Below are 72,089 nucleotides of genomic sequence, written 5' to 3' on the forward strand. Positions count from 1 at the left end.
CACTCATCTGACCACTTAACAAGGCACCCGTTGTCAGATGGATGGATCCCGTACGCTTTTGAGATTGATCCAGAAAAGGTTAAAAACCACTGGAGTAAAATACCTTCACTGCTTATATAATCTGCTGTTCTGTCCCTAGAAGACATAGTACTGTAGTTACTGTACCAAGCCTCGCTGCAGCCACATTTAAGTCATGCACCGCACGTGCATTTCCCTCCACATTACAGAAATGCAGACCCACTAATCAGAGCGGATTTCTAACTGTCAACAGGTGGGCCCACCTCGCAGATTCCTCCAATGCTCGTCATGTCTGCTCGTCTCGCTCTGTGGGGACATTCCACAGGAGTCCAGTTCCACCTCTGCTATCACGGCTTGGAAACGTGAGCCACTTGCAGAGAAACGAGAGCGACCGGACGTCTGCCTCAATTTCCAACACCAGATGTGGGACCTGGACACCCGATCTGAGTAGTTAGTACTTTAGGTCATTTCTTATTGACACGGCACAGAGCATGTTTCAAAACACCGAAATACTCAGATCAGCAAAAGAGGCTGCCTGACTCAGATACAGAAAGGATCAAGCACACATGCTGCTCTCAGCAATGTCTGTCAGTGCAATGAAATCCATTCACTCAATATTTGCTGAGTTTGGCTCTTAGTGCTACTGCTAACTATTAATCTAAATAAAAATCTGAAGAAAAGAAGGAGCAATGAGAATACTATGCTTTTCACAAGACAGCAGCGTTCTTCAAATGACAGCCTACTGTTAGGCTTTAGCTTGGGACCGCTTCACATTTCGGGCTTTGATCCGGACGGGAGCAAAAACCACTCTACGTCATGTTAGTCCTTAAAGGACACTTTTGGGCTTTTTATGCCTTTATTAGATAGGACAGTAGACTGACAAGAAATGGGGGGAAAAGGTCATCCGGATCGGGAATTGAACCGGCGATGCCGTCAGGCATCAATGCCTATGTGGCAATGTCTGAGTGGTATGCCCCTGGACCAGTAGGCCAGCGGGCGCCCCACCGGAAACAGTTAACCCAAAATAATTCCCCTGCGCTCAAGGACATACTTTTAGGGTCTACCTAATAAACCCCTTGATGTGGCGTAGTTTTGCTTTTGTAAAATTTGTTTGGTATATGCATCTTTTAGTCCAACTTGTAGCGACTGGCAAGACTAGGCTACTCGAGCATTTTAATAGGGATTGGGGAAACAAACAGGGACAACCAAAACAAAGTGACGCCACTTCTTCTGCTTGTGGTTTCCGCCTAGACCGGATGAAACGGCCCGTTGTAAACAAATACCAGGCTTTCCTCTTAGGAAAGACTGGTGACGCAAGGTTAGTTAGGCTATATAGCCTACTATCAGGTATCCCCTCTCACACCACTACTAGAAAGACATGAACTGACAAGGACACTTTCATGGATAGTTGGATTCATAATGACTTTGCAATGTGGATGCCAAATTCAACATGGGGGGGGGGTCTCACAATGTTACATCTAAGTGTGGAAGCTATCACATTACTGACCTAACATTAACCATGTCTACCATGCATACTATGTTTTAATTATTTACCCAGCATTAATTTAATAATGATGCCAGTAGGTGGTCTAAAAATACAAGGCTTGTCATTATTAATCATTTCAGGTACAGTGCAATCAAATGTACAGAGGCATATTGACTTATAATGGGGTGTAGCATATTTGCCTATCAGAGCATTATGTTGAAAAAGTAATTTGGCAGACCAAATAGCCTATACTAAAATAAATGCCAAATTACTTGTTGGTAGCCTATGTCAGAAGTGAAACTCTATAATAAATAGACTGAAAATAGTGTGTAATGTGTGTACAGTAGCCTAGTAGCCTAGTCCTAGAAGAGCCAATATGTTAGTAGCCTATTTAAGACTAATGTCTTCTGTTTCATGGGAGGGAGGCTGCACGGTTCTTTTCCTCCCAAGAAACCAAAGAGAAGGGAACAGACTTATGATAACTATAGCTCTTTCACTGACAAAAGGCACGAGGGCGTAAAACTGTATAAGTTTAACTCCTATAGCGTAGCTAATGAGCAATTTTCAACGACGCACTCTTCAACGCACGCCTACAGTAGTGCGTGATGATGTCCGTCCGTCCGTCCAAGTTCACTAACGAAATTGCCCGATATGTTACAAGTAGACTACGAAATGAACACAGGCTACTGAGTGAGAAGCTAATCTTTACATTACATCAAATGCCATCGATGAGACTTATTAATATTTTCCACATGCGTGGCAGGTGCGCCCACCCTCCTCCATCCATTTCAATTAACATGTATTTGACTTTATCTTTCTTTAACCTAATGCAATGCCTACAGGGCACACATTCGAAAGAACAACATAATTGTATTATTACTCTGAGCTAGCTACAATAGCTGCTGTTAAACAACTGGCCTGCTGCCTACTGTAATACATCACATGCACGGGTCTCAACTTACCAAACCACGCTGTCTCACTTTGGCTTGAGATTTTTCAAAGCGCGTTTGACGCACGCACCGATCCGCTGGGCATGTGTTGTTGGCTTCTTCACACACTCTGGACAGCTACGTAGACTATCTATCTATCAATCTATCTATCTATCGGCTAATACCAAATTGTCGATACATAGTAAAATAGCGTCTAAACTGAGGTATAAAGATATAAACGCCAACAGGCCTACAATGAACGATATGTCCACTCCACTCCACTCGGTGTACGCTCACAGAGACGGCATGCAGGAAATGTGCGATGCTGAGGCTGAGGCTGAGGCGGTGTGTGTGTGTGTGTGTGTGTGTGTGTGTGTGTGTGTGTGTGTGTGTGTGTGTGTGTGTGTGTGTACCACAAGCGCCTCCCCGCTACTCAACGCAACAGCTAGAGATGCTGCTACTACTGCCTCACTCACTCACTGCCTCTGTCTGTACAGTGTACACTCACACGGTTAACGTTGTCCCGAGACTCCCCAAAGTGGATTTTGTTGTCCATTCTTATTGCATTAAAAGGCTATACCTAGCTTCTCTTGATCATGGTGGACATTGAGCATTACTTAAATTAAATACGTTTAAAATTAAATTATTATCTTTTTGAATTTCTGTAATTTTATGTTCTGAAAATGAATCCCATGTTTTCCTGACTTTAACCATATTGTAAGTTTAGGCTAGCCCAGGGGTCTTCAACGTTTTCAGGCCAAGGACCCCTTTAGTTGAGAGAGAGATGAAGCAGGGACCACCACAACCTTTTCATAGATTCCATATAGTTTCATTGTTTGATAGCACAATCATCAGTATATTTTGGATTCATGTCAATTTGTGTTTTCAGATATTTAACCATTTGAGCCGTTATTACCGAATAAACTTAACCTTTTACTCTGTACTTAGTCTGCTCTTCTATAACCTCTTTGCCGAAAATAGCCGATCTACAAGGCGTTGTGAGCTTGTAGATCTGCTATTTTTGGCTACAGTTCTCAGAATATGGACACTAGGGTTAAAGGTGTTAATATAAAAAGGATTGGAAGATTTGGAGGACCCATGTAGTAACTCTGAGGACCCCCTAGGGATCCCGGACCCCCTGTTTAGAATGTGTTGTTGAAGACCCCTGGGCTAGCCTACAGTATATTAATTCCTTGCCTATTAGCTTAGGTTTCTACTTCAAATAAAATGTCATTGCAGCAACTTCAAAACAGTGTCATATGGCGACTGTCATAATGTGTCTTAATGTTCTGTATGATCACTAAACATTTGGAGTAATAGGAATAGTCTTCACAAATCAATGCCAGCATACAGAAACATTAAAACAAAGCAATAAGCTATCTGATAGCATCTGCAGGTCTTCTGATAAAAAGCAAATATACAAAGTACATATGACCTGAACAGTAGATTGTCTGTACAGTATTTCCATTGACTCAGACCTCCTTATGCCAAAATAGGCCGTGAATAGCATAATTGTCTGATTGCTTTGTTGTGCTCAAGTGGTGCTCAGGCAGCTGTTCGGTGCTGGTGCTGCAGCCTGCTGCTGTTGTTCCACAATGGTCAAAACCTCCAACAAATCTACCCTGCAGGCAGGGCTTCCATAAAACCATGCATGGTGACATGCTGTGTACAAAGATATACAGTAAGTAGCCTATATACAGAGCCAATTCCTGACTGAGTGTTAAATCCTCAACAGAGTGCACAAAAATTGACCTGTCTAATTTCACACCCTCATGCACACTCCGGATACTGTGTGTATAACAGCTTTATTTTAAAAGCATTCCGAAGCCAGTCGTATTTCATGGAGATCATGAGGGAGGTATTGTATTTCTCATTAAGCCCATGGTACCTCAGAGTCATTCTAACTATGGTCCAAACTCAATCAACTGGAAACAAATAGTAATGTCCCTTTAGCCAACATTGATGCAATGCTTGCTGTCTCACTGGGTTGCAAATGAAAGCGGGGGCGGAACATCCAGAGAGCCTGTCGGAGTGACTCTGACCTTTTTCCCCCCATACTTGCGATTCTGCACATCATTTTGCATGGGTGGGAGCGCAGGAGACAAATAATAGCTCATGCTGTGTGTCAATGTCGATTAGAAATCACCTGATGAATACAGGAAACAGCTGACGTGACAGCTTGTGTTAATAATAGCCAATATGTCTGTGAATAGAAGCAAAATGATAAAGGGATAAAGTGTGCCAGTGGGGTATGTGAAAAGGGATATTGAAAGACAGACAGGGAAAGCGAGAGAGAGAGTGACAGAGAGAGAGAGAGAGAGAGAGAGAGAGGGTGAAGGACTGAGAGGGGGGCAGAAGACAGAGAGGGCAAGAGAGAGAGAGATAGAGAGAGAGAGCTGGAGGCTGCAGAGGCAGGGGGCTGGAGTGAGACTGAAATGTCAGATGAGTCAGAAGCATTCTGGTAAGATGCTGTACTTTAATATGGTTCCATGCTCTGCTACGGAGGCTGGAAATTTACAGTGACACCATCACCAAACAAGCACCTGCAGCCTCATTTTCATCATAGTGACACTGATTAATCCTGACGGGCCTATCCCAGAGGACCTCAGGATGAGGTTGAGAATGTACAGAGGCCACAGTAAATGTATTTCATTTAGACACTTCAGCTTAGAGTTGAACATAAGACGTTTATTGAAGTAACGTAACGTTTATGCAATGATATTGCATTGAGTTTGGCAGATGGGCTCTGCTCTGATGATATACAGATTTATCTGTGTAAACGTACATGTCACAGAATCTGCTATCTCAGACCCCCCAGAGCAGAGCATAAGTTACATAAGTACATGAACTTCCAATACATCATAAATTACATCACATAGAATAACCATCATACAATCGACATATCAAAACACAACATAGAATAACCATAGTACAACAACATTTCATCATATCACAATCATGGAATAACCATAGTACAAGCCACATGTTATCCTATCGCAGCGCATCCATAACAACTGAAGCTAAATGCCACAGGGAGGAGGCCGGGGAGGTGGAGGATTTTTCTAACACACATCACACAACCTGCTTCGACAGCTGAACATTGTAGAATGAGCAGTGAGCAGAGGCTGCTTATAAGCCTACACTGGGCAAAGAGGGCGTGTGTGAAGGAGCTTGTAGCGAATGAGAATGAACGTGGGCGTATGAATTAATTAGCTGTTAGAGAACGAAGAGGGGGGGGTTTCGGGTTATATCTAGACTCTAACTTCCGTGTCCCAATGAACTACGCTGCGCTAGATTTCATTTAGACACTTCAGCTTAGAGTTGAACATAAGACGTTTATTGAAGTAACGTAACGTTTATGCAATGATATTGCATTGAGTTTGGCAGATGGGCTCTGCTCTGATGATATACAGATTTATCTGTGTAAACGTACATGTCACAGAATCTGCTATCTCAGACCCCCAACACTCACTCACCGCTGTGAGAATAATCCATGCAGAGCCACACCTTTAAGAATGAGAGAAGATAGATAAGTGAATGAAATGTGGTTAAATGCTATATAAGGTTATTTCCGATGAAATAACGCCATGAGTGCAGTGTCCCATTTCCATTAACGAGGAGCCGTATGCCCTCCTCATCTAAACCGTTATCCCACACCGATGCCAACGTAGATGAGGATTAATGGAAATCTAACGAATAAAACTAGTAATAGACAGCATGTCTAATTTTCTTCATATGCAAGGTCCGATGACCCAGCCCTACTACTCATGTGATAACTCAGAAGCGATCCGAGACATCACATGAATAGATCGGCAAACCATGTTCTCCGGCGAAAACAGATTTGATATGAACAAAATATTCTATCTAGTGATCTAGCTATGTGTAATTTTCTTCATATGCAAGGTACGATGACCCAGCCCTACTACTCATGTGATAACTCAGAAGCGATCCGAGACATCGCATGAATAGATCGGCAAACCATGTTCTCCGGCGAAAACAGATTTGATATGAACAAAATATTCTATCTAGTGATCTAGCTATGTGAAATTTCCTTCATCACGTCATCCGAGCACTCAAGATGACGCCCCATTCATGTGGACCCTGTTTCAGCTCTGATTCTGATACAGCCAGATGAATTATTAGGGCAGATCATGCTCCAGCGAGTCATATCTGGCATGAAGAAAATATGCTATCTAAGGAACTACTGTAATAAATGCGTAATAGCAACCTTGGTCTCCGGCGAGACATATGGGCAACCCTTGTTCTCCGGCGAGAACATATCTGTCATGAATAAATTGTAAATACGTAATAGCCTTCGCATAATCACCAAACCCGAACCCCCAACCCGCACTACGGCAGGAGTATAAGATGACCAATCATCAAAGAATATCATACCATCTGAATGATAGATTACCATTAGTTAATGCTCGTGCTTTCTGAGATGCAAGATCTCATGCCTTAAGCCGATATATCGTTTGAAAGCGTCAGACAGCCAACGTCTGACCAATGCTTCAGTGCTGATGACAAGTACACCCCCTGGGCATGCCCCAATATGACGCAGGAATTTACCCCTGATCCAACCCTTGATGCTGAATGCCTAGCAGGGAGGGACTGGGATAAATAATGAACCTCCTGAATTATTTGCTACTTGATTACGAGTCAACACTCCTTTTTAGCTGAAGAATCTCAGACGCATTTAAATGAAGAATCGTGGCAGCAGATGCCAATGTCCCGTGGATTTAATGGATGATGAACCAGAATGCTGCCGAGTACAGCTTGGGGCAAATCCACATCTCCGGCGCACCGAACACAGCCTGGCAGCGAACCCAGCCCTTGACATGGCCTTCCCAGTATCCGTGAAGATGAGATCAACCTCCAGGATTTAGTCATCATTGCAGGTAGCGGGACATAGAGGAATGACAGAAAACAGCGGTATCAGATCTTATGACAAATAATCATATCTGCTAGCATGATTGCTCCAGCTTAATTGAAACAATTCCAACAGTTTTATTTTAAATTGCGACACTTGCTTTGGCAATGTAAACGTATGTTTCTCATGCCAATAAAGCTCTTTTGAAATGAATGGAGTGAATGGTTACGAGGTTGCATATCGGGCAACACCAGCCACCATAGCATACAACAGACTTGAACGGGATTAATTTGAGAAAGATATAGTTTGATCAACGAATGACCTGCCTTTCATGGCTTTGGGAGAAGATCCAAATACCAAGGTGAGCTTGATTACTGCTGGGCAATGACCATGGCTGCAAAAGATGAAAACCCCGCAGCACCCACGCACTCCTGGACCTTCCAGCCTCCTTGATGAACCCAAGATCGTCCCGACAGCATTACATCTCCATGATGGCGATCGCTCATAAGACAGAAAACAGCACAGTATGAGATCAAGCAATGAATACATTTGCAGTGCAGAATTAGAGAAAGGCCATGATAGGCCAGCGCAGCAAAGAATACGTTTGCAGTGCCGAAATAGAGAAGGGCCACGATAGGCCAAAGCAGAATTAATACATTACATTGCAGAAATAGGCCACGATAGGCCAAACCAGAATTAATAGATCTGCTTTGCAGAAATAGCCACGATAGGCCAAACCAGAATTAATAGATCTGCTTTGCAGAAATAGGCCACGATAGGCCAAACCAGAATTAATAGATCTGCTTTGCAGAAATAGCCACGATAAGCCAGAGCAGAATTCATATATTTGCAGTGCAGAAATATCGGCCAATTATTTGTTTACAACATGAGACTAAATGCACAGCTGACTGTATTATGTAATCAATTCCCAACAGATCCCCAAACCTGTTGTTTTGGGGAGCACTGGTTATTCAACCTCCTCTTGAGTGCTAGTGAGGTGCTCCCATGGGTGCGCCCTTATCGAGACATCACATATATACTTCATTGCACAACGGCGTTCCACGTCAAGAGTAGCTGATATACAAACTCACATCGCGTCACCAATGCACCCTTCTGAGCTTGGAGGTCTGCGGCTCTGCGCGCAACACCGTCGCTTCATGGACTGCAGCTGGGCGAGCAGTATACGCTCGGTGGTCCAGTGGATCGGGTGGGTGATCATGAGGAGCGCTCCCTCTGTTAGTAAAAGTCCTAAGCATCCTTCCTCCACACTGGGAGAAAAACGGCATCTGAAGTTGATGGAATGCATTTTTAAACACGAGTGCCATCCATTGCATACTATGAACTGTGGGGTTCATTTGGTGCCGACCGGCGTGCGCATACTGTTTTATATCAATGTGACGTGGACCATTAAGCATCTATAAAGCCATGATAGGCCAGTACAGAAATGAATACATTTGCAATCCAGAATATAAACCATGATAGGCCAGCCCAGAATAATTATTTGCCATGCCAAGCAAAAGCAGAATGTAGCAAATGCAATGCTCGAAATAGCAAAATGCTCAAAGCTCAAAATAGCAAAATGCTTAGCACTCGGAAGTACTCGAAAATACTCAGTACTCGAAAATACTCAGTACTCGAAAATACTCAGTAGGCCTACTAGAAAATACTTGATACTCAGCAAAATGGCAAAATACTCAATGGACAAGGCTCATGACCGACCTCATGGTATCCCCAGTAGCAGCTGAAGCTGTAGTATCAATGCGATCTGCTGTGCTAGCAGACTCATGACTGACCTCATAGTAACCACAGAGGAAGCATCAAGCTTTAAGGTTTGGCTGCCATACTAGCAACAGCCTGGGTAAAGTAGTATTAACTGAAATGACTAGCATGCATGTTAGCTGCTTAGCAACAGACATGGCAGCTGAAGCATGAAGCTGAACTGATAGACGCCAATAGTATACAATGCTAGAATGCTTAGAGCTGCATACAGTTATGCTAACCAAGCAATGAAGCCACCATCACATGACAAGCAACGGAATAGATGAAAGCTAGCTTTAGCTTAGCATGAACAAACAATCTGGATGCTAGCATTGGCTCACCACCAACAATTAGAATGAGGAAATCATCATACCACATGCTACAATGCACAATACTCAGACTATCCAAATGGCTATATCCTCCTCATACAGCCTGACATGAAATGTCAACGTATGTTCAAAGTCACTTACCAAGTAGCTACTAGCTGTATACATCATGCCTCAAGACCAAACACTCAAACTAGGCTTTAGCCAGACAGGCCTCGAACCTGGAAGCCCTTAAGGCAGCTCTTGACCACATTTCCCATCGCACATTTTAACTAAATATAATTTCTCAATCTCGACTCAATTCCTATACTAATCGACTCCAAAGCAAGCTAGCAAGAGAGTGCTGAGGTGAGACCAACACTGCACCACCAAGATGAAATCTCCGGTTGCCAGAGTCTGTGAGTGAAGCAAGGGACCAGGTCTATGAAAACAAGCCCAAGGTTTCACCACTTCACCGCTCTAATTAAGTTTGCCAATAAAGGAACGATGAAGGCAAGGCCATATAGACAACTACACTTCAGAACAAGCCCAAACAGAAGCAACCCACTACTAGAACTTAACAGAAAACAAAATCAAGTTGCTTATAATGAGCAGACGTGGCAACACTGCCAGCCTGAGAACAGGTGTGGATGTGTGAATGATAGAAGCAGTACAGACTGGTTATGAGAGGCTCTTGGTTACAAAGGAGCCTCCATTATCAAGCTTTCCACCACATTGGAGAATTTACTGGTGCCTACATTTATAAGCCACAAAATGAGACCTTCATAACCATACTTATCGTATACGCCGAAGAGACTGAACTCCTGCAGGGCAGAAATGAAAGCTTCCCCACTACAGAAGATGGTGCAGGCTAATTCCTGCGACTGTCAGAATCCATTGAATGACTATGTTGCAACTTCACAGAACAGCAAATATCAAGATATCAGGTTAACTTAACAACTCGAGCAAGACAACCATTTACCTCCATACCCATGGTTTAGGCTCTTTGCCCCGCCTGATCTCCGACCAAATGCTACATGCAGCTGATAAACCAGACTATTTTTCTAACACACATCACACAACCTGCTTCGACAGCTGAACATTGTAGAATGAGCAGTGAGCAGAGGCTGCTTATAAGCCTACACTGGGCAAAGAGGGCGTGTGTGAAGGAGCTTGTAGCGAATGAGAATGAACGTGGGCGTATGAATTAATTAGCTGTTAGAGAACGAAGAGGGGGGGGTTTCGGGTTATATCTAGACTCTAACTTCCGTGTCCCAATGAACTACGCTGCGCTAGATTTACTAATACTTGAAGGATGCAGGGCCACCCCCACCCAAAAAGGCCATTGACAGGCCACATGAACATATGTTTATTCCATGCTTACGTCCCCATCGAGAGGAAAAAGGGGATGCAACATAAATTGGGGATGGGGAGTGAAACCCACTTTTATTTAATAACTTAAGATTGAAATAATATTTACAGGAATTGAAATTGAAAAACTACAAAATCATAAGACACACGGAGAAATAAACATAATCAACCTAAATCTATCCTTAACCTTGAGACACTAACCTAGCAAACACAAAAGGAAAAGATACAATAATCCCCTAAGCCTAAGTCTTTCCTGCTCTACCTAATCTAACAAAACAGGACGAATATACAAAAAGCAGGCTTCCGTGGCCATAAACAGGTTAACTTAAAAGTGTAGTATCATAAGACTTTGCAAATACTTTACAACAAAATAACTAATAATACCAGTAAGACGCCTACGGGCGAAAAGCAGGGCGAGGTCGCGCAGGACGGAATTCGCACAGAACTGAATTAATTTGCAAGTGTGATTCGAGTTGCGGTTGGTTGTTTGAGTTGGACAAAATGTGGACAAAATATTTCCCTGACTGACATCATAGATGTCTGATGTTATAGACCACATGAGACTCACACAATATGTCCATTTATGGGCATTCCATGCTATGGGTTTAATATTGATGACATCAGGGATCTCCATATCGGCATACAAGGGACAAGGATGGAATGTGAAGTCACAATGTGATTTCACAACAATGTGATGTCATCAGTGGTGTGATATGGATTTTAGAAGTAGGTCCTCTAAATTCATGACGTCATGCGCGCACGCTGTTTTTATTTTTGAGCGGTGCAAACCGCTCCTATATTTCACTTTCGGTTTATCTAGTTAAAACATATTAGCACGGGGCGATTCTTTCATTCTTCATCGATTGGCTAGTTGAGTAATTAAACATTAGAATCGACCAATCAGAAACCGTTCTACTCGTGACGACATGTGTTAGCCAAACAGAACAGACCAATCAAATGCTGTGTTGTTCATGCTAATTTAGATCTGTCTTGGCCATTAAACTTGCACTTGAGACCGGTTTAAAGTTCATGAAAGGTCCAGGCGTAATGGCCAGGTTGTTTCATATCCTGGACTTTTCCTAAACCCTCTGTCTGTTTTGTTTGAGCTTCTGGTCTGGACTGCATATTATTTTTCTCTTCTATTCACTCTTTGACTGCCACCAGGCTGTTAATGGCCAGGCTGTTTGTCTGACATCCTGTCTGTTCTCCCTCTGTCTCCCCCTTGCTTTATAACCCACAAGAAGCTCTATTTGGCTCTATCTGGTTTCAGACAGCGACAATTAGGAGTTTCTCCTGCATCTCGGCTACTCAAAATCGAGTTTCTGGTGACACATAAATGTGCACATGAATGTGCACGATAAATTGTTATTAGCCTTTGGTCTGGTCAAGGATACTAACAAACCTGGCTGGTATGTTGCGCATAATATACTCCCGACATAATCTGTGAGGCAACCCAGCACTTCTTGGCGTTGGCCGTCAGTCAAAGTTAGAGGGAAAAAGTCTGACCAACCGCATATCCTGGACCTTTCTGGCGCAAATCGACCCCCACCCAGGATTCAAGACAGCGACCACGCTACATTAAACCCTGTAGTCTATGGTTGCTGTTTCGAATCCTGGGAGATGTTCGTTTTGAGCCGGTGTAAAGGTCAGGACACACGAAAACCTTATATAGTCTGAGCAGACCTCTAGACTGACATCATACACAACACAAAGAATATTGCCATGCATGCCTATCAACACTGATTCGCGCAGGCGCCCTTACAGGAATTAGCTTGCACCGCTCACTTCGCACAGGTGCGATTTTTAAGTGTGTGTGTGTGCATATGAGGCACGCGTGCGTGCAGCAAAATAAGTGTGGGCTCGCCGAGCCCACGCGAGCCCATGGCATCTCACCCCTGGATGTCATAGGTCAGCTATAGACATAAATGGAGATCAGGGATATCCATATATGGGCATACAAGGCACAAGAACGGAATGTGATGTCACAGGTCAGTAAAGACATTGAGGCGTTACAGACAAGATACGGAATACGGACAAGATGTGACGGTTTTCATAGGCATGTTTGAAGGCCTTAAGTAGTCTTCTCCAATCACTGGAAGCAACAGTGATCAGGAAATGGTCATCACCTGTCAGTGAACATTCACTCTCACACACACACACAACATGCATGCACTGATAACACCCCCCCCCCACACACACACACACACACACACACACACACACACACACACACACTGACACACAACTCCACTGCATACTCACACTCGTAACACCGTGTAACATAATCACTCTAATTTTCACCATTTCCAAAACCACATTCACTGTTGGTCTATCCAGAAGAAGGGTTCTATTTTTGAAAATATTGCATATAATGACATGCTCAAAACAAGGATGCCAGTTTGAAAGCAGTTAAATCAAGAAGGCGTTGACTTCATTCAGGCTAGCGTAGGTTGCATGCAACACATGACCATTCAGGCGAGAATGCTGAGCATGACAGCTAACACATTTCAGTCATGGTGTGTGAAAGCTGGAGCAGGAAAAGACGCATGGTATTTAGAAAATATTGGCTGGGGCTGAGAAAGACCTGGCCATTTGCAGGCATTCAGACAATCCTGTCTCCCTCTTACAGACCACACAGTCATCATCCTTTCTCCTCTCAGTGCCAGGAGCAAAGCCTCCGGCATGCCTGGGGTTAGAGGTTTCTGTGGTGAGTTATGAGACTGGATTGTGGTCTGAATCAGGCCGTGCCGTCAAAGCTTCAGCAGTCAGCGCAACTATGTCTCCTGCTAATCAGTCGACGAATAGTTATACCTGTGAAAATGAACCAACGCTGAGCAGCATCGTATATCTCCCAACTGATCCTTCCTTTTGTGTAACTATCCTCACTGAGCGAGCCATGTATTTTAAGCTGTGTTGATGCATCAAACCACTTGACAGGGTCGTATAAATTAGGACAGCTGAAAGTGTTTTGTGGTCCTTACTGGAGATGCTGGGCTTGGCTTAAGCCTATAGTTTATTGTGACTGTAGGTCGCAAGTTTACTATGAAAACCGGCACATCTTGTCCACGTATCCGTGTATCTCTGAAGGTCACGCCTGACACTGTAGTTCCCCTGGCACACTTGTGACATCACAGGTGATATCACCTATGTAAAAGTCCATATATGGGTATTCCCCAGAATCCCTTTTATGCCCATATATGAAGATCCCTGATGTCATCGATATACATCACTGGCCAGATGGCCAAGACATGGCCCATTATCTGCTAGGCTGGTTCAGATAGGGATAAGGGATTGTATGTTGTGATGTCATGGGAACCACTCTAACAGAATCCCTTTTATGCCCAAATATGGAGATCCCTGATATCATCAATATTAAGCCCATATCAAGACTTCATATGGGAATGCCCATATATGGAGGAAGACAGCCCATATCTGTGTGGCTGGTTCAAACAGGGATCTCCATGTATGGGCATAAAAGGGAAAATGAAAGTGATGAATGCATGGATCTCCATATATGAGTACCAGGGGTCTCCATGGGTAACTGGTCCGATATACATCACTGGCCAGATGGCCAGGAATTGGCGCAACCTAGGGCGAGGTCGCATGTCGCCCTGAGGCGTCTTACTAGTACTTTACTCCACTGCAATGACATGACACCGACCCTATCTTATGATGGAGTATAAATCAAGCTTCAAGGGTAAGCAGGAGGGATTGTGTGCGTGCGTGCGTGGCGCGTGCATGCGTATGGAGTTGGTATTGTCTAAATAAGGCAGCTTCTCATCCCACAGGCATCTGCATCGCACCAGCTGTGTGCCTGTGACAACGGTAAAATAAACCAAAGTGTTTGCTGTGGCAACATGTTAGCGTGGTAGAGCGGCTCAGCTCAGCATGCGGTCTCCCTGTCACTCTGATCTGCACTCCTCTTACATCAAACAAACACAATTTTCTGCCACACAAAAGGAAAGAAGCCAGAGATGCCACAAACCACTCCGGAGGAGGTGGCACCCCTCTGAGCCCTGCTTTGTGTTGAGGGGTCCTTTTGGATTGAGAAAAGCAATAAGAGACAAATTAATTATAAAAGCAAATTCTGTATTACATGTTTGTCACGTGTTGAATGATGACATGCATCTGTTCGTCCATTTTTCTTCCATGAGAGCAGATGGGGGGGGGGGGCAGTTGGTTAGTCACGACTCCTCTGCCAGCAGACGAGCAACAGGGTGGGAGTGTGTGCATGGGTGTGCATGGGTGTGTGCATGTGTGTGCATGTGCAGCTCTCACAGCATAGCTTCTCTCCTCTCCCCACAGCCAATTCTCCTTTCAGACTTCAGAATGCCACAGACCTGGTTGCCAAGGTAACCCAGCGTGTTGACAATGGAAGACGGGTTCACCTCTGTGTTAATCACTGCCTAGCAATAATGGCTGAAGGGAGGGGGGGGGGGGGGGGGGGTGAATGCCAATGGCTGGAGTTTGTCCCTCTAAGCACAGGTGCACACAGCATTGCAGAGCTGGGGTGTGGGATGAATGCTAGGGCTCTATTGCTTAATGTGTGGAAGGAAACAGCTTTCTTCCATTTTCATCGAGCAGTGGTGAAGTTAAAAATCAATAACGCTGAGGAAAAAAGAGGATGCTCTAACACCAATAGTACTTTTTTTTTCTTCTTTCAGAGGGAATGTGGGCTTAACCACTTTAGCCTGATGTATACCTTGTTGTACGGCGGTGTCGTGTGCTCACACGCCTTAACAAAATGCCCAGTATAGGGTTAATGTGGTCAAGCCTGTGCATATAAATTAAGCTTAAGTCAGGCTTCACTTTCTGCCCTGTATCGATTGTATTCTTGTTGTTACTTGAAGATTGTTTTGTATATAGGCCTAACTATTCAACCTTATATGGGCTGGAAAGGGGTGTTAATTATTTTCATATGTTACACACATAAATAAATTGAATAATGTTTATAAATAAAAAATATATAAGTCAGATGGGCAGCAATCTAGTTTCCTCTAGTACAAACGCCAATAACTAGCCTTGTATTAATTCAGACCTTTCACTCTATCTATAGAACAGAACAATATTGCGCTGTCCAAATGTTCGTGCGGATATCTGAATATGTGAATGATGGCAATAGACTGCACATTATCTTAGTTCTTAAATCGTCTTAAGTACTGTACTTGTGAAGTACTTAGTATGATGTTGTGGAGTCATCAAAATCATGTAGCCTAGAATGAAATAAAGACAGCGCAGGGCTTGAAGTGATTATTATCATGTTATTTGCGTGATCTTGGTATAAGTTAAAAATGGGAATTCTATACCAGAATAGCCTGTGGGTCCGGAGCTCTCTGACCAAGAGTACAACTCTGCAAACTAAGAAATCTGCCCAAAATGTCTTTCCCTCAGTCCATGAAGGAAGTCAGTCAAAATCGATTTCCTTTATCGCGAGTCAAAGCAGCAAGGGAAGCAAATAGTGACTGTGTCTTAAGAGACACTGTGTGGGCGAGGTGAAACATGGTGCATCTCTGCCCACACATGCACACGCACACGCACACACACACACACACACACACACACACACACACACACACACACACACACACACACAAACATCTGCTCTGTCTGCTGCCTCTGCAGTCAGTGCCACTATAATGGAGGCTTACGTTGACAAAGACAGGGCCATGGCCCTTACATGGGTTGAAAGTACCCTACAGGGGTCAAAGTCAAGGTGCACCAGAATGTGCACTCATAAATGTATTATTGCGACTGTAGGTTGCATTTAGTATGAAAACCTGCAGATCATGTCTGTCTGTCATAACAGCACAAATCACTGGTACAATGTCAACTAAAAGGAGATCCTAGTAAGCTTTACGGCTTATTTACACAGGAACCACTTACAAAAGCAGAAAAGGGGGGAGGGGGGGTGGAGACATATGGGCTTTGAATAGGCATGACTCCTGTTAGGGCATCACTAACCTAACCCTATGAGTAGAACGTTGAACGTTGACTATGATCATTTACAATTTCTCCAACCTCCAAATACAAGCCCTTTGAGTGCAGAAGCTCATCCATTTGCCCTTATCATCAAAGGCAAAATGTTCTGTTAAAATGTGTCTGTTTGCTAGAGGTTGAAGCCACCGTCCGCACCGCTCTGATAAACCTGTCAAAGACTGGTGGCTGCCTTCCTTAAGCACCTTCCATGTCACACTTCAATGACTGTGAGAAATTAGGCGTACTGAGTCTACTGTAGTTGAAATGCGCAAATGTGCAGACAAGCCAGCCAGCCAAACATGGTAAGGGGTACAATATACTGAGAGGGGATTGGGCTCCTCTAGAAATGTGCATTATTTAGTTTAATAGAGATAATATACAGATATTTATTTTGATAGCAGTCATTTTGTTTTTGTTACAACCATCAAGGTTGCTGAAAAATGTAAAACATGAATTCATTGAGTCAGTGTCTTAAGCGTTAACACATATTATGCATTGCAATTTGCTTATAACACAGTTTAATTACAGTTATAACTCATAATAATGCTTTATATCAATATTATAATAACCATGATGTTAATTAATAACATTATTAAGCGTTTTATAATTTGTTAGGTCAAGTTATCAAATTTCATAGTTGCTGGACACGCAGACATTTGTTTTTGCAAGTATTGTTAGTTATTATAATTGCCACAGTTGTAATACATTGTTATAACGTATTATAATCACTGTTATAATGCATTATAGTGTGATTAGAAGTCAATATTGGTCATTGGGTGCTTTCTGCTTTAAAGTTGTACCATGTAACTTTTTTTATAAAACAAATCTTAAAATTGTCCTAACTGTTAAATCGCTAAAGTTTTAGAACACCCACTCCGTTATTTTCAGCTTCTGAAGCCTTCTCTTTATATGTTTTCTATGATCCTGGCCGTGGACCGGATTTCGCGCCATAAAGACGTAATCTGCATCATCTGTATACGTTGTGTATACGTTGCCCAATCACATCGCCGATCATGCACACATGGTACACTACCGGCCAATCACAGCGCATCTTGAAGTGGGGTCGCCATATTTGTAGTCACCCGTGTGTCTCTTTACTCAAAAGGTAATCTCGCCTACCAGGCAGGGTGAAGTAGTCCGTTTCTCCGGAATGCCTGAACGCACAGGAACCAGGGACCCCTCTAAAGATAGCTCTCGGCGTTGTGGAGGCAGACGCGGGGGTGTGAAGGTACGAAAAACGGGCGAAAGACGCGAACGCGACCGCGGTTTGCTATATGGCTACTGACCACTAGTTGAGAATCTTACACAGTATAGCTTTAAGTAAAACGTTGTGTTGTTCTTGCATAAATGTAATGCTATTTTTTTTATTTACTTTACTTAAATCACTCAATGACCACTTAGTGACTTATAAGCACACTATAATGCATAAGTGATTATAACTTTAAATGCTATTAAATGTATAACACCAGAATTATAATAAAACCATGATCATGGCCGAAAGAAAGTCTGTCAGTGAACAGTAATGATTAAGTATGACTGACTGTATAATTTAGTTAGGACATTAGTTAGTACTTATAGCTGTACGTATGCTATAAGCTGATAACAATGCTATTACACTTAAACGTATACATTATAAAATGCCTTGTGATTATGATTGTTATAAATAATTATGATAAATGATATAGGCTTGTACTTTCTCGTCAGTTCATTGAGTATTTATGAGATGTTTTAACTAATTTTACAGTGTTATAAGTAGGCTAGATAATACTGCATAAGTATGTTTATAAAGCATTATAAGCATGGGATACATAGTGTTATCAATAAGTACAACCAAATGTAAGCATCTGACAGTGGGAGGGGCAGTGGTTCAGACCTGGTCTTAAAACCCAATGGATTCATTTATTTTACAACATGATGAGATGTACATGCTATTATATTTTTATCACAAAAATGCTAACATAAAACACACAACACAGACATCTGATTTATGCTGCTGGAAATATACTGTACAAATAGATTTGTCTGTTTTCATACTATACAAACAACACCTGATTCAAAAACACAGACCTAAAAGTTGATTACAAAGATTAAAATCTTTCAAATGAAGGAGCATCTGTGAAAACATCTCAAAGGACATTGAGAGCGCCATTTTACAGACACAATGCGTATACAAAAACACAGAGGATAAAGGACAATCCAATCATCGCAAAAGCCACACAGTGTCATCCAGCAGCGCTAGGCTTTATTGATGTAGCCCTCCTTAATTAAGAAGTCATAGATTTTGCGTGTCTTGTTGACGTCGATTTTGATCAACGCCCGGGCCTGTGCCAGCCGTAAACCTCCCTGCCGCCTGCACTCGTTCAGCAGCGCCTGCTTGTACTCCAGGTAGGCTCCCGGCACCAACCGCACCACCTGACAAAGCTACAAGTACAACACAAGGGTGAGGGTTACACAAACACACCGGCATACAGTATACTAGCTCTGTTTTACCCATTAAGACCTGAGAACGATTCCACAAAATGTCTTCTAAATCAGTAGTTCTCACACAATCTTAAGATGTAAAATCAGACGTACAAGCTCGCGGCATGGTGCGAACTGCGAAGTGACGCGCTGTGCTCTTGTAGGTCTGCTATTTTTGAATAGCCAACGCTAAAAATAAAACAGTGTTACAGATGCTTTCCCGGTTTTAATGGGTTAAGCAAATTACACTTTATCATAATCGCATTGCTCGCCAAAATTCTGGTTGAAAATCAGTTGTTTTTGGCAAAGTGTAAATTAGGCACAATAGCAGATCTACAAGCTAAAACTGTCACATTGGTGACACGTTATGACCTTGTAGATCTGCATTTCCCCCCCGCCCATAAGGATATGCCCAGTATAGGAATGACAGGTTGAAAGTGATGAATGTGTTCAGACAACAGACAGCTGTACAGGACGTACCTCTTTTTCCTGTTCATTGAGCTTTTCTGTTCCAGGCAGTCCAGTCAGGTTGAGAGGAGGGGCACTTCTCCGACCTGTCGCTGTACAACAGGAAGACAGACAGGTTACACACCCATTGTATAAATGTCTATGGACGCCTCGAGATAACGTATTGGCAGCTCCATGACATACAGTTAATCCCTTTGTTGGAAGAGGGCACTGGCAAATTGTGTATTGTGGAAAAGTTAATTATTTTCTGTAATTTAATTTAAAGATGCAGTGCCATGACATTTTCCCCCCTAAAACATGATTATCAGGTATTATGATTATACTAGGAGGAAGATTTTTTTTCTCCAAAAAAAGTGTACAGAAAGAGTTAAAATTGGGTTTTTATGTGGCTACACCCACCAGTTCATTAAGTATGCCTGGATGGTCAGGTGGGTGGTGACCCAGCTGAAGTTAGCCACACCCACAGTGTTGGGTGTATGGTAAAGGGGGAGGGGTTGATTATATGATGTCATTTTATCAGTGTTTTTGGATCTGCACTTTTGACCCACAAGGTGTCAGCCTCCAGGAAGAAACCCAAAATACAAAGGGAGTACATAATTGCTCATAAAAACCACACCAGGGGGTCTAATGAAATACTGTCAACCTCATACACATGAAACCAGAAAAAGTACAAAACTATGGCACCACCTCTTTTAAAAAAATTACTTTCATATATTCTACATACATTGCGCATGCAGTGAAATATTCATGTTTTATTGAAATATTTTTTTTATTGTCAAGCACAGGACAAGGCATACATTGCATGCAGTTACATATTCAAAATACTTTGTTGTGGCATACAGCTCATGAATATTAAAAATCCATATCTCACAATATTACACAAGACCACTCAAAACAAGTATTTATAATACAGAAACATCAACCTTCTGATGTCAGAGTTTAAGTCCAGTGTGAAATTTCCACAGTCAGTGATGATTTGGGGTGCTATTAGTCAGGGAATTTTAATAAAACCCTGGGAATAAATTCCTTACCAAACAATTTCTTCACCAATGTGTTCATAAAGGTGTCTAGTAACATATCTAACAAAGATTGAAATTCAACATCCCTAGCAAAATGTTTGACAGCTAGGGTAATTCTGAGTCTCATTCACTTCTATACTCTGTACTATAAGGGAAAAAATCACTCCCAAAAATCTGCTTTAAACTAGCCCTTACCCGTTCAAAGATATGAGCTCCGAAATGATGTGCAGTGTGTGGATTATGGGATGTGCACTGTGCACACAGTATATGAGGGATGGAAAGTAACTTTAACTGGTGCTTGCATGCTAATATGTAGGAGCATCAATGTAAGAAATACCCGTTCCATTTAACGGCTACAGAGATACTGTGTACCGATCTGCATGATTTTGGACAACATCTGTAACAGGGCCAGAACCACCCTTCCCCCCCCCCCCCCCCGCCCGCCCGCCCGCCTGCACACACACACACTCCCCCCCCCCCCCCCGTGTGTGTGTGTGTGTGTGTGGGTTTGTGTGTGATTGTGCATGGCCTGAACAACAGAGGGGTCTAACTAGGTGTTTTTATTTATTCTGAATCCATTGCAAGCATTTGTTTTGCACGAAAAACATTCTTTGGGCCAAATACACCTTGTGAAAAGTGATGACTCATCACTAAACCAGTTTTTTTGGTTCTGTTTTTAGCCCAAAGAATGTTTTTCGTGCAAAACAAATGCTTGCAATGAATTCAGAATAATTAAAAACACCTAGTTAGACCCCTCACACCCCACGTAAAGCATATTTTTGGGAGTGATTTTTTTCCCTTATAGTACAGTGTATAGTAAGTGAATGAGACCCAGAATTACCCTAGCTGTCAAACATTTTGCTAGGGATGTTGAATTTCAATCTTTGTTTGATATGTCACTAGACACCTTTACGAACACATTGGTGAAGAAATTGTTTGGTAAGGAATTTATTCCCACATTTGACAGTTATTCTGCTAATTTTCCCTAACTATATGGTATCTGCTGCTTTTCTTTTTTTTTTTTTTACACATATTCTGCATAATGAGTACATTATACTTTTGCTACTTTAAGTACATTTTGATAAGAATATTTTGTACTTTTACTTACTTTTAAATCTTTAATTCCGGAACCGACGGATTTCCAAGCAGATTTTTTTTGTGTGAACGGCGTGCACACACGTGGTGCATGATCTATGCATGGGCGATTGGGCGTGCACTATGAATTACATGGAAGTCTATGGAGACTTGTGGCAGCCTGGCACTTTGGCAGCCATTTTTAAATGGCAAGGTATTTGTTAAGTAAAAAATTAGTACTTTTTCCACCACTGTTTCCACAACTATTAGTTGCCTAGTGGTAAGCGTGTGTGTGTGTGTGTGTGTGTGTGTGTGTGTGTGTGTGTGTGTGTGTGTGTGTGCACTGGTTTTTGTATGTTTGTGGGGACCAAAATCTGTATACACAGTCACGTCATGGGGACCAGGTACGGTATGGGGACCAAAAATCAGGTCCCCATGAGGGAAACTGTTAAAAACCAACACAGGAGCTGCTCTGATGTGCCTGTGAAGTTTTTAGCATTGGCCCATAAGTCACGTTTTTTGGTCATGGTGTGTGTGTGTGTGTGTGCGTGTGTGTGCTCAGTAGCTTTATATGTTTTGTGGGGACCAAAATCTGTATACACAGTCACGTCATGGGGAATAACTTCATCAATTCTGATATTTGAAGTCGTGTATAAGCTAACACAGCCATAGTTGTTATACCTGATTTTTTTTCATAGCTGTATAACATTTAGAAAGGGTGGTCCCCACATGAGATGATTAAAATCATCACATGTGGGGACCACCCTTTTCATCATTGTGGTCCCCACAAATCATAAAAACCAGTATGTGTGTGTGTGTGTGTGTGTGTGTGTGTGTGTGTCTGTGTGTGTACATCATACCTGACATTGTGATGGTCGTGACAACAGGAGTGATGCCAGCGTCGCTGTGTACAGAGGGGAAAGAATTCATCACTATATGTCACATACACACATGCCTGCATGTCTGTTCATCATCCACTCTCCCCCGGGTTCCTCATCCAATGAGGGAATGAATCATCACCCAAAATACACTTTTTTAAGCAATAATTGACAACTTGGAGAACATCCAACAATAAGGCAGGCGCTGGGTTGAAAAACCCAGCGCCCTCCCCCCGTGCTGCTACCTTGCCGTGGTGGGGAGGCTTGCGTACCTCCGTGACTCTGAAAGCTATACCGGAGGGGGTTCATACCCTCAGTAGGTGCAACCATGCCGGGCAGGTTTTAGAGTAGAGGTCGGACGAAAAGCAGCACCTGGTCCTCCAGGTTGGGGGTTGGGCGTGGGGCCAACTACCCCACCCCGTAAAACAATGGCAGTTACAGAAACGCCGACAAGAAGACTAAATGATGACACGGCCCTGGGAGAGAAAAGCTCTTCAGCTCGAAGATGCATGACGTTGTGTGGTGAAACCCAGGAGCCCCTGGAAGCTGCAGGACCGACCACTCTTCTCTCAACCAGAGAGAACATAACCATTGGAACATGGAATGTAAGAACAATGTACCAAGCAGGGAAAACCTTTCAAATAGCACAAGAGATGAAAAACTACAATTTAGCACTACTAGGAATCAGCGAGGCAAGATGGACGCAATCAGGACAGAAAAGATTGATGAGTGGAGAGCTGCTGCTGTACTCCGGCCATGAAGATGAGGGTGCCCCACACACAGAAGGGGTAGCTCTCATGCTATCAAGATCTGCGCAGAGAGCATTGTTAGAATGGGAGGCCCATGGGCCAAGGATCATTACAGCATCGTTCAGAACAACAAATGAGAGGATTAAGATGAAGGTCATCCAATGCTACGCACCAACAAACAACAGTGAAGAAGAAGAAAAGGAGGAGTTCTACGACCGACTTCAAAACATCCTGGACAAACAATCAGAAAAAGATACCACCATACTAATGGGAGACTTTAATGCAAAGGTAGGAAATGTAAATGTTGGATACGAAGAGGTGATGGGAACACATGGACTTGGGGAAACAAGCGAAAATGGAGAGAAGTTCATGGACATCTGTGCACTGAACAAGCTTGTTATAGGAGGTAGTATCTTCCCCCATAAGAGGATCCATAAGGCAACATGGGTATCACCAGACCATACTACAGAGAACCAAATAGACCACATTTGCATAAGCAAGAAGTTCAGAAGATCACTACAGGATGTGAGAGTTAAAAGGGGAGCAGATGTAGCATCAGACCACCACTTGCTAACTGCTAGACTGAAACTCAAACTAAAGAAAAACAAAACGGAGACAACAGCTAACAGACAGAAATACAACGTGAGCCTATTGAGGGAGTCAGAGAAACAAGAAGAATTCAAACTTAAACTCTCAAACAAATTCGAAGTTCTACAGGACCTACTTGAAGAGGAGAGCAGTATTGATAGCCAGTGGCAACACATTAAAGACACATATACATCCACATGCAAAGAAGTGGTCGGCTACAGGAAGTTTCAACAAAAGGAGTGGATATCTACAGAAACCCAACAAAAGATCCAAGTAAGAAAAGAGAAGAAAGCAGCAGTGACAAATAGCCGCACAAGAGCAGCAAAAGCAAAGGCACAACAAGAATATACAGATGTCAACAGAACGGTAAAGAGGAGCATTAAGGCAGACAAGAGGAAATACATTGACAACCTAGCAGAAGAAGCAGAGGAAGCAGCAAGAAACGGAAACATGAGACAGTTGTACGACACCACCAGAAAGATGTCGGGCAAATATAGTAGGCCACAAAGACCGGTCAGGGATAAAGAAGGAAACAGCATTAAAACAAAGGACGGCCAACTACATAGATGGGCAGAACACTTTGAGGAACTGCTTAATAGACCCCCACCAGAAAACCCCCCAGATATCCAACCAGCACAGACAGACCTCCCCATCAGCTGTGACATACCCAGCAGAGAGGAGATCAGGAAAGCTGTCCAACAGCTGAAAAATGGGAAAGCAGCAGGGCCAGATAACATCCCGGCAGAAGCCCTAAAGGCCGATGTGGATACCACCGTGAGCCTGCTGCATCCACTTTTCAAAAGGATTTGGGGAGAAGAAGAGATACCATCAGAATGGAAAGAGGGTCTTATTAACAAGCTCCCAAAGAAGGGAGACCTGGGAAACTGCAATAATTATAGAGGGATCACACTACTCTCTGTGCCAGGGAAAGTGCTAAATAAAGTTCTACTGGAAAGAATGAAGGATGCAGTTGACAAGCAACTAAGAGACCAGCAAGCAGGATTCAGAAAGAATCGGTCTTGTGTCGACCAGATTGCCACTCTTCGAATAATCATAGAGCAGTCAATAGAGTGGAACTCCTCGCTCTATGTTAACTTTGTCGACTACGAGAAAGCATTCGACAGTGTACATAGAGAGACCACCTGGAAGCTATTGAGACACCATGGAGTGCCCACTAAGCTAGTGAACATAATTAAAAACAGTTATACTGGAATGACCTGTAGAGTCATACATGAGGGACAACACACAGACCAGTTCGAGATCAGGACCGGGGTCAGACAGGGTTGTCTGTTATCCCCATTCCTGTTCTTACTAGCCATTGACTGGGTTATGAGAACAACAACATCACAAAGGAAGAATGGAATCCAGTGGACATTATGGACACAGCTTGATGACTTAGATTTCGCAGACGACCTGGCACTACTGTCACATAATTATCATCAGATGCAAGAAAAGACCAAAACACTGGCAGAGACTTCCTCACAATTAGGGCTAAATATTCATTTGGGAAAAACAAAAACCATGAGGATAAATACAAACAGTGCAGAACAAATCTCTCTAGGTGACACCATGATAGGAGAGGTAGAGTCCTTCACCTACTTGGGGAGTATCATCAGCAACCAGGGTGGTACGGATGCAGATGTGAAAGCGAGGATAGGTAAGGCAAGAACAGCATTTCTACTGCTCAAGAACATCTGGCGCTCTAGAGAGATACAGCAAACAACTAAAATCAGAATATTCAACTCCAACGTAAAATCCGTCCTGCTTTATGGGTCAGAGACTTGGAGAATCACTAAGACCACAATAAATAAAGTTCAAACCTTCATCAACAAATGTCTCAGAAGAATCCTGAAAATATACTGGCCGGACAAGATCAGCAATACCGATCTGTGGATAAAAACCAAACAACTCCCAGCAACAGACGAAATTGGACGAAGAAGATGGAGCTGGATCGGGCACACACTGCGCAAGCCAGAGTCAAACACCACCAGACAGGCTCTGACGTGGAACCCGCAAGGGAAGAGAAACAGAGGCCGGCCAAAAAACACCTGGCGGCGGGATCTCCAGGCAGACACCAAGAGACTGGGATGCACCTGGTCGCAGATAGAAAGGAACGCCAGTGACCGTGAACTCTGGAGGTCCCTTGTCGACGGCCTATACCCCAGTAGGGGTGTAAGGCGTAAGTAAGTAAGTGGGTTGAAAAACATAATTACAACAGCAGGGCTATAATGAAAAAGCCAGAAATAATTATTTGCGCTGGTACGCGAGACATGCAGTACTGAGCACGTGTGCTCCATTTGTCTCAGCATGTTCCGGGGGTTTATGTGCAGGGGCGTCACAAGGGGGGGAAAAGTGGGACTGAGTTACTAGGGCCCAAGTTGGAGGGGCCTTAATTATTTTATACTTTAGCTATCGGTGCCGCGCTGTGAGCTTGTTTATCTGCTTTTTTTGAAAAGTCGTGAAAATATGTGCAAATCTTTGAATATATGTATTTTTTAAGCGAACATTTGTAACTCAAATTTTGCTTCTGGGGGGGTCCCTGGAACTAGATATTTTGAGATGGGGGTCCGTGGCCAAATACATATCATTTTGGGGGTCCTTCACATGAAATGGTTTGAGCACCACTGACATAGAAACATCGTTTTTTCAAAAAACCTTAGGAGGATTTTGAAATATTCAAAGACATTTTCACGATTTCTCAAAAATTGCAGATCTACAAGCTCACAGCACGGCACTCTGTGCCACGCTGGTGAGCTTGTACATCTGCTATTTTTCAATAGTTAAAGCACGAAATAATGCGTTCCCAGTCTAAATGGGTTAAACCCCCTCCCCCTAACATTCATGGGGGGCCCGAAGTGAATCCCAGGGCCCAGAATTTGGTGCGACGCCCCTGGACGACGGAGGTCACGGTCTGTGGAGAGGAGGATTACAGCTGCCCTCCTGACAGACAGGAAGTGAAAGGGACAGTGGTCTCACATTGCAGCCTGTTTACTGAGCCACTGCTGGCACGCCCGGCCATCCTGGATGTACTGTAGCACATCACACAGCATGGTCCTCTTCCTCCTCTCATCCTCCCGGACCCTCTTCACCTGCTCGTACACCTTGGCACCTGCCAGGGGATAGACAGACAGTGGGGCAGGAATTAGCTCGATAAAAACATACTACAATCCCAGATTCACTTATGAATGCTGCTATTTTCTTGTGTTGTTTTAATTTTGATCATCATCGTCATTTTTAATCCTGTTTAATATTGTGTTGTTTTTTCTTTTGTTAATCTTTTTATGTAATGTTTTGAGCTGCACTTGATGTCATGAAAGGCGCTTTACAAATTATTATTATTATTATTATTATTATTAAATCCATTCAGGAAAGTGATGCCTGGATTGATCAACTATGTGGGCTTAACTAAATTATGTCGATTCAGAAAAGATCCTTTGGTATAGTGAGTACTGGGTGTGTTAGGTTAAGACATTCTACAACAAGAAAAGTACTATGAAGAGTTAAGTCAAGTTCAATACCTTTTATTTCAGACTCTTCAAATCAATGTCACCGTCTAATTATTTAATGTTTGTTAACAATGGTGAAAATCATAGAAGTTCAAGACATTACTGACATTTTTGTTTGGAAACATCCATCCATGTTCTTTGTATTTTAAAAGGGGATAGAATTTAGAAAATTCCACTGGAAAAAAAAAAGCAGTACAGGTGCTGCAACAGTTTCCTTCCTGTATTTTTGTACAACATGATGTGCTGCCAAAAGTATTAAGGGAGCTACAACTCAAGTCTGGACACAAACAAATTGCCCATTCATCTCTGCTCTTTAGTGGAGTAATTAGTGACTAATCTGAAACGGAGCTTTGTTGAATTTCAAGCCAGCCAAATCTGAAACAGAGCTTTGTTGAATCTCAATTCACTGCAATCTGAAATTCAAGAGGTGAAAATTGACTCACCACAGAAGGACTTGACCCCTGCTCTCCTGTACTCCTGTAGTCTGTGGATCTCTCTCCGCAGATCAAATTCCACTGGAAAGGAAAGGACATGTTGTTGCTGGGTGTTAACCACAAGTTCTAACCACAGAACATGTCTAGTCCAGTGGTTTGAGATATTAGCTCCAGAATCAGACACAAACATTGACAGGTTTGAAAAATGTATCATGCTCACAACGCCTCGCACTGCGAGGCGTTGATCGGCTATTTTCAAAATGTCTGAAAAAACAAGATTTGACATTTTTTTACACAGGTTTCTACGTTTCTTGGGCTGGATATGGCAGCCTGGAATGGTTTTTCAAGTGCAGCTTAACTTGGCATGTTAGTAAATGAATTGCACCTGTGCAGCTGACCTGCGAAACCTGGGAATATACCATTTTGTCAAGATGGGGAGAATACAAGTGTGTAGAATATAATCATAATACGTTGTTAAAGTGACCATTTTGATACATTTTGCATTTGTAGTTATTTTACTGTAATTTAATAACATAATAACCAGCACAGATAGAAAAAGGGACATTCATGGATTTATATTTAAAAGTAACTTTTATTTTCCCCCCTGGACCCAGTATAAACAAGCAAGAGTTTTGTACACCTAGTACAATGTGACAGGTGTGTGAGAGAAAGAAAAGACCAAAGATGTGAAGAGCAGCCTAAGCCTTCATATTGGGTGGGTGTATCAGTGATTAATACAACAGCTGTTTTAGATTTTGACTCTGTCTTCTGTTTTTGTATATAACCCGCCTATTTCCTGTATTGTATCAGACCTGACACCTGATGAAGACCTGCGTGGGTCGAAACGCTGTCAATCTTATTTAATATATTTTCTACTGGGAGCTAAGAAACTGTGTGCGGACATCCCTTCCTTCCCCAGCTTATGTATTGTTGTTCAGCACCTGCTCATTTTTGTTGGGATGAGCGTGCTTCCCTTTGGACTATTTTTGATTGTAATACCAATGTATTGTTTGATGAGATGTTATATACTGTATCGTTTGATGTTCTGCCGATTGCCATTATGAGATTGTTCCTTACATGTTCAGATCAATGATGTAATATTGTGTCGTTATCTGATTGGTCCACAATTTTCAGCAAACTAAAAATTTGCAGAAATCTTTAAAGAACTGAAGAATGTTTACATCACAACTCTTCCCTTGTATTATGCAGAATATATTCTGTATCATTTACATGCCCTGAAGGTGGCTCTGTGCTGTGCTGATCTGCTGAACCAATTTTCTATTGTGATGGGACCAAATAAAAAAGTGAAATGCGAGTATTTTGTCCTTAACACACAGGGTGCTTTTCCCGACGTAAGCCGGAATATAACTTTTCCTATTGTAAACCGTGGCGTGTCATCTGTGGCACCCGGCTAGCACTGATGCAAAAATTCAAATTCCCATAATCCTTTGAGAGATGTAGTCATCCGAAAATGAAAACCTCTGTTTACTGCAATGGATTACTGTGAAGGAAAATGGATTTATCTCGTAATCTATCTCCAGATCGCATTCTTGTTTAAAACAAGCCCTTCACTACGAACCAAAACAAAAGCACGGATGACCGCGGTGGTAATTTTTCTCTCCTAGGTGAAAGAAAATACGAGCGTATCTCTGGACCGGAAGTAATCTGATTACTGTTGGACCGGTGGTGCATACGAGAAGGTAAATAAAAACCCTGGCACTGGCTACTGAATTCATTCATTATATACCTGACAACAAATGTGCCTGAGTAGACGATGACATTTTTGAGGTAATGATTTGGGGATTTTTCCATATTGTTTGCAGTTATTTCTTAAACAGGTTTCAATGCCTTACATTCAAACATAGATATCAGGATTATTTTATTTTTAATCATACCGATTTTAGCATTTTTATGCTAAAATCATAAATATATTGTCTGATACCAATAACATAATCTGACATTTTATTTGTGCAACGGCAACCCTTTTCATATTTTGAGAATATGCTCACTGGACTTTGGGATTAGCACTCTACAGGGAATCTTCATTGTTGAAGAAAGAAAATCTTTGGATCTGAATTCATGTAGACATCTAGTCTTGAGCACAAAATCTTTCATGATTAAAAAATTAAGCTGTGGCCCACTGGCCCCATATAACAACAAGCTCACTTCCAGGGGACTATGAATCAGATATGCATAGCTATTTAGATATGTGTTTTCATTGATATGCATGTTAATACATAGAAAGAAAGTCAGTATAGCAAAGAAAATGAATACCACACATGAATACCACAATGTCTGCCTGACATTCACAATATCAAATAGTCAGCGTGAGGAAGGCCTCAGGTGATCTTTTCTAAGTTACTATTTCTGCCAGAACTGCGCACCCAATACACGTGAACTGTGAACTATTGTATTCTTCTGAGTGCTCGCCTCTCTCTTTTTCAAGTTACCCTATCTTCCGCAGCCAGCACTAAATGTAGACACAAAACAGTTTTCTTTTTGGGTCTACGTTTGTGTGGTTCTTAATTCTGTGTGTTAAACATACATTTATACAGGATATGGCTTGGAATGTAACGTGTCTGACTTTCTGAAGGCACTGTGCTTTCTCTATTGTAGAAAAGTGTTGAAACTTCTAATCTCCGCCACTAAGCAATGCGCCTACCAAGGGCGCAAGCCGCTTGGTGATGGCAGCCGACACTCTGATCGGTTTTATTAATGTAACCTCCAATACACACCCAAGACTAATTCAGGGCCGTTTAGCGCATTGTGCTTGCCACAACGGACATTCTAGCTTCCTGAAAATAAACATTTTATTCAAGCTTTTTGTGCACCCTGAGTGTCCAATGCATATAAAGCTCAATACTCACATGCATGACTTTCGATGAACTTGTCATGCTCAGTGGGCCCAACAACCCTGGCAAATCGTCTCATAGCATCATACAGTTCCTGAACCTCCTTTGGGTAGCCACGTTCCAGCACTGAAATAGAAATGCAGATAGTGTGAGCACCCCGAACACACAAGGATAAAAACATTGTACATGGTATAACATTGATTCATCTAAGCCAGGGGTCCTCAACGTTTTCAGGCCAAGGACCCCTTAGTTGAGAAGAGAGATGAAGCAGGGACCCCCACAACCTTATCATAGATTCCATATAGTTGCATCGTTTGACAGCACAATCATCAGTGTATTTTGGATTCATGTCAATTTGTGTTTTCAGATATTTAACCACTTGAGCCGTCATTACCTAATAAACTTGACCTTTTACTCTGTACTTAGTCTGCTCTTTTCCCCCTCTACACCAAACCTCTTTGGCGAAAGAGGTTTTGCCGATCTACAAGCTCACAATGCCTCGCAGCCCTAAGGGTCCCGGACCCCCTGTTGAAGACCCCTGCTGTATAGCATTGATAGATAGAGAGAAAATCTCATATCAAACCCGCTCACAGTACCAGTCTCCCATTGAGACTGATAACCCCCCTTTCCCCATATGGAATTCATAACATTGCAGTGGACAGTCATTCACACATTGCTCTCCTTTATGGGGAGGTTCCATAATATGTCTCTGTTCCCACATGCATTGGATGAATGTAAGGCCCCCTACATGCTTCAAAATACTCCATCCTACATAAGAACTTTCTTCTGACGTCCGGTCAGAAAATATGTTGTTGACCATTGCCTTCATAGTGCCAAACAAAAAGGTCCCCCTGTTGAAGACCCCTGGTGTACTATATAAACACGGTTATTTTAATACCTGGACACCCTCGGGTATGGGATCAATGGGAACTACACACGCAGCTCATAGCGCAGCTGTTTGTGTCTCCTCGTGTAGCGCCAGAGAGAGAGAGAGAGAGGCAGTTCCCCTGAGGTACATTTACTCCATTGCTTATTGCTCACCTCAAATGTTTTCAGAGACATATTTTAATCTACTGTTTAAAACGAGTAATGCACCGGCGTCCGGCCGTCATAACATGTAGCAGCCCAAAAGTGTCTCCCTAATGAAAATCAGGTGTGTTTGGAGGAACATGACATATGGGAATGGGAATCACACAGGTGAATGGAATCATTATTCATACTTATTCATAAAGGCTGGTGTAATCAAGTAGTACGTTTGTGTTTGACAGGAAGGACCCTTGGGTTATCTCTATAAAATGGGTGCCCAAAAAGGTTTTGGCTAAATTCAAAATGACCGCCTAAAGCAGTTGACACAAAAGAAAACATAAAGGAACAATGGGACATCATAAAAGTATATAATTTGGTATGTACATTAAATACTCCTTAATATCCTAGAAGGGGTTATTTATGGTTAGTTTGTTTTTTGTTTAGGTTTTTTAGAAACTTTGATTATATTGTGTTTTTCTCTAGATAGATATCCATTGACATTGTTATATTGCTATTAATGTACTGACATATTATCTTGTTTATTGTGATGTTTTTTATCTGCTTATTGTAAGTCACTTTGGATTAAAAGCGTCTGCTAAATGCCTAAACTGTAAACTGTTTGATGGTTACTCCTTTTAAAGTGCTTAGCCAGGAATCAAACAGTTTTGCAGTGCTTGAAATATACACGTGTTCTGTATGATTTTATTTCAAAATTGGATTGGAGGATAAACCCCTTTAGTTGAGATGCATCATCTCGTCTTCCAGAGGGTCCTTGATGATAAGACAACTGACAATGAAAATGTCAATGATCTAAGGAAGGACCTGTTTGCTCAAAAATGTTTCTCAATGGAAAACATTCCTCCCATACAGGGTGCACTGCTACTACATTCAAATCGAGCAGTTAAATAAGATGCAGAGTAAAATAAATAAGAATATGGAAAATATGCAAAAAGTTAGATAAATAAAGAGTTTCGAAGAATAAAGTAAAAATGTTTGCAGAAAGTAAAATAAATAAGATGATGTCGTAGAGTGTAATGTAAACAGAAGTTAGACTGCAAAATAGGCCAGGTTATGCAGACTGCAATTGTCAACAGCCATTTAGAATTTCTAAAAAACATGGTCCCTTCCTAAAAGGTTTTAGACCTAAGTCCGATTTGAAAATTGCCCACTGTTTTTCTGGAAAACGTATTACTCAGCCTCTGTAGCAGTTAGAAACAAAATTCCAAAACTATTTGATAGCTTACACCTTTGGCCTTCATAGCAAAAAAAAACATAAAATACCTTTCCAAAAACTACTGTACTACTTACTGTACATACTGTAATACACAAAAATGTGTTCCCGGCCTGATGTGTAGCCAGTCCAGAATGGGTTGATAAACAAGTAAACAAACAAATAAATAACCCCTATAATACCCATATAATAAGAACCTCTCAGTGTACCTCTCAAATTATACATGTTTATGACATCCCTTACTCCCTTTATATTTTCTTTCTTCTAACTGCTTTAGGCGGACAGTTTTAATTTAGCCAAAAAACGAATTTCCTGTTTAAAACCTTTTTGGGCACCCCTTGTATGATGCACTAAGATCATCAACCAAGGGACATTAACACCACATTTCATGCTTTTATGAGATACTTTAGGTATCTTTGGCATCATCTGTCAACGCTGTAGGCAGTAGGCACCCATTTTCAATTTTGTCAATAACTCTGTTTTAGGATGACCCGAGGGACATATAAAATTGTATAAAATGTCATGCTTCACTGTGTAACACATTTTCACTTAATTCCCCCTACTATGTGTGTGTTAACAGATTCAATGTGACTGGCCCAGACTATGAGCCCGTGATAAACTACAGCCTTGCACAAAAGTCTGTTGGTCAAACTGCTTCCAGCAATAACCAAGGCTATACTGTACACTAAGAGCCTTCAAGTCTTGGATGCAGCTTCCATTATTACGGGTGACACACACACACACACACACACGGACGCACGCACGCACGCACGCACACACAGTCTCCATGACAACCGGGCTGCAGCTCCACAGCTACTCTGGGTAGCCTTTTGTCTTGGAAGACTACAAAGATAAGGGAGAGGAGGGCTGACTGGAGGCAGGAGGATGAATAAATAAAACATGAGAAGAGCACTCTTCAACTCCCCAAACCACAACACATCTCACAGGGCAACACCTGGAGACAACAATGAGCTGAACAATCAGAAGGAAGGTTTTGAGTGGACAAATGTATTCATGGGGTCCCTTGCCATCTGACCTCCGATGCATGAACCCACGTCATGGAAGGCATTACATTACCAGGCTTCTTGGCAAGATCCAAATTGCGTGGGATGGATCAATAAAACCTCATGAAGACCCAATCTATTGTGTCATTAGAACGGCAGTGTTCATTTCATAGGCGTCTATTCATAGACAGGCTCATTATGCCGTGGCACACGGTCCGATTGGACTATTTTCAGCCGCAATCGTAAATATGAGCTCCCACACCTCAGCTGTCCAAGGCGGCCACGGAGGTTAACAGTGATGGTTATTGCACTGGCGTTGTTTACACGGTGCAGCCATAGAAACTCAGACACAGAGCCAACCTGGCTGCTAGATAACACATGCCTTTATGGGAAGCTAGACATACAGTAGCCAAGCCAATATTAGCGTACAGTACTCACTCTGGAACTTCCTCAAGTTAATCAGTCCATGGTCTCGAATAATCCTGCAAGAAATTGGATCAAGTTCAGGTTACTTTATTTGTAGGTAGATTTGGTTTGCTGTAGTCTTGGCACACATTTAACAAACTACACACACAAGTTACTACCGGCAAATGTCAAGTGCACCATTGCTCAAATAATCACTACTTGAGAGAAGAACTAAATATTATAACCACTAAAATAGTGTTTTTCTATTTTAAATATTCAGATAAAGGCAGATTAGCGGTCTTCTAGTAATAGCTTGATCATTTTAAGAAGTAAATCATACCCAGTGCTGATACAATTACCTTGGCAACTGTACATTCCAATAAGCGTTTAGTATTAATTAATTTAATTTAGTCTAAAGATACTTACACCCTAGGGGTGTTTATTGTGTGTGCAATTAATTCACCTGAAAACATTTTTTTTTTCTCAAACTGTTGTTTCATGATAAGTACATTACTACATTCAGACAAAACCCGAATATTATGCGGTGATAATTTTTATTCAGAACACGGTCTATTTTTCTGAGCTTGCACACTGCGAAAAAAGCCATCAACCTGTATGTAAGAAGTATCAAATGTATGCATAGTTGTTATGTGAAATGTTCACCGACAAGTAATTTTCATTTTCCTATTGTTTACTCATCATGCCCTGATGTGTAAAGATGTTAAGATTCTAATATCTCTACTAGCAACCTTTAGAGTGCATACAACTCCTTGCACCCTACACCAAAATCTTGGTTCTGAGGATGGTGCTAGAGAAAGGATATGAAAGGATATGGAATCACTCAAATAGTTAGGGGTCATTGTCCAGGGAGCATGAATGCAATCATCAAGTTTCATGCTAATCCACTAGCTCGATTGACCCTTTGTCAGCCTTCTGGTTGTTCCCTGATTGACCAACCAGTAGGCTCTTTCTGACCTAGTTCCGCCTTATGGTCGTTTATGTTGAATTTGCTAAAACATAACTTGGACAAAAAAAACATGATATGCCCAGTCACTATACTACATCCTTTTTACTCCACCACGTTTAAATTAAGAATTGAATACACAGAACATCAATACGAAGCAACTGAAAAACACGTTATTTCAATGGTAGTGGATGGAGAGAAAGGATTTTTGTCCAACAAGAAACAGCAACCAATCGGTGCAAAGAGGGGCACAAACACGGGCGGGACTTGACAAAGGGTCCATTATGAGATATGTTTTGCAAGTGAAAACTTTGGCTTAATGGCGAAGGTGGAAAGGGGTGTCACCCATTGACCAGCACAGACAGAGTTCTGCCACTATTGGGGGGAGAAAAAAACACAAAACAATACGGTATAGGTCCATAGGACTAATTGTTGCTTGTGGTAGCTGTGGTGACAGTCTATGAGACTCAAGCCAAACAATAACTTGTCAAATTGGTGATGAAATAATAGAATGAGGCAAAACGTTAAAATTATGAGGACACACCATGACTGAACTCTATGGCTGAAGGGGTCACTCACTGCCTAGGGTCTATAATTCTGTGTCACCAGTTTGGAGGCACTCTGACAAGCTATGAGGGGAGGAGACAAGGCACTTGGAGGAGCTCGAAACCCCAGATGCCTCGGCTTCACAGCCAGACATGCCATTCCACAGTGTTCGGGGGGAGAAAGAACTCGTTAACGCTGATTTACTGATGGATTTATTCCCGCAGGGGTTGGCTGTGCGTGCACTAGAATGACAGCGTAGCAGACTGAGGGCTTCTGGGGAATGACATAGCTGGAAAGCTGAGCAGTAAAAGATGGCCTGTTCCAGGAACACCATTTGCCACCATACTTTATGTTGGACGTGTTCACGTGTTATGGTTGTAAAAGTGTTATGTATATGGCCGCTACAGATTTAAATCACAATATTCTTTAACAGAATATGCTATTTGGGTTGTTGAAGCCAGGAAGGGACTTTTCTGACTAATCAAATGTGTTTCATGTTTGTAAAAAACTGGTGAAGATGCAGTTTTAAGCCAAAACCACACCAATAAATAAAACTACTCCAAAAAAAAAAGACGTTTTAAGGCCACTCCAACCCAATGCAACTCCTTGCAACTGCCATCGGGGATACTGGTTGCGAGTAGTTTCATGCAGTTGCACGGCGAATCATTGGTGTGGAGTGGGCTTTACAATGGGGCTTAATCTTGATCAAATTAAACAATATGAAAAGAACTGAATAGAAAAACAGATTGTTCTTTGTCCTTTAGCTTCTATATTACACTTAAATAAGTTTCTGTATATATTTCTAGGAAACAATACAGTCTTGAGGCTAAAAGCCATTAATATGCAATAAATACATATTCTCTGTGAATAAGGAGGTATGGTAGTTACAAAAGCAAATATTGTATTTTGGTGGTCAGAGAGCTCAGAAATCAAATTAGTAGTTTTTTACAGGACAACATAATGTGAAGACTTATAATGCCCTCTACTGGTAAATTGAGGTAATTACATTATAAATGAGAGGAAGGAAGGTGAACTTACTTCTTTCTGCGTTGTCTCTCTTTCAGTCTTGAATGATATATATCAACAACTGCAACCTTGAGCGCTAAAGAAGACGGTTATGGACAGGGTATTATTGTGTTGTAAATGCTTAAGCAAGTGTCATTAATATTTATTTAAAGGAATAATAAAGAAAATGATCTAAAGAATAGACCTACCATGTAGTATGTCTGAGTCATCATCCACAAAATCAATGTCTTTCAAATCCCATTCAGCATAGTTGTCAAATTCCTACATTGGATACATAGGACAACACAGGCTGCTTTTAATAAACCATCTTATATAATTGGCCTGAGATCTGTTTGATGAATAAGTACATTTTATATAATCTAAATGAGTGCTCTTTATCATACGAGTAAAATCTACAAATTCGCCAACTAATTTGCTAAGGGTCAGCAACAGACAAAGGACAAAAATCTCAATAACACTAATAGAGCCATCTAGTGGTTATCTCGTCTTACCTTTTGTTTGTGGCGCACGCACACACACACAGAGACAGAGAGAGAGAGAGAGAGAGAGAGAGAGAGAGAGAGAGAGAGAGAGAGAGAGACATGCAATGTACAATTCAGTAGAAATTAAAACTAGTTATGGCAGAAATGTTCCTATCCATAAACCAGAAACTCTTCTGACCTCCATGAAGTCTGCTCTGGCAGGCATGTATCCAGCCATGTCTCGAGAAAGCACAGAGTCAAATGTAGGCCTGGGAGGGTCTTCTGTGGCTGTGGTAAGATGGAATATGTGCACACAAAAATGTAAGCATGTATAGTTGTATACACCACTCAACAACAAAACAAGAAACTGCTGTAGAGGCCCCTGTTGAGCACAACTTTGGTTCATTTTGAGGGACCAGTCTACAGACCGATTTCTCAGAGCAGCAACCATAACTGCGGTGTCAAGTGGCATCGCTTCGCACAGCAACACCACCGCTACACAGCAGCGCTCTGGAAAAAGGTCTATACATTCTGATTTTGGAGGTTGGTTGACTGCTCCTAAACTTGTATGGGAGGTACATTTAGTGCAGGTGTAACAGAGGTGATCCGAACCTCCCCCCCCGGTTTCGAACCCGGGTCTCCCGCGTGAAAGTCCAATATCTTAACCATCACTCCAAAGGGACATCCCTATGGAATCAGAGCAGATACTAGACTTTTGAGGCTTCAGGCTGGGGCTGCGACTCACCACACTGTGCGACGGTCTACGACCCACCACACAGGGGTTCCCAAACTTTTTGTCTCAGGGCTCCTCATGAATATTTGTTTTAATCCGAGGCACCCCTACATTATAATTTTCACTCCCAGCACCTTATATTTATAGCATATCATCGTTGTCGGGTGGAAACCTTGTATGTCCAAAACCGTTCGTTTTGTATTTATCATCTATAAAATTAACTAAACTAGTGAAAACAGCAGATCTACAAGCACACAACGCCTCACATCGCGAGGCGTTGTGTGGTTGTAGATCTGCTGTTTTCACTAGTTTTGTGTGACAGTCTTGTATGATGAAGCAGGGCTTTGCTTTACCAAAAGACCTACACATTTGAAACTTGGAGATACGAGGTTTCTGCCCGACAGTGACGATATTTTAGTAATTATGTTGCGAGGAAAACGTTGAGATAATAGCCATTTTGGTTAGAACTGACTGGAAATAACTTTGTACTTCAAGTTTAAAATGATACTAAATATTTTTTCAAGTGTCCAAATAAATTCCAAATATTATAAAATTATCTCGCGGCATCCCTGGACTGCCGTCGCGGCACCCCAGGGTGCCCGGTCACCCACTTTGAAAACCCCTGATTTAGTGAATACTTTAAGTATGTCTGCCAGAGTGAAACATTTTAATTTAAGAGTATTATTACTTTGCATTCTTTGCAACACTTCAGCAGAGAATGAGCAGAGATTAGGCAAAGTGCAGCTATAACAGGTGGATAATGAAAGTGGTCACACTAACGTTTGAAGGGAATGGCACTGTCTGCAGAACGAGCCTCCTCCATCTGTCGGAGGCTGAGCAAGGTGGAGGAGAACAGTGGGTTATTGATGAAGTTCTTCATGTAGTGGCTTTCACACTCCTCCTTGCTTTTGGTACGCATCTGATACGCCACATCCTGCCTGAGGAGTTTAAAAGATATTATTATTACACTTCAAGTACATACCATTTAGGACAGGACAGATAACCAAAGATTTGTTTTAATGCAAATGTAAAATATTTTTGTTATATTTAGAACTAAGGAATAAAATTAAAGTTCTTCGCCATCCCCAAAATCTATTCAAACAGAGGCGAGCGATTATTTAACCTATATGAGCTTATATCAGTGTTCCAAAGACTTACTAACCAGTTCCCAAAGCCACAGTCCATAACCGCTTCCAGTAAGGCCACCTCTTCCTGTGCTGTCCATCCCGGCTCCAGTACAGGAAAATCTGATGTCTATACGGATGACGCAGAGTTGTGAGACATGTTACAAATGTATGTGTGTGTGTGTGTGTGTGTGTGTGTGTGTGTGTGTGTGTGTGTGTGTGTGTGTGTGTGTGTGTGTGTGTGTGTGTGTGTGAGTGAGTGATGTCAAGGATGAAATAATACATGGTAGCTTTCATTCCACTTACCATAATTTCATATCTGTGATCACTCTGATGTTTCTTGTATTCAAATCCTCTGGTGAAACACTGAAACCAAACAACAGTTTTATTACTGTCTCATTACTTTTGCTAAACTGTCTGTGTTATTAAGCAATAAGCATGCATTCCACAAGGTCAGTGAAAGAACCTGAAGGCACAGCAGGAAAGGTGAGGGGCCACACTCTGCACACTTGATGTATGGCTCTGCCAGGTAAGAGGAGCATCCTCTGCATGGTGGCTTATCAAAAGGATCGTCTGGAGAGGAAATGATGGTCAGCTCATGACCTCTGCTCTGACTATAAAGGTAAACAGAGCTCACAACACAGTGTTTCTCAAACGTTCACATTTCAAGGTCTCCCCTTAACTTTGACAGTGTACAAATGGAACCCAGGGTTCATTGGGTTCCATGTGTACACTGTCAAAGTCACAGACTTGCATGGGTCAATTTAGACAGAGTCCCTGGAATCCACTTTGAGAACCATTGTCATAACACAACATGAATAAATATTTAAAGACTTGAGAATACAATATTGTTAATTCCTGTTCCATACAGGTAAAATAATTATGGCTAGCATATGTCACCAAGCAAAAATAGCTATTCAATGTCATGCACCCCACAGGTAATTTAAGATTTTGCAAAGCCAATGATATTCATTGATTGTTGTGTTTATAGCGGCTAAAGCTAAGCTAACTAACAACACCAGCAGCATTGTATTGGATTGATGCTAGTAGTATGCTACTTAGATAGCATAGATAGCTTGTGTCACTCGTTCGGCTAATAAGCTGTAATGCACTGCAGGAGATAACGCCAAAAGATCGGTTTTAAGTCAGCATTTTAGCTTGTATTGTATTACTTACTTCCAAACGACGTTAAATGGTCCATTAGATTCTAATTTTAACAAAATAAAGCCGAGCAGTAAATTTTCGGTATCAATCTATTTATCAAATTCTACATGTAAACCTGCGACAGAACAAGTTTGCCAAGTGAAGAGCAATCGAGCATCATGATGCAGACCCAAAAGGTATTTTATTTATTATTGCAGTGGTTCTTTGATTGATTGATTGAAGACTTATTAGAAGGTTGCATAGGAAAAGCAAAGGTACATTTTCATGACAGTACAGTTCACTGGTACAAGGTCAACTAAAAGAAGGATATCCTACGGCTTATTTATGGGCTAGTCCCCCTTATATATCTCATATAACATTGAAAGATCAGACGGATAGAATAGGCCTATAGAAGGCTACTATGCATAGGATATCATCAATAACAAAAAAGAAAAACAAGACGCAGTTGTAAAGGAAAAAAATAAAATAAAAAATAAATAAGAGTACAATAATATAAATATTGAAACACTTTTCAAACGTTTTCATGCCAAGGACCCCCATATTGACACTTTATTAGCCCCTGGACCCAACAGCACATTTTCACGGTAACCATTTTAATTTCAATTTCACATGCATTGGGCTACTGACCCCCATTTAATGGCATTTCTATCTTTGAGACCCTATATTTATATTGTAAAATCAATGTTAATTTAACTCTGAGGGTGTACTTAAACAAATGGAACCAAATTTGTGGTTCCTGGAGACCCCTGGAACTCCCTCAACTTTGAGAGATTTTAAGGGAAAAGGTCTAGTTGTATTTATGGATTGTTCTATATCATATTATTTCATATTCATATTTTTATCGGTAAAAACAAAACACCATTATTAATGGTAGTTGAGTTAGGCTAACATAAAGGCATCAAACGGAAACACTGACACAGCTGCCCTTTTGTTTATTTTGTGTAAATGCCACCCCCAAATCAGTGTTTACTCTGTTTAGATTCTGTCTAATCATTAAATAAGTTAACATTTTAACAGCTTTCGGCTGTTGAAAGAAACTAAACCCATGATATCGTCTATTACTACCCAGATCTAAGAAGAAAAGCTGAAAAGTATATGCTTGCTGCACTAGTAGAACTGTCATTCTCCATCCTACCACAAAGTGGTGATCTTGCATTAGACAGTGTCTGATAGAAGATAATAGCCTACATTGCATCCACAAAACAGTAACAAGAGGAGTGGGCACCAAGGAAGAGTGGGCACCTCGATATTAAATTGGCTGTTTTTCCCTGACAAAATGTAAAATAAAACATACCATTACCATTTATTATATATTTTATATATATTATATATTGTGATGTCAAGTTAAGCATGACTAAAAGCTTCACTTTTCTGTTCTGAATCTACAATAGTGTGTTGCCTGTGGCAACCACACTAATAAGATAATCAGAAAATATAGGATATAAAAATAACTTGGTAACGACCAAAAGATCAAGGTCCGCTTCTCCACATTTAGTTCTGACTCTGTGTTCAGAAAGCAGACCTGTCCCAGATGACCAGAGGGCTCTGGATGGTTCATGCATGTGACGTCACAAGATCAAAAATGTGTTTTGGCCCTAAACTGCTTTATAAAACAACAGTAGTATTTTTATATACATTCTTTGACAGAAAAGACCTCGAGTCTACTGAAAATAAATGCATGGACATTTGTTCAAATGCTGCTGAGACATACACGTCCTTTAATCCTTTATATATTCTTATTTCTTAGCGTGATAATAAACTGTTCATGACTACACCAAGGTTAGGTTTCTGACGTCGGTTGTGTTTTTTAACATTAAGCTGAGTGATGACTTTTAATTGTTCATCCTTCCAAAAACAGTTACTTCTGTTTTTTTTTCTTTGTTTAATTGTCTTGCACCTCCAGTCATTGATTGGATGCAGACCAACTGGAGGTGCACTGATCTCTATAAATGGCCTGGATATTGCTTTTATCCAAATAGCTTTACAATGTCTGTTACATTCAGCCATTCACCCACCGACGGTAGAGGCAACCATGCAAACCTGTTCATTGGGAGCAGTACGGGGTTCAGTGTCTTGCCTAAGGACACTTTGACATGAAGCCAGGAAGAGCCAGGGGTCTGGAACCGTCCAGTTCCCAGACAGCTGCTCTACATTCTGAGACTTTCTGAGCCACTGCCAGGTGCCAAATAGATTATAAACACGTGAAATTGTATAATGATGCATGCAACAACAAACAGAGCAAGAACCCCCCAAAACATGTGCAGCCTACAGGTATTTATATTTCATACTGTCTAAAATAACAAATATCAAATGAGTGTGCCAGTGTGGGCAGCATCCACATGGAGGGTAACAAATGAGATCAGATAACACTCCCTTGCCATGGCCCCTACCACAGCATCGTGGCAGGTGGGCAGATAACTGCTGTTTCCTCCCCCCAACCACTCTTCCTTTCCTCAGCTCCATGCCCCCCGAGTCCCCCTGCCCCCAAAGCCTAAAGTCCTCAAACCCCACGTGAATCAAAGGTTGTAAGCCTCAGGGCACAGAACATGTCTGAACATGTTGCTTTTTTACACTTTCTGAGTTAAATGAACACTCAGGATTTTACTGTGGGTTTCTCTGTAAAAGAAGTGTGGCGGATTATGCAGTACCCAAACAAACGCTCCACCCCATGCATCCTGTCACCCTCCTCCGCAACTCATTCTTACTTCGCAGCACTTCCCAGCTGCTCTCATTTGAATATGAGGGCCCCAAGAAGAATAGAAGTGCATCTGCCACACGCCACGGCCTGCACTTTCACACTAGAGATCGTCTGAAACAAGATTAAGGTGGTTTCAACAAGCAAAAGAATAAAATCCTTGTACAGAGTTTATTTAACTCTGAGAGTGTACAAAATTGACCCAAAATGGCCCTGCAGGGGTCAAATTCGGTGTTAAATTAATACTGAGGGTTTTAGTGTGTGTGTTAGAGATACAATGAATGTTATTTCCTATATTGGACTTGTACATTCTGTAGGCATAGGTCAATAAAGGTCCGGATAAAACTTGTATTTCTTGAGTTTGGGATTAATGACGTGAGCAGTAATCACGTATTCTCCATAGGATACTTTCACCTCTTATGATACCCACATCTGGCCACTAGCTTTTAATTAGCACAGTGTTACTACATGCAGATTATGTTAATGCTCTTCATTAGGGCTGGGCAGTTGATACAAAATAATGAAAATTATAAACAAATACCCAAACTGAACTTTAGAACCTCTAACGACTTAATCTTACTCATGTAAATTGATCGATTACTTGAGAAGCAAGTTTTTCTGTGATAATTTTCTATAATTTCTCATTTATCAACAAATCAACACAAATCATTCTAAAATACTTATTGACTAAATCGATTAGTCTGATTAAACACTACAGTGGCTCAGGGGTAGAGAAACCGTCATTAGAACACGAAGGGTTCCCAGTTCAATCCCGGGCTCCCCCAGAATTAGTGTTGGATAGTCCTTGTCCTTAATTGAGCAAGACTCTAACTGCTCCTAACCCCTAACTGCTCCTGATGAGCAGGTTGGTGCCTTGCATGGTTTCCTCTGCCATCGGTGTATGAATGTGTGTGTGAATGGGTGAATGTAATGCACAATATCTGTAAAGCGCCTTGGATAAAGGCGCTACATAAATGCACCATTTACCATTACACTTGTGCCATGAATTATACAGAACTTTGTTGTACAATGTTGGCATACAAAAAGCTTGTAGATCTGCTATTTTCAGAGTTTTCAAATAATCGTTCATTAATCGTAATCGAGGCAAAGATTTGAAATAATGGTGATATTGATTTGAACTTCACAATAGACAAACTTTGACACTGTTTATTGCTATGTATGTTTGTGATGAAAGGAAAATAACATGGAGGTGCACAAGGCTCGTGTGGATAGAATAAACTAAGGTAAGTGATAACATCGTTTGGCATGTTACATAAATGTTTCCTCTGAGAAATTACTGATTCAGTGCTTTATTTGATAGAAAGTGTCACCATTGATCGATTGATTGAATACTTTATTAACAGTTTGCAAATAATTCAGAGATACCGTTATACAATAATGCTAAAAGGACAACACAAAAAAGCCCTGTGGGTTTGTTTCCATTGTGGTCATATGTATTCAATTTATCAAGACATACAATTCTACCGCTATACAAGAAATCATCAATAGTAGCAAATTGCAGACAGGTGCTCTTTTATGGTGGGTTTGAAGGAGGGTAGGGGGAGCAGCACTTTTTTTGGTGGCTGGTGGTGGTAGGGCATTCCACATTTTGGTGGCTAGTGGCTTCATAGTAGAATGAATTCATCCCCATGTTTGTGTCGAATCTGGGGGATTGAGATCAGTGGAACTCCCTCTGGTGTTGTGGGAGTTTCTCACTCTTTTGAAGTGGTTTGACAGGTACATGGGTCCCTTGAGTGGCTTGAGGTGAGTCCTAGGTGTGAGCTCTAGTAGTAGTCTGACTGTGGTCAAACAGCCATGGAGAGGGTTACATTCCACTGCTGACCCTAAGCTTTGTAGAGAGCTGACCGTTGCATGTTAGAGCACCTCATGCATGTGTGTCTTAGCAGGGGACAAATGTTTTTGAAAAGAGCGTTTACTAATTAATGTGTTCATTTTGTGCATCATATTAAGTGAAGATTTCTTTTTTGTATGAGACGAATTTAATTCTATACTGTTACAGTCAATCAATGTCATATTAATCACATAACGGATATGCCATTCTCAATCTCCATACAGTGAAATTGTGACACCTTGGTGTTAAATCGTCCATTTGTAACTATGGGGTCCATTTGGTTACATGTGTGCACTCTGAGAGTTAAATTAACTGTGAGGACTGGAATATTCAACTATTGTTAGATCGGGATAAAATCGCAAGCTAACCAAATTCACATGGCTAAAAAACCTGCGGTCAGTTTATTCTTTACTGAGACAGTGTGTGTCCCTCTACATGGGAGCTTGGGGGACATCCTCTTCCCACTGCAAAGGTGGCTCTGAGGAGTCGGCACAGGGAAAGTTCAGGGAGGTCAACAAGAGGGTGTGGAATGCAAGTGTTTCCCACGCAGGCAGCACACCTCCAACACACACACGCACACACACGCGCGCACGTGCGCACGCACACACACACACACACACACACACACACACACACACACACGTGCTAAGAAGACATGTGTTTGGCGTCAGAACAGCGGACCGGAATACCACGAGGTCTGCCCCGGGGTTTTAGCCAAAGGCCTGCAGTGTTTCAGGGGCCACTGGGTTAATTCAAACAGATGATGTGAACAAATCGTGCTACGGCTGAAGTGGGAGGAATTTAGGGAGAAAATAGAACAAGTAACACAGGGAGAGTTGAGACGAGTTGTGTGACTGAAACCAGGAAATGCGGCCGCACACCCACATTCCAAATGCTCATCCCTATTGAGTCCACTGAGGATAGAAGAGGAGCTCCCCCAATGTAAATACCCTGTGTGCAGTGGTGTAAAGTAACTAAGTATGTTTACTTAAGTACTGTACTTAAGTACAATTTTGAGGTATTTGTACTTTACTTGAGTATTTCCAATTTCCAATGCTTTTCTACTCCACTACATCACGGATCCAAATATTGTACTTTTACTCCACTACATTTATTTGAAAACTTATTACTAGTTACTTTGCAGTTATAAAGTATAATATTATAAAACATACTTAAACCACTTTAGCGCTATTTTATACCTGGGCTATTTGAAAATAGCCGATCTACAAGCTCACAATGCGTCACAATCACGACTGCTGTTGAGTCTACTGAGGATAGAAGAGGAGCTCCCCCATGTGAAATAGCCTGTGTGTCCTATGGACCACTTCTGGCAGAATGGATCTCCCATAACATTGTCGGAGCGCATCAGCAGTCGGAGCCCTGATGGGTTCCACACACCCGTTCTCTCAGTGTCACCCTGCATGGGGAGACACCACAGACAGCCTGGCCTATTGCTTTAGCCCCGCTCCCAGCAGCCCATTCAACGTTTCTAGGTCTCCACACATAGGGGAGGGCTCCCCTAACAACAATATCCCCATAGCCTAATCTGCGGGAAGAATACAGATGTGCATTAGGCGTTATCTCTGATGGAGTTGGGGCAGAATGCAGTAATAACAGCGAGGGGTCAGACAGCCCAAGAGGACAATGTAAAAAGGGTTTTGAAAAGGGGCTGGACTATTGGAGCTGGACCAGAGATGGCTTTGTGCCCTAAAGCTAGAGCTTCAGCAAGTCTGTGGGAATAAAGGCCAATTCATACTTCGTCGTACGACTGTTGATCCTCGTGGAAAATGAAAGTTTTTTTTATATTTTATATTCAGCAAGTGACATACAACTAAGTAGACATTGGGCATTAACAATGTCTTTACTATATGAATAATGCTTAATTTATACACCATCATGGTGTAGTTTGCCAAGATTATCAACAAGCTCTTGACGTGCTGCAACACTTTGTGAGCATGTATTGTAAATCAGCCTTTTCCAGCATTTTGACACCTCCATATGGTGAACTATAAATCGGGGCCATCGGGCATAATTGAAGATGACCTCATTCGACGTGACATAGCACTTTACGAAACTTGACATTGCCTTCGTTCCACAAGTTGACAGGAATGAGTCTTGTCAGCACTGCCAACCCTTTCCCCAATGGTGTTGTCAACAGAGTTAAAGTATTCTCGGTTGTCACCTGCTCCTTGAAAGTGAATGCTATAGAGTGTAGAAGTGGAGCAGGACCTGGAATGTAACCACACACACGGACGCTCGTGTTTGTGCACACACACACACACACACACACACGCACACACGCACACACGCACACACATGCACACACATGCACACACAAACAGAGACATAAAGATATACATATTGCTTTTGCACCAGTCAGAGGTCATGACCATGCCCACCCTATCACTTTCTACCAAACAGCAGTAACGTTCAACGTTGGCCCCACAGTTGCAGCCCACCGTCTGGGTGTCTGCTTTGGGGTCATTGGGGCAACAATGCAGCAGGTCTGCAGCCCAATGCCATGGAGGGGATTAGCTGACAGCTGTCAGGGAGATTGAAAGTTATTTCCACAGTTCACAGCTCACTTGAGTACAAATATGGGCTATTTAACAGACATGGTCGTCATTATAGGTCTTGCCTTTATTATGCCATTGTTGTTTAAACCCTATAGCACGTTGTGATTTGCAAAAATGTAATAAATGTATAATAAAATGTATTATTATTATAGGTCTGGTGAAGACAATCAGTCGACCCAACACCAAGACCCGGAGAATATGCTGCTGTCACCTACAGTCCTGCTTTCACTCTCAAACTGTAAGGTTATTGCAGCCATATCCTGGTTTTCCCTCAGCCCTATGTCCCCTTAACGCTTGCGGCCGAGGGAACTGGGCTTGGAGGCATCAGTAAAAGCGACCTCGATTTATTGGACAAAACAAAAACAGAGACACACTGGAAAATAAGCATTGGTGTGGCCTAAGCATTACATTTAGCCTCTACCTAGTGAATAGATCATGTTTGTTGTCTGAGGAGGAGCAGGTTTCAGAGCCTGTTAGATGTGTTTGTCATGGCATGCCTAGTCTCTTCCTAGCGTATAGCCTGTGTAACATATTGGCACAACCTCAACAAAGATTTGCAGCTGTAGCCAAGATTAACAGGGCGGGTCCACAAATATACAGTAGTATACGCACATGCATGCACTCATGCGCCCACACACACACACACACACACACACACACACACACACACACACACACACACACACACCTGCATACACACCTGCACATGCACATGCACCCACACGCACACTTGCACACAATGCACAATTCCTTAGTAACAGACAACACATTGACATCAATATCAATATCTACTGTATCAATACCAGCTAATATGATTTTCACTAGAGTGGCCTGACTCCTGGCTGTCTCTCTCTGCATTGCTTAGGGCGTCTTAGGTGTTGGGTGTTAAACGTGTTGGAGACTTTTTATGTGAGCGGAAAGCTCTACCAGTGTCTACCAGACACTCGGCAGACAGGCAATAGCAAGCATACCACAGCAATTCACACATTAGCCAGTATAATCCAATATCACAATAAAATGTTACTTGTAGTGGCCATGTAACAGCTTCAAAGTTTAAAATGAATATGGAGTCATTGTTTGCAAGCTTGGGAACAGCATTCCTTTGGGACAGGACGTGCTTGGATACTAGGATCGGGCATTTTTAGTATGGCATGTGGTTCTGAATGCTGTAGCACAGTTGAGTGAATAATCGCTGTGTATTGGTGCTTTAACTGGCCTCAGCCCTGCACATGAACATATCAAAACCACATGTTCCAGCAGGATTGTGTCTATGGGCCTATAAAGCTGCAACTCTGGCAATAGAACATCAAGCCCTTGAGTCATTAAGCCACACAGGGTCCTCTTTGCATGTTTAAATTTTTTCCCCCACTTGGCTGATGCAATATAATACAACATACACGTGGGGTGTATTTCCCTGACTAAGGGGTTTAGCATCAGATTTATTGTACAATACTGTTCTTGAAGGGAATCTAGTGTTGACTGCATGTGGATCTCTGGCAGGAAAATATGCCCTCTCTGGGCAACAGAGATCATAGACCAGTTGACCTTACAAAACCACACTGTAAGGAAATACTTATCTAATTGACCCTTTGTTTTAATACATATTCTCGTTTTTGCTTCATTTAGATTGAACAGAAGAGGGACTAGAAACAGAGAGATGGGGAAGGATTTGCAACACAGGTCTCCAGCTATAATCAAACCTGTTGTGATTGCACAGAAAATTACCTACTGGTGCATCCCAGGAATCTAGATGGCTCTTTCAATAATAATACTTTATAGAACTATTCCTATTTTAGGAAGAATGAGAATTTTACTACTTCTTCTCAGATATTTGAAGACCTTCTGGTGGTGTCCCATAACGGTAGTTATAGAAGCAATTCTGTGTTCCCCTGGTAAACGAGTGATTGGAAGTGGTTCTATGCACTATGAACCATTGATCTCCAGATATATCTAGATATAAATGGCTCTTTGGTAGTTCTATTATAGTCCTAACTCCAGCAACCACTGGCCATTTAGTGGTTAAGTGGTCTATGCATCTGTATTTGGAGCCAAATTATCCTCTAATGATGTAGGTTTGCACTGTGTTTGAACCCACACTGCTGATGTTATGTTCTATTAGTTTCTCTCTCTGCTGTCCAAAAAAGTATACTTCATGAGGCAAGATGACAAAACTGTTTTGATTTATTAGAATGCCTAAACAAATAAGGGGCGCCTTTGTATCCAATAAATATTGCCTTGGAAAAGAATCATAGGCACACTCATGCAGCTATACTTGGAGGAAAATCTACTTCTAAGGATTTATGACCTTGGTAGAGTTGTAGGGATGTCTGTCTGTCTGTTTGTCTGTCTGTCGGACACACACTACCTCATAATAGGTGTTATGGCTGTTTTTAAATCTGTGAAACAGATTTCATTAAAGACGTGCGATTGTGCTGAGACATTCAGGCTACCTAGGCTACCTAGGCGACCTATTTGCCTATTGGCTGTCTCCATGTCACATGGTAACCGAGCTAGTTTCATGATTGGGAGCGGCCTTGCGCTGTTCTGGCGCTGTTCTTCTTCTCGAGTTTGGAAAAAAAGGATCCGTTCCGTTTGTCACATTGTTATGATCGTAAAACTATCTAGTTTTAACGTCCAGAACGTTTTCTTTTTGAACAATAAAAACATTGACAGCCAGGGGGAAAAAAATCCATGAAGGACACGGAATGCAATCGTTCACTCGCCGTTGGAAAATTGACATATATTAGACTATTCTGGATGTGTGGCTAACGGCTAACGCTAACGTTAGCTAGCGCTAGCTGCAGGCTAACGCAGGCATGTTATACACAATTACTCATGGAATAAAACGGCGACCCAACTCGGAATGCAATCGTTCACTCGCCGTTGGAAAATTGACTTAGACTATTCTGGATGTGTGGCTAACGGCTAACGCTAACGTTAGCTAGCGCTAGCTGCAGGCTAACGCTAGCTAGCGCTAGCTGCAGGCTAACGCACGAGTCACGGTGTGTAATAAATTCACTTCAACCTCGTGTTGAGCAGTTAAACCTATTTGCTACGTACGTCTACAAAAACGTTCTTATTTCAAAGATAAAGTGCTTACTGAAGTCTCACAGATGTCACAGTATGGTACGCTCAAGCAGAATTAACCGTATCTTCTTTCGTATTGTTTAATAAACAGCATTTTAATCCGATCAGACGGCATTTTCTGTTGTTTTTCAGCCATGGGACCCCATCGGTTGCGAGGTGTACTGCACTTAGATACATTAATACCTTTTTAAGGAAACGACGACCGATCGGATTAAAATGCTCCTCTTTAAATAATACGATCATTACGGGACATTCTGCTGGAGCGTACCCTATGGTGACATCCGTGAGCCTTCACTAAGCAATTTATCTTTGTAATCTGACCGTTTGTGTAGACGTACGTAGCAAATTTGTTAAACTGCTCAACAGCAGATTGTGTTGAATTCACGGTTGGCGCAGCGTAGCGTCTTTACATTTAGCCCAATAATGCTAATCTACAAAGCAATAACTGATTGATTGATTGAAGAATTTATTAGAAGTTTGCAATAGAAAAAAGTACAGTTTCATGACAGTACAAATCACTGGTACAAGGTCAACTAGAGATCCTAGAAAGCCGAGGCTTATTTCCACAGGAACCACACTTTAAGTATCTCATATAACATTGAAAGACAGACGGGAATGGTCGATAGTGTGTGGGGTTGGCTAACTAGCTAGTACATGCTAACAGGGTTTTTTTCTTTCTTTAATTTTCCTATTTCCTTTTCTGACGAAAATACGCAACCCTTTTTTGACTGATATTATATGATCAAACGGCGTATGTAGACATGTCCGTTCCAACGGTTAATGTGAACCACTTGTTTACTCAATTGGGTATTTTGTTTACGGCGAATTCTATTGCGCCTGTGGTATGCTAATATGCGCTGTTTCTTTCTCTCCGTACATGACGATTACGTTACGGCGGTTTAGTTAAGTGTTAGAGAGCGATCGAATGCTTTGCACTTTATGATGACATGATTGTAGTCGAGACTTCTCGACATGTTTTCGTTGTTTTTATACTTCATCTTCTTACGATGTGGCTCTAATATGCTGATAGCCTGAGTTGGTTGTTTGTTTTTGGTCGGTGGCCGCCATTGTGTGCCTCTGACAGGATGGACCAAACTGTGAACTCTGAACTCTGAACCACGCTCGACCTATGCGCTCGACAATTAATGGTTCTACGCTGCCTCTGCCGGCTGGGAGGTGGTATCACTACTATTTTTGTTACTTTTTCTTTTTTGGTTGTAACAGCAGCCTCTCTCGACTGGCAGGCCTTACTTTATTTTACAACTGACTCATGGACATTAGTTTTTTTTTTCTTTTTTTACCTTTTAGATAAATATGTCGCCACATAGCACCTTCCCTCTGGGATTACATAACCTATTATGTTTTTGTTTTGTTTTTTTAAATTTCTGATGTCTGGGGGCTGCCTTTTGGGACCCGGTGGCAGTCCAGTATTGGGGCGTCTGGGTGGGCAGGTCAAACTTCCTGTCCACCACCATGGAGCACTACCTTCATGGTGCATTCGGCTTGGCCGGGCGCTCCAACGAGCACAATTGGCTGTGTTTGTGGGAGGGAAGTCGATTGGGGAGGAGGAACAGATTTTGTCTCTGCATTAACGGTTCCCACAGTGGTCAGGGCGCCTGTTCAGAGAGGGGTGGAACCGGGGAGGATAGCGTGTACCTCCACATGCGTTACGCCCCCCTGGTGAAGCTCCTTAATGTCAGGTGAAAAGAAGATGGTGGCATGACGGATCGGGTATCGGAGGAGACCCGTTGTTGTCTTTACCCTCCCAATGACTACTGTGGGGATTAGCAGGGATAGGTCTTAACGTAGAGTATGGGGATGGGGGAATTGGCTTGACACTAAATTGGGTATATGGAGGGAAAAAATGTTTTCTTTTATTATCTCTTAAGGGCAGGGTTTCTCTTCCTTACAACTGAATGTGTACGTACCGTGATCGCCTCAGATCTTGTGTTATTTTGTACCAATGATTATTGTGATTGGAATGTGATTTGGGGTGCCATCACTATGTGTGTACCTGCCTCATTGTGACATTGTACCTTAATAATAAAAAAGATTTGAAAAGAAAGACAGACGGATAGAACATAGTACTTTATCTAACTTTAACTAAAGTTTAAAACATACATAAACCACTTTAGCCCTATGTTATACCAAGGCTTTTTGAAAATAGCCGATCTACAAGCTCAACGCATTGCGGTGCGACGCGTTGCGAGCTTGTAGATCTGCTATTTTCAAACATTTTGTACTTTTACTTTTGGTACTTTAAGTACATTTGGATACCAATACTTTTGTACTTTTACTCAAGTACATTTTTAATTCTGGACTTTTACTTGTAACAGAGTGATTCTACATTGCAGAATTGATACTTTTACTTAATTATAAAAATGTAGGTACTTTTTCCACCACTGTGTAAACGTTTGTGTTCTCATGCCAATAAAGCTTCTTTGAATTGAAGATTGAATTGAAGATTGCTCCCCATGTGGCGGAGTACACAATAATGGTAAATAAAGTAGCTTACTCTAAAATCATCCATCCATCCATCCATCCATCTTCAACCGCTTATCCAGCATCGGGTCACTGGGGTAACAGTTCCAACTGAGATTTCTAGAGTTCCTTAATAATAATTAAAATAAACAATACTAATGATTATAATTGCGACCGTCAGGTCGCAGTTACTATGAAAACCTCCACCGCCTGTCTGTCTGTCTGTCCGTCAGTCTGTCTGTCTGTCTGTCACGTCACATCACACTTTTTTGCCCCTATCCATGTGAAATTTTCCACACAATCCTTGTCTGCCAATCCACAACCTCCACCCTTCCAGGGACCCCCGCAGCTCCAGGGACCCCCGCCAAATTTTTTAAAACACATTTTTGAATACTGCTCCTACAGTTTTTGCCCTAAAATCACACAAATCGCTACACAGTATGTCTACACTTATCTCATCGACATGGATCTGTCCCATATAGCGCCACCATCAGGTCGATTTTTTAACACATTTTTGGACCTAAATTTTTTTTTTCTAATTTTTTTTTTTCAAACTTTTTTTTTTTTTCAAAAAAATTTTTTTTTTCAAACTTTTTTTACACTAACGTCAACACACCAATCCACAGATTTTATATTGACTGTTTGTCAATTCTTGTTCCGTCTGCATATGGTCTTTATAATATACAGTAAATATATTGTGGAAAAATAAATAAAATAATATGTTTCTACTACATAATAACTTAGGGTGTGGAGTGGACTTTGGACATGTGATTTTATCACAGTTATAAGAACACAATGGATGTCTCTGTCTCTTTGGAGGTCTTCTCAATAGCCACTACATCCAGTCATGTGAGGGAGGGTGGTATACTGTATAATAGCTGAGGAAACATGCTTTAACCATGCACTATAACCCTGGAATCCCAATTTTGGGCATCTCATTATGGAAGATCTACAAGCTCACGATGTGTCAGAGTGTGATATGTTGTGAGCTTGTTGATCAGCCTTTCTCAAAATAATTTAGGAAATGTTTGAGGTTGAGTGGTTAATAAGGAACACAAACAATGGAGGTACTGTTCAGTGGTGGAAAAAGTACTGACATGTTTTACTTAAGTAAAAGTATTAATACTGCAATATAGAAATCCAAATACACTGTTACAAGTAAAAGTCCAGAATTAAAAATGTACTTTTGAGTACGAAAGTACTGGCATCAAAATATACTTAAAACACCAAAAGTAAAAGTACAAAAGCTTGTAGATCATCTAGCCTAGATTAAAGTCACAAATGTATGTTTTATAATATAATCATTTATATCTGCAAAGTAACTAGTCACTAAAGTTTTCATATAATTGTAGTGGAGTAAAGGTACAATATTTGGATCCGAGATCTAGTGGAGTAGAAGTAAAAGTATTGGAAATTGGAAATGCTCAAGTAAAGTACAAATTCCTAAAACTTTTACTTAAGAACAGTACTTAAGTAAATGTACTGTAAATGTTACTTTACACCAATGGTACTATCTTATCTATCTATAAATGCGAGAAGTCTCTGCGTGTCTGTCTGTCTGTCTGTCTGCGTGTATGTAATCCGCGTATCTCGAGAACCGTTCGTCCCACCGGCTTCAGATTCGGCACGCGCGTTCTCCGCCGCGGCGCGGAGTGCAGTGCCCGGCCTCGACCCGACCCGACGCGCGTTTTTTCCGAAACGGCGCGAAACGTTCGGAATCTCCTTATGCGGAGCTGATTGTTGATTGTCGTTCGGAATCTCCTTATGCGGAGCTGATTGTTGATTGTTGACATCAGGCTGTTCCGGAGGAAATCGGCGCAAGCGCTGACTCATTGTGACATCATTTCATAAAAGGCTCTGACATCGCGTACGCAACATGAGTCAACACAAAATGCCATGGTTATGTATCTCCATATGGGCTACATATATGGGCATATGGGCACTGCTGACTCATATGGGCATAAAGGGGACACAGATATATGGGCATAAATGGACGTATCGGCACAAGGGCTGACTCATACAGAGATCTCCATATTGGGCAGATCTCCATATGGGCTACATATATGGGCATATGGGCAGGGCATATGGGCAATCTGACATCACTTCTGCTGACTCACGGCGCAAAACGTTCGGAGGCTGTTCCGGAGGAAATCGACCCGACGCGTGTTTTTTCCGAAACGGCGCAAAACGTTCGGAATCTCCTTATGCGGAGCTGATTGTTGACATCAGGCTGTTCCGGAGGAAATCGGCGCAAGCGCTGACTCATTGTGACATCATTTCATAAAAGGCTCTGACATCGCGTACGCAACATGAGTCAACACAAAATGCCATGGTTATGTATCTCCATATATGGGCATATGGGCAGATCTCCATATGGGCTACACAGATATATGGGCATAAATGGACGTATCGGCACAAGGGCTGACTCATACAGAGATCTCCATATATGGGCATATGGGCAGATCTCCATATGGGCTACATATATGGGCATATGGGCAGGGCATATGGGCAATCTGACATCACTTCTGCTGACTCAAAGACAAACAGTTAAACAGATGGTCTACATATATGGGCATATGGGCATTCTGACATCACTTCTGCCGACTCAAAGACAAACAGGCAAACAGATGGTCGCTGACTCATTGTGACATAAAATGGACGCAATTTCCGTATATGGGCATAAAGGGGACACAGATACAGAGATCTCCATATATGGGCATATGGGCAGATCTCCATATATGGGCAAGAACCGTTCGTCCCACGGGCACGCGCGTTCTCCATATATGGGCATAAAATGAATGCCCCCATATAAGGGCATAAAATGGATTGCAGACAGACAGATACAGATATCTCCATATATGGACATAAATGGACAGAGGCAAACAGATGGTCAAAGATCTCCATATATGGGCATAAAATGGACGCAGACAGACAGATACAGATATCTCCATATATGGGCATAAATGGACACAGGCAAACAGATGTTCAAAACGGGTCCTATGACAACAGGTATAATGAGGTTTGCATTAAAGGGGGAACCGGCACTGTGTCTGCAACACAGTTGGAGGCACAGACAGATACTCCATATATGGGCATAAAATGGACGCAGATAGACAGATATCTCCATATATGGGCATAAAATTGACCCAGAACTATAACTGCAGTGATCTCCATATATGGACATAAAATGGACAGCGACATACAGACAGACAGATACAGATAACTCCATATATGGGCATAAATGGACACAGGCAGACAGATGGTCAAAACGGGTCCTATGAAAACAGGTATAATGGGGTTTGCATTAAAGGGCGGGGCATTCATTCCCTATTTAGATTGTTCCGAGTTGGCCAGGTCGCCGACTAGACGCTGGGCCGCCCGAAGGGCGGCCCAGCTTCTAGTATTTACAATTGGCTTAAAGCCGCAGCCCACTTCAAGCAACGGACATGAAGCCTCCAAGCAACGGACATGAAGCCTCCACAAAACGGACATGTTTGAAGCCTATACTCACACAGGCACTGAGAGAGAGAGAGAGAGAGAGAGAGAGAGAGAGAGAGAGGGAAGGGGAGAGGAGCGGGGCAGTGTATCGAATTACATTTACAACAGAGAGGGAGGGCTGTGTCACACACACACACACACACACACACACACACACACACACACACACACACACACACACAAATAGCTAATAGTTAGCTCACAACTTTCCACTTTTCTCTTTCACCTCAATCGCAGTAACATCCGTATACACCATGTCATCGCATCACCAATACGTTTTATTTTTTATTTTTTTCAAAACTTTTTTTTTTCCAATTTTTTTTTCTTCTCAAAAAACTTTTTTTCTTCTCAAAAAACTTTTTTTTTCTCAAAAAACTTTTTTTTTCTCAAAAAACTTTTTTTTTCTCAAAAAACTTTTTTTTTCTCAAAATTTTTTCTCTTCTCAAAAAACTTTTTTTTTCCTCAAAAAACTTTTTTTTACTCAAAAAACTTTTTTTTCTCAAAAAACTTTTTTTTCTCAAAAAAAACATATTTGGCCATTACACACACCACACTGCCGCAAAAATAGTATAAAACAATACATCAGATCGTGGCCACCCTGTACCTCAGGGGTTTGTTTTCGACGAATATCTACTCCTATAGACGCAACGCGACAACCTAGAGGGGAGGCCGGCGTAGCCGGCCGACCTTCTAGTTGTCTACAGCGGTGGGGTTGCTATCATGTCAGGCCTTAGGGCGGCTGGATATAGGCAGTGTACCGGCTTGCAGATACACAATGTTCCTTGTCAGCGGCCACAGAGCTGAGTTTCTGTGACAATACTGTAGGACAGCCAAATGCAAAAGTCATAATTATGTCGCTCACCACAATAGGACTGTGCTGTGGCCAGCCTATGGAACAACTGCTGTCAGAATGCTACCGTGCGTGCCGTGGTTGTTGTTTATTGCGTATATTCTCTCATAGACACTCACTCTCACAGAACAAATGTATAATATTAGGACACTATACAAGGCAACTATGCCCAGTCTCACTGTTTACTTGTGTCTATTAACAGTATACCAGTGTTTTACATTTAAATTACAACGTTTAATCTGGAATATCAGTGTAGTCTGAAGGTTTTTACTTTGGCATCTCATTGTCAGTTTTTGAGAACCCCTGGGCCCTGCAGCTGTGAAAAAAACACAAAAGCAAGCTAGCGATGTGTCCAATCTTAGCTATCAGTAGAGGTACTGAGAGATAGATTGAGGTACAATCTATGCAGTTTGTGAACGATGCTGTCCAAATGTGGTGTTCAGTGACAAAACACTATAAGCCTACAGTCTGAATGCGTGTATGGTGACAGTCTACATCTCCGTTGAGGCCAAATGGAATTTGTCACCTATAGCAGTATAAAGGTGCTTCACAAAATCAACATGGATGTAAATAAGAAATCTGGTTGTTTTTAAATGCATAGATTACAAATCAGATCCAACGTGCGTACAGACAGGCAGAAAAGCCCTGTTTTAGACCTTGGGCTACACCATGAAAAACATGACTATGGCATAACCAAGCTTAGCTTTTGTGCTGGCTAGCCTATATCTGTTTCCTACCCCTGGGCTCCAAGGGGGAACATGAAACCAACGACGGACAAGCAAAGAAGAGCTGCATAGTGTTGACCTTTTGAACTCTAAGTGCTAGAGGTAACGGAGCTAGGCCATAGATGAACAGCACCCAAGGAGTCCATCAGCAGGTGACAACAGCTCAAACAAAATGCACAGCTGTCTGCCTGTCGGCTTGTGAGACAAAGCCATATAGGCTGTTCACTTTGACTGTCGTTAAAGGAAGACCCAATTTCAACCTATTATAATTGGTCCTCACATTATGGTTTTTGAAACCATGATTTAAAATGTTGTATTAACATGCGAACAATGGCTTCCATTATAACATGCTAACTTTCCAGGAATTGAAAGCCTGCAGTTTCTATTCACTAGGATTCCTCATCGATGATGTCACAGGTCGGCGGGTTTCTTAACTGTCCACAGCCCTTTGATCCTTTTCCTCTGCCTGGCCGGAAAGCCATATTTTAATGTTGTTAGTGTTGATGATTTCTTGTATGTTATTGTATCTCTTTAAATGTCGTGATTAATTGAATACACAGGACCACGATGGATCATAGCATCATTGTATAATCATACCAGTGTGTTATTTGCAAACTGTTAATAAAGTATTCAATCAATCAAATTGACATTTGACTTGAAAGTTTGCGGGAGGGGCCAGTTTAGCAAACAATGCCACAAATCATGAACTGATTTGGCCCAAATTCTAATGACACACTGTGAGAGGCTTCTAAACAACGCAGAGCTAAAACGGATTTCACTTCCACACATACTGTAAGTCGTGCCACAAATGTTACAAATGTCACTGTTTGTTGCGACCGCAGGGTCACAGTTGAGTATGTAAACCGCCACATCCTGTCAGTAGGTCCGCGATTCTGCGATTCCACGATTCCGTAACACCTCAATGTCTATGGCTGACCTCAATGCCTATGGCTGACCTGCCCATATACAGTATGGAGGCTGACCTGCCCATATATGGATATGGATGACTCATTCTGACATCAGGATGACTCCCATATCTGTCCCTATGTGACAATGACCGTCAAACAGGGTTTACTCTGTTGTCTGTTGATTCACAAAGGTTTGGGCGGGGCCTATTTCTTACAACAACAAAAAAAGTCATATATCATGAACGCAACATCCAGTCATGCCCAAATTGGAAGCATTATGTTAAGGGGCGCTTTCACTTCTGCCATTAGAGGGCGTCACAAACAAAAAACTCTATTTCCCCCTGCAGCTTCCTTGTGTCCTGAGTCCTGGCGGCTGCCCCCCAAGTCTGACACAGCCTTAGGTAGGCAACCTGACCTGGCGGAGATCTGCATACTTTTCTAGATTTTATGGTCCCACTCACATAGATTACTAATGCTTCTTCATTTGATATGTTCTTCAGAAATACGTATATATGGTATTATAATTAGTGTCCACTGAACATTAACGAGTTAATCATTCTTATGATAAGTATGACATCATTTTGTAGGCAGAGGAGAATTTCTGCCCCCAGTTTCCGTGAATCTTTTTACTATTTTTACTATTTACACATTTTTCTTCTCTTTGTTGTTGAAAGGAAAGTGTTAGAATTATACTTTAGTCGTTATTTTTGTCTCGGATCTGTTGAAATAGCGAGGGACAGAAAAAGCTCTGGGGGCAGAGTTCTCCTCTGCCTACAAAATGATGTCACGGCTTAAAAGCCCCATAGAGTCTTTGTTCATAAACAGAGATCTCCTCATCTTTGCAGCTCTTTAGTAAACAGGAAATACATTTCAGTTTGGGATACCAAATACCAACGATACCAAATACCAATCAGGAAAGATTTTTTGTTTCATCACTTCTAATTTCACTTGATTATCCAGTATACTGTATGAGTTCTCTCTTCCGATAGATACATTTGTTTCTGTCCTGAAAATGTATTTTCCGTTTCACAAAGAGCTTGAGAGATGGGGAGACCCTGTTACTGAACTCTCTAGTATTGATTGCAATCAGAATAGAGCTGTTTATTTTAACACACAAACACACACACGCGTGCACATGCACAGTCGCGCACACAGTCACGCACACAAATCACTTAAAACACAAAAGCCCTGTTGATTGCTGATCCATTGAAACAGAGCTCATTCAATACATTCACCTATACTATTTCTACAGTGAAAAGGCAAGATGCCTCCTCCACACTCCAAACCTCAAATGAACTCCAGAATTAATGAGCATCTCTGAAACTGAATGGATGCTGCTTGGCACACAGTGTGCATCATGTGCATGTGGTTGGTATTCATCTGCCAAACATATCTAGGTTTTGCCTCTTTAACCAAACAGTAGGGGGTAAGTGCATGGGGAGGAGGGAGGGGTGCTCATTTGAAACCCATTTCTACAAGATGGTGTCCCCAATTTGAGACGGAATCAGTTTAGGATGTGGTAATGAACAAATATGCGAGTCTACAGCTTTTAACAGTCTAGCACCAGTAAGACGCAGAGGTCGCGCCATCTGTCTTGGCAGGGGAAGTAGCTAAGAACATAGGCAAAAATCTGAGCTATCCATGTGCAAAAGTTGGAGTCTGTAGAATCAACCGTGTGCTGTGAGACCCCAGACACGCTTACTCAGTTGACATCATACATACGATCCCTTTTATGCCCATATGGAGATCCCTGTCTGTAGAACCAGCACTGCATGGTTAGACTGACATGTATAGTCTATAGCGAAGGTGTTCAAGAGGGGGTCCGGAATTACTACAGGGGGTCCTCCAAATCTTTGGGTGATAGGAAAAAAAAATATTCTTTTTATATGAACCACTTGAACCCTAGTGTCCTTATTCTGAGAACCAAAAATAGCATATCTACAAACTCACAACGCCTTGCAGCGAGGCGATGAGAGCTTGTAGATCATGCAGTGAGTGTGAAAGTCTGTCTCTACTGCTGATAACCTGTAAGCCATCATGCACTTCCCATTTCCCTTTTACAGTTACAGTAGTTAACATACTTCCTGCAGAGGCCAAAGCACTTCCTTTGCCCAACTTGAACTGAGGCTTTCAATAAGCTTATCTTCTCAACACATGTAGTTTTTGTCTACTGATATTCTCAAAATATGGATGGCAGTTTAAACGTAGCTAACCAAGCACTCCTTTATACTTACAGAAGACAGACTGGAGTAAAGCATCCTGCCAAGGCTACCTGGCACACGGTAACATTGCATTTAATGAACTCACTGGTATAAACTCAGAGCTGTTCTCTGGCAGCCCACACATCCCCTGATACCTCGTGCTCCTTGAAGACGTTCTGAGGAAACCTGCCCTGTTCTTCCATATAGGATGCAGGCCACTTATGACTTATTTTTTCTGCATTTTTAGAATTCAGTTTTTTAATGAATATTGCACTGCACTGATAATACATATCTTATACAATGCAAGAATTATAGATAAATACACAGACAGACAACAGACAGACAGACAGACAGACAGACAGACAGACAGACAGACAGACAGACAGACAGACAGACAGACAGACAGACAGACAGACAGACAGATAGAAAGACAAACAAACAAGATATTTTACATTGTTCATTCATAACTTGTGTATACCCCATTCATAAATGTATATGTATATAATTATTTAGACATTATCATAGAACACTGGAACGCTCCCACTGTTCACAGTCAGCTGCTGCAGTCCTCACATCAGACCATGATGTCCATCCTGCTTCTTTTCTTTCTTTCTCAATAGTATACGCCTCCATGGTGGTCTTTGTCTTCCTTTTCATCTTTTCCCTTCTGGTGCCCATGTCATTGTTGCTATGTTGCAGTTGTTGTTGTTGTTGTGGTCCTGCCGTAGTATGTGTCCAATCATCTTCCATCTACACAGCTTCACTTCCTCACTCAGCAGTTTCATCTCAGCTCTTTCTAGTAGCTCTTCAGTAGGCCAACTGACATGTTCTTGACAATGTATAGGTATTAGGCCTACAGAACTCTCTGCGCATTTATGTTATTATTATGTTATCAATACAATTTTAATTTTGAGTATGCCGGTTCACTTTTTTGGTTACATAATGGCTACCCTCTAAACATTTATGAAAAGTATGCGTGTGAAGGTCCATTCGCATCAACGTAGCTGTGAGTGTTAATTCAACTCGAGTGACGTGTACACTTGTACACTCAGAGTTTCAAATGTATGAATTAACGATGAGGATTGTACTGTGTATCTCTCAAACTGTCTTAAGTTCAGAGGAAGAGATAATATAATAGATACTACGTTACTTTATTATTTCATGTTGATGTGACCTGTCATATAGGAGTTGCATATCTAGTGCACATCTTCAGCCTCTGAGTGATCATGTGAGACCCTGTTGAGCATCCTCGGAATGGAGATGCCTTTCATTTTTTAGACCATCAGGAGATGAAGGCTTCCAGTGAACAAGAGCCACAAGCAGCACGACAGCAAATTCTGGTTAGCGAACATCCTCAGATGAAAGAATAGTCAAAGTTTGTCTACAGTATGAAATTGCTGATGTTATCTGTTAACCGTGTTAGAAGTGCTGAGGTTGCTCAGCCCCAGGATCTATTGTCGTTATGGGGGGTTATAAATACTATAGTTTGTAAGATGATGCAGGATAGTGTTATCTCAAAGGCTAACCCTAGCTGTGCTCACCAACAGCCTGGCTGTCCTGACAGGTCTAGGTGGTTCTCCAATGGTGAGGACAAGTCTGCCTTGATGGAAGTGTTTTATTCATGGGCAGGTGGTCACTTCCTCCTAATTCTTTATTGCTTGTCTGTGCATCAGTAAAAAAAGAAGAAAAAAATCTAATGACTGCCAAAAGTACTTTTTTCTATTAATTACTCACCCCATGGAGACTTGAGTTCAATGATATTATTATTATTTTTTTTGTTGCATTCCTAAGACAATAATTTGATTACAATAAAAGTACCCCCATTGATTCCCCTGCAGGGGCAACCACACCATAAAAATATTATTGAACTCAAGTCTCCATGGTGTGAGTAATCAATAGGAAAAAAAAGTAATTTTGGGGGTGAACTACTCCTTTAAGCCGCAGCCAGGACAAGGAAGCATTTTTGAGAGATTTGATGGCATCAAACATAAAAAACACATGAGTGAGTTAGTTTTAAGTGAAAGCTTATCCCTGACTCTTACTTCACTCTGCCATCTATACAGTATAGCTGGTGATGTTATTGAGTGAGCTTTGCTACCCTTTGCTTGCATGCATGCAAAGTGGAGCAATTACATGTTTTAAGGGCCAGCCGCAGAGACATGCAAGTGATGCAACCTTCCATGTATAATGAAATCTACCTTGAGTTAGCGATGAATAAGTGATTAATTAGTTTAAACCTTAATTTCTGTATCATTTAAGATATTTAGGAAAATGTTGCAGAGTGACAGTTCCATAATATACAGTGAAACGTATAATGGCGATAAACCATCTTTTTTCTGTCTTAACATGAAGCTTGCAGCCTAGCATTTTAACCAGGATTACAGAGGATTCCATGGGGGATTTCAGAACACAAATTGCAGGTAGAGATTAATGCTGGCCAAGGCATTATCAGCACAATCCCTACAATTAAATGTAAAAATGTCACCTGTAGATTACAGGACTATCTGAATCCTCCATGCAGTGGAACACATACCCTCAACAAGGGTCAGTTGAAATTGATTTATTTGAGTGGGTATTGATCCACCACTAGTACATCAATCTGATGCATTGTGTAACACTGTCAGGAAAATCAACGGTCTGCCTAGCTTGTTTTTTGGTTCTGGCTTATCAAAGCTGATGAAGTCATTCATTTAGGGATGTTAGGAAGACACATCTGTTCTCCCTGACCACAACCTTTTCCCTCATGTTGACCAAACTACTGAATTGCAGCAGAAGGGAGGACCCCCCACCAGAATATGCACCCAGCTGGGGTCAGAGGTCTTGGCCTCATACTGACCAGAGGCGGGGAGTGTCAACAGAGGACTCTGTCCATCTGCAATCAGAAATCAATGTGACGGATCGAGTTACAGCTCCCCGAGCTCCCTCCCTGACTTCTATACTGCTGGGCTTGCCTTGTGGGCAATGAGAGTGTGCTGTTTCTATAAGGTTTCCGCTCTGTCCGTGATTGTGTTTTCCGTCCACCTGAGATGATCTATCGTCCTGACCACATTCAACCTAGCACCCCTATTATGTATGTAGGTGTGTGTGTATATACCGGTATATTATATAGACAGGGGAACTTCAGTTTTCAGCTTAACCCAGCTGAGTGCTGCCTACAGAGGAGCGCAGAGGAGGGAGCAGTTAGGGGTTAGGTGTTAGGTGTCTTGCTCAGGGACACTTCGACACATTGCTGAGAGCTGGAATCATACCTGCGGGACCTCCGGAGTCCTATAGGCTGGCTCACTAAACATTCAGTAATGGCCGCCCTGTGTGTGTGAGATATACACACGCACGCACGCACGCACGCACGCACGCACGCACGCACGCACACACACACACACACACACACACACACACACACACACACACACACACACACACACACACACACACACACATTGTATAATAATTATCAAAACGTGTTGTGATCTTGTAGATGGGCTAGTTATAATTGACAACATATAAAATAGGAGGTCTTTGATGGCTAAGCAGTGATTTGGTATTTGGTCTACTGATGATGGACACACGCCTAAAGACTAATGTATCATGTCTCACAGGAGTGGGTTGGTTTATATCCGTACTCGTCCCATTGTATTTGTAAGGATGGAATGGAATATGGAATATGGCTGTCAACAGAGGATGGATTGGGGGAGGAGCAGAGGACTGAGTCACCTCTTTGTACCCATAATCTATCTCTATTTCCTCTGTCACCACGAGGCTGCATGAAGACACTTTATGACCCTTTGACCTTAGCTCCTTCGTTCTGGGCTGTCTTCAAAAGACCCTCTGACTGAAATGTATTCCCACTCGAGGCCATTACGCTTTTATTGCCCTGTTTTTCACTTCCTTTGGAAATAATACTTACTGAATTGATCACCAAGTGTTGAGTAAAAGCCTGATTTATGCGTTGGTGACAAAGTGTCGATGCACCACTTGAAAGATTGTTGACAAAAAGTGTCTATATTTGTTTCAGTTGAAAATACACATTTTCTTTATAAGCATTGTCATTCATTCTCTGAACAGCTAATCTCTGGCAGCGTTGGTCCGATCAGCATGAAACTCCCAGACATAGGCCAAATTCATCAAATCTACCTGATGGTAGCAGTATAACAGATAACTCTTGAACAATCGGTTGTACAATCAAAGCAACATTTTCCCTGGATTCCTCGGATCAGGACTTAACTCCCCAAATTCAAAACACAGTTTTTGCAACTACTCCTACAGACTTTATCCAAAACTCACGCAACTTGATACACATTGTCTATGAAGTCATGTGATCAAGCTATATCATTCAGATTTTTTAGATTCCATCCTGATTGGCTACCAAAATGGTCAGGCCCTTTGTAGGCAACCCGGCCCTGTGACCATTTCCAGTTTCGCTGCAGTTGTAAGTCATGTAATGTCTCTGTCAAAGGAACTCTTTGTTGTTCTAAGAGAAATCTGAGCATTTCTTTCATCCAAACTGAAGTGTTTGCTATTATGGAACAAAACATTAACCATTATTTGCTTGAAAGAAAACGAGTGACATTAAAGCTTTATCTACCATTTTATTGTGCTTTTGTAAATGCATTTCAAATAAATAGTACTGGAAGTGTTTGATTTAATGGTGTCATTGTACAAGCATTGACAGTAGTCAACATTTCAGTGCTTGCAAACTGGCACACTTAAAAGTGACACATCCATTATTAATATCATTAGCTGCAGCTGTGTTGCTTACATCACAGTGAACTAAAGTTCAGCCTATTATATTTTTAATCTCCTGTAGTTTAGGATGACAGATCTTTTAACCAGGATGATGCACTGGTGGGGGGGGGGGGGGGTAATTAATGTCCCATTTAAATGCAACATAAACCAAACTTCATGTACAGTATTTCTAATGCACAATCAAATCCCCCGCAGCCAAAGAGGCAGGAGGAAGCGTGGGAGAACAGAATGACCTCATCGTCTTCTCCACTCTCCGAACAAAAGATAATGTTATCTGAGTCATTCATTACTGAGCTCCCCAATATCCCACGTCAGATTGTGTTAGCTTTGTCCTCCCTTGCAGCAGCAGGACACAGTCAAATCCTGAGCGCTAATTTAACTCTGAACATGTGAAAAACATTGTTAAAAAACTGCTTTGACCAGATATCGTTACATTTATTATACACTGAGGAGCCATGATGAGACATATAGTCATTCTTGCCCACGTAACCTCAAGTGACAAGCAACCATTGGCACTGTTGCAGCCACTGATTAAGATTACACTTTATTATCTATTTTGAGTTGGCAGTGCACAGTTTACCCTGTAATTATGCATTCACAGAGAAGAAGAGGAGGCTAACATATGGGGATCTTTGCAGGTGTGTGTGTGTGTGTGTGTGTGTGTGTGTGCGTGCGTGCGTGCGTGCGTGCGTGCGTGCGTGCGCGTGTGCGTGCGTGGGTGCATGTGTGCGTGTATGTGTGTAGGCTATACTGTACTTCATCATATGACAGTGTTGCATGCTGAAAATAGCAGATCTAAGCTCACAAGTATATACTGTACCGCAACCAGGCTGAGCTCACACAATAAGCGGCTATTAATGTGATCACATTGGTTCATCAGTCTCCTCTGGCTCAGACTTTCTCTTCTACCTATTGATCCGTAGATTCCACTCTGTCTTCCAACATTTCTTCAACAGCAGTGCAGGCTTAATGTTGACATTGTGCCAATCTGACACATCCCTGCATGCTTGCATTCATAAAATCCCTTCCCAAACTAAAGTTGAACTTCTAATGCACAGAGCTTAGTTGTCCTCAGCAGCCCACTGCTTACAGCATGAAACCAGGTATCTACCTGTAATGTTTGTTACACTGCAGTGTCACGCACACGCGCGCACACACACTGGTGGCACCACCTGGGTAAGCTTTACATGGCTCCTGACTCATTCATTTGTCATTTGACTTGCTCTACTCTCGCTCTGTGCTGCGCCAGAAAGGATGTTGGACACCGGCCAAAAGAATTCTAAGGGAAGGGAAGGTTATTGATGTAATGAGAGACTGATACTAGTGGCATATCATTCATTGGTGATGAAAGCTGAAAGTCCCTGAGTTCCACATCTATTACGCATTGTTTAATGATTTACGTACTTTTACCCTGGTTTTAAAGCCTTTGTCGAAGCTGCTGGAATGTTTGAATCAACGTGGGTGGCGTTAATCATGACACAAAGTTGAGAACAAAACTAGAAAGGTGTGCTCCTCAGGGCACAGCTAGGTCCCTGCAAAATGTGTAAGGCAGTCATAGCCAACTGGAAAGGAATCTGAAACATCTGACTGATACAATGTAATCACATGACCTCAGAGATAATGTGTGCCAATGTGGGTGAGGTTTCGACAACATCTGTAGTAGTAGCAAAAAGTGTGTTTTTAAGACCAGTAAGACTCCCTAATCGGGAGATAAGCGACCGTAGGTCACTTATCTCCACAAATAGGGCAAACATTTTTTATTCCATAAACTTCCTGATCCATGTTGATGACATGAGTGTAGACATACTGTGTAGTGATTTTCGGGCCAAAACTGTAGGAGCAGTGGCCAAAAATGTGTTTTAAAAATCGGCCTGTAGGTGGCGCTAGAAGAGGGCCATGTGAGAAATGAGGGGTGGGCTGTCCGCGTTGCCTTGGCGGAGGAATAGGTACTGGCCCCGGCTCTCCCGGACGCTCCTAGCCTGAGTTACGGCATTTTATGTGAGCTGCAGTGGCAGGGGGTCCTCCACTGGGGGCGCCACCACTTTTGCATCCGTTCTGGAGCACCAGGAGTGGGTGGTCCCCAGGAATTCCCCGTGAGCAGCTCCGTTGGGGTGGTCATTTGGTCATTTTTGCACATTTGGTATTTTTTTTACACCTGGGGGTCCCCCAGGGACCTGGGGGTCCCTGGAACTCCGGGGGTCCTTGGAGGTTGTAGTTTGGCAGGCAAGGAGTTTGTGTGGAAATTTTGGCATGGATCGGGCCAACGGTGGCCGAGATATGAGCAGGCCAAAAGTGTGACGTGTGAGGTGTGACGGACTGACGTGTGACGTGTGACGGACTGACGCACGGACACCTCGAGCAGCTTTCTGTAGTAAGATGCGACCTACGGTCGCAAAAATGCTAAATGCGAAGGGGCCTGTTATAGCGGCACTATGAGGCTGATTCGAAAGATTTGGGGCACAGGTTCTTCCTTGGACTGTTGAGAGCTTACGTTCAATGTTTCACGCCAACAGAGATTACCTGTTCATAGACACATGGGAGGACAGGAGCGAAAACATATTCTCTGGTCTTCAGCCATATGGCCTTTGGTTGTCCGGCTTGGCAGAGACAATTACTGGCACACAAGTGGGATGAGTCTGAAACAAAGGATAAAGGCTCACTGCATCTTCTGGTTCGACTCTACATCTCTGAGCTACAGTAACACAAGTTTAATCACATATGTTAGAGTGCTTATCTCATCCACAAAGCTTAGAGTGCTGTGTGCCAATATTGCTGATTTCCGGAAGTGGAGGACATTGGAGCATTATTTGAAAAACATGAAACAAACCTATTGGTGTTGATGCATGCACTACAGTATGACTGCTATGGGACTCGGGGAAGTAGTATTGTACAATACAGTATACTAGATATGGAGAGAGCGAAAAAGAGAGAGAGAGAGAGAGAGAGAGAGAGAGAGAGAGAATGAGGATGTCTATAACCTGGCTGTTTTCTTTAGACTTTTCAGTATGGAAATACGGAAATAATCTGTATGCACACGTGCATGCGTGCGTGCGTGCGTGCGTGCGTGCGTGCGTGCGTGCGTGCGTGTGTGCGTGTGTGTGTGTGTGCGTGCGTGCGTGTGTGTGTGTGTGTGTGTGTGTGCACGCGTGTGCAAATTCAGGGATACAGTAGTGAATGAATCCACATTCTCCACAGGATTTGTTTTCTCTATCAGAGCAGAGTGCTTGGGATTATATTGGTGAATGCTCTGAGCTTTTCCTTTATTAATGGATGTACTACACCAAAACATTTCACAAGATCAAACTGCTGGTCAGTTTTAGCCTCAGTACACTCCAAATTGAAAAAGGTGCCATCGCCCATTTTTTCAGCGGCGAATTCCACTGACATTCCTCTGACTGCTTTACAACAGTGGACTCTCTCAGCAGTAGCAAACACAGACAGTGTCCTGCAACAACAAGTCTTAAATGTATGCTGTGTTTGTAGAGAAAACAAAGAGGAGACCTCCTTACACACTGAGGGTGTGGTGGTAGACACGCCGTTACAGCCCAACACATAATGTGCTCCATGTGCTTGAAACTTGACACACTGCGCATGGAGGCACAACAGGATGGAGCGCCGAGCTCGCTGATGATGGAGGACTCCCTGGTATCCCATCAAAACAGCAACCCACTGCCTGAGTGCTTGACGTCCATTCCCCTCCCCCAGTCTCAGTGCCCCAGTGCCCAGCCTCCACTCCATAAACTAACAAACCAGCAGGACAATTCTCCAGACCAGTGGTTCTCAAACTTTTTCATGTCAAGGACTCCTAAATTGACACTTACTAGGCCACGGACCCCCATTTGAAAAGATATGCCAGGGACTGCCATAAGAGAATAGTTTTATGTCTCTAGAAATTCTCAACCATTTTAATTTCAAGGACCCCCAGTTTGAAATGCATTAGCTACGTACCCCTATGTAATGGCATTTTTTATCTCTGGGACCCCAATATTGTAAAATCAGTGTTAATTTAACTCTGAGAGTGTACAAATTTCGTTCCATTTGTATGCTCTCTGAGTTACAGACCTATAAGGGTCCATTTAGTTCCTAACTATCCATCATTTAGCTGGGGACCCCCTGGAACTCTCTCAAGGATGAGAATCAATGCTCCCAAACAGACAGCAAGAGCTGTCTGTTTGGGCTTCGCACACTGCAGGAATATTGTCATGTTAAATGGCAGGAATTCCCCTTGTGTACTACATTTATGTACTGCATGTCTGCACGGAGCCACGGACCACCACTGTCTTGGCAGGAAAGAACATAATTGGGTGTTATGGATATGTTTTAGGGACACAGTCACACGTGGAGGCAGGCCAGTATGACAGACAACAGTCCCATCCCCTGCAATTTTCACTGTGGTAAAACTGACCATATACAATGTAGGTCTCATATTCCCACCCATAAGGACGCATATTTTAAATGCAGCGCTGAGGATCTAGGGAAATGTAAGACCAATCTAATAGTAAATACCCCAAATTCTTTCCACGGATGCAATTATACATATTTCCTATGTATTATTTCTGTACATCTGTCTGAATAAGCAATATAATCACCACTCTGAAGGCTAAGAAGGAGGTATCAATTGGCCAAACAAGACAAGGTTGTCCCATAACCCAACAGATCCATTGGCCTAGTCCCACATGGATGTGTCCTAATTAGAAACAGGCTGGCTGGATCAGGTGCCAAATGTGGAAGATGTATTATAGAATTGTGAACCATTATGCATTATGGTGTGCCTTGTCTCAATAAGAAAGGAATGATAATGGTCGTCAGATTATTCTAAGAATTGTAAAGGACGCCTCAGTATTTTCCCCCATGAGCATAATGCTATATTTATACAATATTCTGTATAGATATTGATATCTGCTAAATGGTCAATTGTAAATAATATATTAACAAGAGTGAAACGGACGCTTCAGCAACGCGTCAGTGTGATGAGGTTTCGGTACCCAGCGTTGGTCAATTTATTGCATGAGTGAAACAGACTCTCTCTCTCTCCCTCCCCATTTCACACTCACTCCACCCCCTTCCCCACCCCTTCCTCTCTCTCTCTCACTGATCAAGCTCCCCCAGGTGAAATGGTCTCTCTCTCTCTCTCTCTCTTTCTCTTACTTTTTCCTCCCTCCTCCCTGCAGCCTGAGTCTGCTGCTTGCTATGTGTTGAAATCAAAAGTCCTGACCTGTATGACTGCACCGTTGAGTCAACTTTCTCTCTGCTGGTATTCTTTCTGGTGTGCGTCTACACTACAGCATATACTAAGAGGAGAACACAGCAGTCTTAATTGAGTGAGAGTTCACAAAATGTAAGAAATTAAATCATCAATTAAAATCTTGAATTAGGGAAAAGTGAAGAATCTGCCTTCTCATTCCCTGCATACGCCAAGTGTGCATTTTGAGATCTATTGGTCCACCCACTGAGGAGAGAAATGAGAGCATTTCCACCCAAAGCAGTCTTAATTGAGTGAGAGTTCACAAAAATGCTTACAAACATCTTACATTTGGGAAAGGTGAAAAGTCAGCCTCCTCGCTCCCTTCATAATGTCAATGTCCAATGTCCATGTGAAAGTTCATATCATTTGGTCAACTACTTAGGTGAAAAATTCGGACAGTCGGACAGATGGAAGGAGAGACTGAGGTTTCATCATTTCATTTTATGGCAGAAATAGTAGGATAGCTGAGTGGTGGTTAAGGTGCTTACCACTTGATTCCTAGCAGTGAGTCCTGAGTTTGATTCCCAATCAAGGTGGACCTTTGCTGCATTTCACTCCCAGACTGTACTAATGAATAAAGACAGAACCTCCCTCCCCCTTATAAGATATAAAGAACAGTCTAACAGATTTGTGTGTGCGTGGCGTGCATACATGTGTTTCTGTGGCACTAGCTCAGTGCAGGAATGGCGCCATGCTTGAACTCATGGCCACAGCTCCAGATGTGTGTTCTACACAGCTCCACACACCCATGTGTATGAGGAGAAACTTTGTAGAGCAGTGTTCCCCAAACAATGGGTCGGGAC

The 72,089-nt window shown here is 42.1% G+C and overlaps 1 protein-coding gene across 1 annotated transcript; it reads right to left on the bottom strand.

The window, feature by feature from the left end:
• Positions 1-18,474: 18,474 nt before the first annotated feature.
• Positions 18,475-40,555, bottom strand: tada2a (transcriptional adaptor 2A). The gene is made up of 15 exons (XM_080731395.1): positions 40,438-40,555; positions 39,728-39,834; positions 39,568-39,627; positions 39,300-39,391; positions 38,918-39,075; positions 37,604-37,692; positions 37,132-37,204; positions 36,956-37,019; positions 34,441-34,484; positions 30,757-30,867; positions 27,899-27,970; positions 26,926-27,058; positions 22,595-22,638; positions 19,654-19,733; positions 18,475-19,134 (listed from the first exon to the last, which is right to left on the bottom strand). Exons 1-15 carry the CDS (start codon positions 40,460-40,462, stop codon positions 18,949-18,951), a joined length of 1,338 nt encoding a protein of 445 aa, XP_080587521.1. The 5' UTR covers positions 40,463-40,555; the 3' UTR covers positions 18,475-18,948.
• Positions 40,556-72,089: the final 31,534 nt, after the last annotated feature.

Source organism: Nannobrachium achirus, assembly GCF_963921795.1.
Source record: "Nannobrachium achirus genome assembly, chromosome: 8".
Classification (NCBI taxonomy): domain Eukaryota; kingdom Metazoa; phylum Chordata; class Actinopteri; order Myctophiformes; family Myctophidae; genus Nannobrachium; species Nannobrachium achirus.

Coding starts and splice junctions, on each gene's coding strand:
- tada2a (XM_080731395.1), bottom strand. CDS start 40,462: ATGGACCATTTAACGTCGTTTGGAA. Junction 39,392..39,567: donor ATCACAGATATGAAATTATG/GTAAGTGGAATG, acceptor TCATCCGTATAG/ACATCAGATTTTCCTGTACT. Junction 39,076..39,299: donor GACTGTGGCTTTGGGAACTG/GTTAGTAAGTCT, acceptor TAAACTCCTCAG/GCAGGATGTGGCGTATCAGA.